Below are 72,089 nucleotides of genomic sequence, written 5' to 3' on the forward strand. Positions count from 1 at the left end.
AACTAGTTCAACCATTATGGAAAACAGTATGGCGATTCCTCAAGGATCTAGAACTAGATGTACCATATGACCCAGCCATCCCACTACTGGGTATATACCCAAAGGATTATAAATCATGCTGCTATAAAGACACATGCACACGTATGTTTATTGCGACACTATTCACAATAGCAAAGACTTGGAATCAACCCAAATGTCCATCTGTGACAGACTGGATTAAGAAAATGTAGCACATATACACCATGGAATATTATGCAGCCATAAAAAAGGATGAGTTTGCATCTTTTGTAGGGACATAGATGCAGCTGGAAACCATCATTCTTAGCAAACTATCACAAGAACAGAAAATCAAACACCGCATGTTCTCACTCATAGGTGGGAACTGAACAACGACATCACTTGGACTCGGGAAGGGGAACATCACACATCGGGGCCTATCATGGGGGGGGAGGGGGGAGGGATTGCATTGGGAGTTATACCTGATATAAATGACCAATTGATGGGTGCTGACGAGTTGATGGATGCAGCACACCAACATGGCACAAGTTTACATATGTAACAAACCTGCACGTTATGCACATGTACCCTAGAACTTAAAGTATAATAAAAAAATAAAAAATAACAAACAAGAAAAACAGAGGCAATGAATTATGCCTAAAGCAAATCTATATAAGTTTCTCAATATTTATTGATAGCAATGTTATATGAAGAAAATTGGCCAATGTGGTAAATTCCAAAGATCAATGAGTCCAGCAGCTGTAAAAGTTATAAACTAGTCAAAACAATTGATGGCAACATCCTTCATTAAAAGTGTTTAATATCTAACTCCTTTGGTATATTCAGTAAGCATCCACTATTATCATTCATTTATGAAAATTGTGAAGGCTTCTGAAATACTAAGACATGCATAAATAAAAGACTATTTCTAGTTACAATTTTATTAGAAGGTTTTGTTCTTTCATATGTTTAATGTGAATATTTAGCATTTTTACTGCTTAATTAACATGTTTAGTGTTCAATGAAATATTTGTGTATACCTACACACTCACAAACATTTCATTGAGCATTTGAGAATACACACACATGCACACCACCTGAAAATGGCACTGCCCTGCTAATACTCCTAACCCTCCAAGGGAACACTCCAGAATGAAATGTTTAGCCTTCATATTTCCTACATCATCCCAGAAACATGCTAGCATACAATACACTGCAAGTCATCATGCACTTAGTCTTCTTTCACATACTTCTGAAAGACAATCCTGTGTAAGTTTACAGATTTTGGATCAGATGTTTCTTTTAAGACATGGATGTATCTTCATTGTAAAGTAGCTCTATTAGTGAAGTTCAGTTCCAATCTTTCAAATAAAATTCTCACTGATTTTATTTTCAGGGAAAACTAAGCTGCTTGCTTTCTTTCATGGCATGGTCATATAAATGTTAATAATTTTCTCCTTATGGTGATATAGTATGCAGTGCACAAACTGGCAGAATAAGTGTCATTGTGTCAATGAGACTTTAGATCAATAAGTTATTCTTTCGAGGTAAAGGTCTAAGACTTTTATTTATGCAAGCTAGACCAATGGTCTTTAATAACATTTAAATTTAAAATAAAGCTGTGCTTTACAAAGTAGATGTATGTAGGTGACCTCATCACGACTTGGCTCATCTATAACATGACTTCATCTCTATAATTTAAAGACAACTCTAAAAAGAAAAAAAAAAAAAAAAAAAAAAAAAGAACTAGTATACTGGGGATTGAAAATGACAAATCTTCATTCCCTAAAACAAAAGATAATTCAGCTAAGAGATGATAGCACTGAGATTCAAACCAACTAGGCAAAATTGATGTCCATCTTGCACTAATATGATGAGAAACATACATCATTTTGGCAATTTAAATTTCCCCATAAACAATTTGGAAGTTCTTTATTTATCAGTAATGACAGCCAATATTTGAATTCTGCTTTAACTATTAAACACGTTCATAAGTATTATAAGTGGGAAAGTTGATAAGTGACAGTTCTGAGACTCAAATTTAGATCTTTTCTCCCAGTCCAGTGCTCTATTCACTGGACTTGAGACTATCCCCAGGATCTAAACCCAGATCCATTAGTCATGTGCTGAAATGTTGGAGTTTAACTCCTCTGGATTTCAGGGTCCTTGTAAGTAAAATAAAAAGACTGAATTAAAAGATCTCGAAGCTCTGTTTTTAAGTCTATGATTAGAATAATAATAAAATTGATGAAATATAAAATTATGTTTTCTAAATGGAGCCTAGTGATTTGCAAAACATGTGCTTGTCTATAAAACTAAGAAGTATTGCAATATAGCAAGTAAATCATTTTGTGTGTGTTTCTTTATCCATAGCACATACTATCCAAACTAATAGGCTCCCTAGGAGGATTAATAGTAAACTAAAAAAAAAAAGAAATATAAACACATATTGTAATTTCTTATGAGGTAGAGCAATATGTAATTTCATTGTTTTATAATTTTTTGTTATATATTCTGTTTTATAACAGATTTACTGAGATATAATTCACATTCAACAGAAGTCACATTTATAATATGTATAATTCAGTGAGTGAAAATACTCTGCTTTCAGCCCTTTGCTCACTTAAAGCTTGTGTCAATCTGCCTAAAAGAACATGTAGCTTCTTGGATTGGAGATTGTAAAGTGGCAATCCTCACTTTTATTTTGTTCCTTAAAATGCTCCAGATGTATTCAGAATCATTGTTAAAGTCCTGCATGTTGTAATTCACTGAAAAATGAAAAATTTAGGCCAAGAGTTAGTCCTTTGACACCAGCTGAACAATCCTCCTTTGTATTTCTTCTTTTCATACCTTTTCCGGAAGCCTTTGTGATGATTGAAAATGACAATGAGAGAGTGAAAGCAAATGTCAGCCAAAAGAGAGTTGAGTGGAGTAAGTTAAATGCTCTTTTCTAAAAGACCTTTAAAGTATAGCAATTATAAGGAGTGAGAGATGAGTTATGAGTCAGGATTTGTGCTCTGAATCTGATAGCATATTTGAACATGTTTATACAATGAAGAAAAATGAAGTTCAGTAAAGACTATAAAATACCAGATAGTTTTGCTATTTTTTTTCTGTGTTTTTTAGTCGGTTACATTTTTTCAAACTGTTCTACTCAAATAAACCAAAGAAGGGCGTGTGTGTGTGTGTGTGTGTGTGTGTGTGTGTGTGTGTGTGTGATACGTATCGATCCATCATGGACTGCTGTGTATCTCTATGTTTTACCATTAACTATATTCCTAAAATTTTCAGTAAAATAGATTCTCCGGGGATACATTTATTTTATCTTAGAGTTTCTATAACTCCCTGGCAAATTACTATAGTATGAGAACACCAAATAGATTTGTATTGCACATCCATTCCTGTGTCTTAAATCCATAATCATAATTTACCTCATTTGTTTTAATTTAGAAGTTTTGTAGTTAATGAATGCTGAACCACTTTAAATAGTCTCTAGCTGCACTTACTATGCTCTTCTCCTTTAACCACCATTTGTGGGACTGGTAGGAATATACACATGGTAACTGAGCCTATAATTACCAAAAGGCACACACAGTTGGGCACCCAAAAGGAACATAAAAGTTTTTCATCCTTTACTTTAGGTGCTTTTTCGACCTTTGTCCTTTAATATACATGTGAGCTTAGAAAATACTTTAAAAACAAACAAATGAGTTAATTCAGGGTTAATGATTTTCAAATTAAGATAGAAAACAAGACAGTAGGAGTGGTCTTTATTTCTCTTTTAAATCTTTGTTCCATCTTCCAAACTCAATTAATTTACTTAATAAAAGCTTTCTAAGATATTGTCCCATGTCTTTCCATTCCCAGTCTACGTTAGGTGGTACTTTGAGCTCTCAGAATATCTTGGACTTGCCTCTAATAGAGCATTTATGACATATTTATAAAATAATGTTCTATTTGCTGATCTACTCGCTAGAAAGTGAGCTTCTTTAGTTCAGGAACCATGTGTTTCATTTATCAAACCCTAGTGTCACCTTGTGTTTAATACGTGTTTGGTAAGTGGTAATTAAGGACTTCATACACCCAAAACCATGGATTCTCCTGTCCTCCATTCCATTTTTGTATTTACTGATCTTCTGTTACTTGTTTTAAATGGATGTGGATCAGAGCCAACCATTTTTAATCTCAGCTAGAGCTCTCATTTGGCCTTTTCAGATGAATTAGATTGGATTTGCATTCATCTTACAGTTTAAAAATCTTCTCTACAGACAAAATTTACTTTTGATTCAGAACAATATCTCTGCATACAATGCAGTGACCCACTGAAATTTTAATTTAGAAAGGGAGGTCCCATTATATGTGAGATTAAGTTGGTCTCCAGGGGATAATTTCAGAGGCTTCAGGAAAAATCTCTATCTAAATCCCTTTCTTGTGAGTCCAACATTGTCCAGTCCATTTTTTGGTCTTATAAATAAAACCTGGGATGCCTACCTCATTATCAGCTACTAGCAGTGGCATCTCAGTGTGAACTGATTTTTCTGCTATATTCTCAACATCTACCGGAGATCAACAGCCCCAAAAAGTATGGTTTTGTTACACAAGAAGTAAAAGATAAAAGGTTTGCTCAGGAGCCTGTTAACACTAACTTCCTGGGAGGGAAGAGAGTGGTGGTATCTCATTAGCAGTCTGTACAAAGTCAGAGAGTAGCAGAGGCCACTGGGCCTGAAAGGTAAAAAATGGAAATACCTATTGCTTGTAGGAAACTACATTAAGACATTAAGGGAAGACAGGGCAAAAGACAAATTTTCTCAACTTTAAAATGTTATGTGTGGCCTGTGTAATATCATTTTTTAATGACGATGACACAGAAGAGGGGAATAAGTGGCTGATATGGTTTGGCTGTGTCCCCACCCAAATCTCAACTTGAATTCCCATCTGTTATGGGAGGGACTTGGTGGGAGGTAATTGAATCATGGGGGCAGGTCTTTCTGGTGCTGCTCTTGTGATAGTAAGTCTCATGAAATCTGATGGTTTATAAAGAGGAGTTCCCCTGCATAAGCTCTCCCTCTTTGCCTGTCATCATCCATGTAAGACATGACTTGCTCCTCCTTGCCTTCAACATTGATTGTGAGGCCTCCCAGCCATGTGGAACTGTTAAGTCCACCAAACCTCTTTTACTTCCCAGTCTCAGGTTTGTCTTTATCAGCAGCATTAAAATGGACTAATATAGTGGCCAAGTTTACCCTTCTAGGTCTAACCCTACTCTACTCTCAGATTTAACAAATAGTCCTGCAATTCAATATTTTGGCAACATATCTTTACACACAGCAGATTGTGTAGTCACTTAGTGAATTAATGCAATCAGTTCTATTTGTGTTGGTTTTGCTCATGCAAAGTGAAAGACAATTTTGCATTGCAGAAATAACCCTTCATATAGAATTGCATAAGTATGCTTCAGACTTAAAGTTCACTTCAGACTTAAAGTTCACTTCTTACAGGACTAGAGCCTCCAAAATACAAATGGTGTCCGTATATCATTTCAGCTGGAATCACTTATACAAATATCTACCACTGGCATTCTGATTTTTAAGCTATTATTTCATTTTAAACTGACAATAAAAATGCTGGACAGTTTATGATATATAATCAAATTAATGTCACTAGAAGGGTGAGGAATAATTTGTAATTCAAAGTGTAGAAAATCATGGACTTGCTTCTGGTTATGAAGAAAGGGCTCTCTAAAGGAAATACTGTTGACACTAAAGACACAAGAAAACACTACCGATAACTAGCACTACACAATCCCTTGCTTTTAAACTATACTAGAAATAAAAACATTTTACAACCTGATTATTTACTTGGGTCTCACATCTGCCTCAAGAGATACCTGAGGCAGTTTTACTCAGCTTAATTACATAAAGCCAAGACCAATGTTACATAAGTAGTTGTAAGATCCATCAGGGCTGGCATCAGTTTTCCTACATCTTAGTCCATTGTTCTTTTCTCCATACATGGTTACACCAGAATCCCTTAACCCCTTTGTTTGGTTATATTGGCATGTACGAACACCCTAGATCAGCAGTTCCCAAGACTTCTGATTTAACAGACCAGTAAAAAATTAGAGAAACTAATATAGAGATTCTAAAGCTTTATTCTTATAACAATCAAGCACTTCTCACCACAAAAAAAGGAGAAATGTTAATTTTCAACAAGTCAAAAGAGCAGCAACACAAAATAAAAGGCTTTTTGTAAACTTGAATAAATTTAGCTTCATAGAAAAGTCACAATTTTACCTTTACCTTCTCATTTTGTCACATACAGTAAAAGAGAAGAGCCTTTCATGAGTAAGTGTAATGGAAATCTCTTTTAAGGTAACATTAGCTCATTGTTGGTAGGGCCTCATGCATGGCTAAAGGGGGTTAATACACATCTGTTAACTAACTAGCTATTATTGATCTAGATCTTAAGTAACATAAACATCATAACAGCTTGACCCCTGCCTTCAGATAGCTTAGGATCTAATAAAGAAGAAAAGAAACAACAAATGTAAGGAAAGATTAAGAGAAATACCATAACAGAGGAATAAAGCAGGATGTGAAGGCTGAAAGAAAAACAGACTATTTACTTAAGTAAATCAGAAAAGGCTCCATGGTGAAACTGGAAAATGAAACGGGACTTAAGGAATGGGTGGCACCTCAGGAAACAGAAGAGAGGGAGAAAGTCTATATGTGTATGTTTTGGGGGAACCATAAGAATGGGGAAAGAGCATTCCAGAAAATAATAGAAGCAAAACATTGGATACAAAGTTTACATCCTATTTCAGCAATAGGTTTTGTGTAATTATTAAAGGTTTAAAGAGGAAATGACTATAGTATAAGAATACTTTCAGAGGAACCAGTTTAAATTTGTTATTTGGGAAAGTTATTAGAAGCATATATTATTTCAAGTGCAAGGTTCATTGATTTTCAAATTTCAATCATTGAATTCATAATCCAAGGGGCAAAAAAAGTCTCCATAAAATAAAACATTTGTTATAAGTCCTTCATTGCATTTTGATGATCCAAAATATGTGTCCCTCATACTGAATTCCATGATGAGGAAAGAACATACCACACAGCACTGGCTACAAGATACATGGAAGAAAAGGAACATGATCTAAGAGAGAGAAAGCAGACTTCTGGGGAGAAGCTACTATAAAGTCAAGGAAGAACTAGGGTGGGGGAGGGGGACTAGAAACCAATTCTATATAGGTATTAAAAAGTCATTCCAATTACAGGATGGCATCAATCAGGGTGACCAGCAGCCATGGAACCCTTAGCAAGGGTTGAAATAATGAGAAAAGTAAACAGGAACACTGGTTTTCCAACTGAAGTTTAGAACAGGGAGATCTACACTTTTCTGCACTCTTCAAAAGTTGGTATTAGAGACACAGAATAGAGAGTTATGAAGCCCCAGTTACTCCACAAACCCAGGCCCAATAAAGTCAAGCAAACTGGCCTCTGCAGGTAGTATTTAAAGAGCCAACCATGCAATAGCATTGCTGGCATTGAAAAAATTTCAAAAGTTTTAACCCTTGGCTATAGAACACCAAACAACTTAGTTCCAAACCTCAATCTCCACTGCCTAATACTAGACTGAGTTAAATTGGTTCCCAAATAAGCAAGACAGATCGAAGATGGCAGACTTCTCATCCTGAAGCACATTGATAAGTGAGTTTGGGTTCAAGTAATGATGGAGTACAACCCTAATTTTACTATTAGTACCCTCTTGCTTATTATTCATTATCAGCTTAATCTGTTAATTGATCACATTTTTAATTGTATTATTCTTTTATCCACTGAAAGAGATTTCTGTTCCCTTACAATTTGTCCTTTCGCATTGGCACCACTTTTTTGCACCACTACCTTCAAATATCCTTCCACTACTTCATTTTATTTATAAGAGGAGATTTATATAGAAACATGTATTTCAGTTTTTGTTTTATAAAAATATCAGTTCCACTCATGTTAGATGGAACACATAGTCGAAAATGGCAGCTGCAGGACTGAAGGCTTCGTTTCTTGCTGACTGTTGGATGGAGGCCACCATCAGCCTGTAGGCTCTCTCAGTTCTTTCCTCTGTGGGTCTCCCAACATAGGCAGCCCACCACATGGCAACTTCCATCTTCATAGTCAACAAGAGAGTGAGAGACTCCAGCAAGATAGCACTTCATCTTATGTCACATAATCATGTAACCACGTATGCACAGTCATATATATCTCATCCCCTTTGCATATGCTAGAGCTTAGAAGCAAGTCATATTTCCCACCCATGCTCTAGGGGAGAGAGTCATGTAAGGACATGAACACCAGGAGTCAGGGACCATGAATGCAACCTTAGATTCTGTCCACCACAATTTATTTATTCCACAGGCTAAGTAATTTTAAATAAAGGGAGCCACATTTATAAGTCAGGTTTTTCTTTCTCCTTTAGTAAATATGATGAAACTGAGGATATAGTCACATGTAAAACCAATTATTATATTAACTTTCTTTTGGATGTCAAGTTACCCAACCTTTACCTTTATAAAAATGGTGCCAGAATCCCCAGTACAATTTTGAAGTACTGCCAGACCAAGCCAGTTGCAGAGAAGACAAATGTGATCTCTTGGTGGCCATTTTTTGCTGTGCTGCAAATCTCTTTGTTGCTTCCTTGTTTTGTCTTTTTACATTTTTAAGTTTAATCGAAATATCCAGTAACAAATTTTAGTACTATCACAGGCAAATATATTTTTTCCATTGTATTAATTTTTATATTTCCTTTAATACCCTTTGTTTACTGAAAAGAAACATATACAAAATCACAATTCAATGTTTTATTTTTAGAATATCAGCTATGTTGTAGTCAAGTATGTTCATATGTCAATATATTTATAATATGTGTATCTATCTACTTATATATGTATACTCTTATACAAGATAATAACCCCTTCCTTTTAAGATTTCTTGTGTTATAAATACTAATATTTCTTTCCTTCTTGTTAGGTTGATTTTCCTTTCATAGGCATTGTTCTTAAATTTGAAGACATTTGTTTGGCACTATATGTGAAACTTCTTACACACACATACACCATTCCCAAAGTAAAGAACAGCTATACAATAATAATTTGAATTCTACTGAACTGTCTTCCTGACCTTGGTATAATACCAAGGTCTTGTACTAATCTATTTCATATTCTGTTTCTCATTTTATCTTTTTGTTCTAACTTTTTAAATATTTCTTAAACATTTTACTACATATAAAGAATGACTTTTTAAGAGATTTATCAGCAGCAGTTCAATTTTGAAAGTCAAATTAGTGCCAAGTTACTACTGTAAAGATGATCTATGGTACAAAAGAGCATACATCTATTAAGAGAAGATACTATTTACTTTCTGTGAATAGTCACTGCATGGAATAGGTTTAAATTAATGATATGATCTTGGTTTTTGGAATAATGCTTTCAAGATTGTATAGAATATGTTAATGACTAGAAAATATGTCTTAGACTCTAATTGTAATTATAACTAACTTCCTAGCAAGCTAACAAAAGTTGGGCAGGTGATCTATTGGTTTTATTTGAGATGAACCACCTATTGTTGGCATTTCTGTACCAAAATATTTATTCACCCAACATCACTGCTTCTTTTGCAGCAATCCTTGGTAGTAACTGCCTAATTCCAGCACCCAAAGTACCACAGGCCTAGGAGAGGAGCAGGTTCAACATTATCCTATTTCTGTACTACACAGATTCTAAATCATTATTCTACATTTATGCAGAACATATTTTGCTTTTAAGGCTTACTTGAGGCAAATGGAGATTGAAGGTTTGTGTCTTATTACTCACCGCAATGAATGCGCAAGTCAATCTTAAAGTTGTGTACAAGGAGAAAAATCCTGAAACAGAGAACAAAATACCATTTTAGTAATGGATGAGTATACGTCTAGTGTTCCCAGTGTGGCATCAGAGAACAAGACAAGACTTTCTGCATCTGTACCTTTGAATTTGTGCTTCACACACAAGTCATGAAAAGCTGAAAATGTAGGCAGTATGGTTCCCCAAAGAAACTGCTACTGTTTATATGGTTAATTCAAGGGACAAATAACATAAGAGAAAGCATCATGCATATGTACCAATCATTAATGAACAGTAACATCATGTGGCATGGTTTAGCTCTGCCCCCACCCAAATCTCACCTTGAATTGTAATAATGCCCATGTGTAAAGGGTGGGGACAGGTGGAGATAATTGAATCATGGGAGTAGTTTCCTCCATACTGTTCTCATGGTAGTGATTAAGTGTCACAAAATCTGATGGTTTTATAAATGGGAGTTCCCCTGACAGGTCTCTTGCCTGCCACCATGTAGGACGTGTCTTGCTTCCCCTTTGCCTTCTGCCATGATTGTAAGGCATCCCCAGCCACATAGAACTGTGAGTCATTAAACCTTTCTCCTTTATAAATTACCTAGTCTCTGATATATATTTATTAGCAGTGTGAGAACAGACTAATACATCATCTATTTGTGAAGCATTAAAAATTATCCAGTGAATATTCCAGCTTTATGCTAAGTTCTTGGTTTCAAGGGGGATATTGGGGGACAGGCCACTGGGAAAAGTAATGTCTAAGACTATCTTCAACAGCTTGACATCTTATATCACTGGCCCCTAACACATTTTGCTCTCCACATGTGGATGATATCTATCATGCCCACAGACGCTTGTGCCCATTTCATTCACTATATTTTAGCTAATTTCATCGAGTTGAATAACTAAATTGTCCTATCAGTTTACTTGGGGAAAATCAACACAAATTTTTGTGGATATTCTTTTTAATAATAATTTTATTGATCTTCATTTTTGGAGTAATAAGAAGTTATTTAATAATATTACTTTCTATTGTTTATCAAAATGTAGTCTATGATAATATCCTTAAAGCCAGTATTGAACAAATTACTAACCAAGCTATATTACTCAGGGTTCTCTAGAGGGACAGAACTAATAGGATGGATGTATATATGAAGGGGAGTTTATTAAGGAGTATTGACTCACATGATCACATGGTGAAGTTCCACAATAGGTCATCTGCAAGCTGAGGAGCAAGCAAGCCAGTATGAGTCACAAAACCTAAAAAGTAGGGAAGCCAAAAGTGCAGCCTTCAGTCTGTGGTCTAAGGTCCAAGAGTTCAAAAGTTGAAGAACTTGGAATCCAACGTTCAAGGGCAGGAAGCATGCAGCACACGAGAAAGATGTAGGCTGGAGGACACAGCCAGTGTAGTCCTTCCACACTCTTTTGCGTGCTTTCATCCCAGCTGTGTTGGCAGCTGACTAGATGATGCCCACCCAAGTTGAGGGTTGGTCTACCTCTCCCAATCCACTGGTTCAAATGTTATTCTCCTTTGGCAACACCCTCAAAGACACACCCAGAACAATATTTTGCATCTTTAAATCCAATCAAGTTGACACTCAATATTAATCATGACAAGTCCACCCCTTGTCAACTTGAACCCATATACATTTCCTGAAATCATATACAATCTTCAGAGAAATAAAAGAATAAGGTCATAATTACACCTAACATAAGACAACTATCTTTCGTACAACTAGAAGCACACCAATCCCAACCCAACTGCTATTACATAAAGTTAACAACATTTAAATGCTGATATGAAGTCAATAAATCTTATGTCACATTATAAAGGAAAAAAAAATAAAATGAAGATATTTTCTTCATACAAGTGTATACTTGCACAAACACGTTCTTAACAGACTAAGGAGGAAATACGACAATTATAGTCCTTGTTTCGGCAACTGGTCTTGTGGTCATAGCTGGTATCGATGACTACCTTCTTCTACTACCCATTCTGTATTCCCTTTGCCTTCAGCAAGCACCTCAGCAAGTTGTGGCTTTTTACCAAACCTTCATTCCTGAAGGGTCTGGGCAATTTGTAGTCCTGCCTGGAGGGGTTTAGCTTCCTGTTGACCTTAAACAGGCAGGGTAATACTAACAGATGCCCTAAGGGATCTCCTGTATTCCACACATACTCTTCCTCACCTCCATTGTGGCATAGTAGACTGATTTCATCTTGATAGTCTGGGTCAATCATCCAGCCAACACTGTAACTCCTTTCTTAGCCTGCTGACTTAGAGGTAGAAGGATCCCAAAATGGCCAGGTGGCAATCCTAACTTCCAGTTTAATGGAATCATTGTTATGTCTCCTGGGGCAGCACTTCTTCCTCTGGAACTAAGACCTCTAGACCAACACAAACAAACGTTGCAGGAACAGGAAGCAAAAATTTTGCTAGTGGGTCACTAGAGGTGATGGTGAGTCGTGCCACTTCTACTTCCACCCCTTGATTCTTCGACCCGTGAATCCTGGCTATGGGAAAAACAGTACCATATATTGGACACTGCTTCAGAGCATACACAGTCTTCTGAGAACTTTGTCCCAGCCGTGCAAAGTATTCTCACCTAGTTGGCATTGTAATTGTGACTTGAAAAGGTCATTCCACTGTTCCATCAATCTAGTTGCTTCAGGATGATGGGGAACATGGTAAGAATCATGAGTATGAGCCCAATGTCACACCTTCATAGCTATAAAGTGAGTGTCTTGGTCAGAGGCAATGCTGTGTGAAATACCATAACAGTGGAAAAGGCATTCCATGAGGGCACGGATGGTAGTCTTGGCAGAAGCAATACATGCAGGATAGGCAAACCCATAATTGCAGTAAGTGTCTAGTCTAGTGAAGACAAACTTCTGCCCTTTCTTTGATAGAGGTCCAGTATGATCAACCTGCCACCAGGTGGCTGGCTGATCACCCCAAGGAATGGTGCCATATCGAGGACTCAGTATTGATCTCTGGGGCTGGCAAATTGGGCACTCAGCAGTGGCCATAGGCAGGTCAGCCTTGGTGAGTGGAAGTCCATGTAGCTAAGCCCATGTGTAACCTGCAGCCCTGACACCATGGCCATTTTGTTCATGGGCCCATTGGGTGATGACTGGAATGGCTGGGGCAAGAGGCTGAGTGGTGTCCACAAAACAAGTCATCCCATCCATGTAATTATTAAAATCCTCCTCTGCTGAGGTCATCCTTTAGTGAAAATTCACAGCAGATACAAATATCTTCACAGTGTTTTTACCACTCAGAGAGGTCCATCCACATACCTCTTCCCCAAATTTCTTTGTTACCAATTTTCCAATTATACTTCTTCCAAGTCCCTGACTATCTAGCCAAACCATTGGCTACAGCCCATTAACCAGTATATAATCACACATCTGGCTATTTTTCCCTCCAAATAAAGTACACAATGAGGTACACTGCTCAAATTCTGCCAACTGGGAAGATTTCCCTTTGCCACTGTCCTTCAGGGATGTCCTAGAAAGGGGTTGTAGTGCTGCAGCTGTCTACTTTCATGTGGTGCCTGCATATGGTACAGAACCATCTGTAAACCAGGTCCTTGTCTTCTCTTCCTCTGTCAACTGATCATAGGGAACTCCCCATGAGGCCATCAGTGCAGGCTTGTGGAGAGAAGGCAGGGTGGCAGGAATGGGGACCATGGGCATTTAAGCCACTTCCTCATGTAACTTACTTGTGTCTTCAAGACCTGCTCAAGCCCAATCACGTATATACCACTTTCATTTCATGATTGAATGCTGCTGTGCACAATCCATTTTATGGCTAAATGGGACAGAACATACCCAGTTCATGATAGGCAGTGCAGGTCGCACGGTGACTTGAGGACTCATAGTCAAACGTTCAGTTTCTACCAAAGCCCAGTAACAGATCAAGAGCTCTCTCACAAAATGAGAGTAGTTATCTGAAGAAGATGGCAGGGCCTTGCTCCAAAATCCTAGAGGCCTCTGCTGTGATTTACCTATGGGAGCCTTCCAGAGGCTCCAAACAACATCCCTATCTGCCACTGACCCCTCAGTCTCATTGGATGTGCTGGGTCATATGGCTCAAGTGGCAGAGCAGCTTGTACAGCAGCCTGGACTTGTTGCAGAGCCTTCTCCTGTTCTGGACCCCACTCAAAACTGGCAGCCGTTCTCGTCACTCGATAAATGAGCCAGAGTCACACACCCAAATGAGGAATGTGTTACCTTTGAAATCCAAATAGGTCCACTAGGCATTGTGCCTCTTTCTTGGTTGTAGAAGGGGCCAAATGCAGCAACTTATCCTTCATCTTAGAAGGAATATCTTGACAGACCCCACACCACTGGACCCCCAGAAATTTTACTGAGGTAGAGGGTCCCTGATTTTTAGTCAGATTTATTTCCCATCCTCTGGCATACAAATGTCTTACCAGTGTGTTTGCTACTTCTTGCTCACTGGATCCAACCAGCATAATGTCATCAATGTAATGGAACAGTGTGATATCTTGTGGAAGGGAAAAGCAATCAAGATGTCTCCAAACAAAATTATGACCCAAAGCTGGAGAGTTGATATACCTCTGAGGTGGGACAGTGAAGGTATATTGCTGGCCTTGCCAGTTGAAGGCAAATTTCTTCCAGTGGACCTTATGGACAGGAATGGAGAAAAAGACATTTCGCAAATCTATGGCTGCCTACCAGGTACCTCGATATGTGTTAATTTGCTCAAGCAATGAAACCAAATCTGGTATAGCAGCTGCAATTGGAGTCACCACTTAGTTAAACTTATGATAATCCACTGTCATTCTCCAAGATCCATCTGTCTTCTACACAGGCCAAATGGGAGAGTTGAATGGGGATGTAGTGGGAATCACCACCCCTGCATCTTTCAAGTCCTCAATGGTGGCTCTAATCTCTGCAATCCCTCCAGGGATGCAATACTATTTTTGATTTACCAGTTTTCTAGGTAGAGGCACCTCTAATAGCTTCCATTTGGTCTTTCCCACCAAATAGCCCTCACCCTACCAGTCAGGAAACTAGTGTGGGGATTCTGCCAGCTGTTAAGTAAGTCTATGCCAATTATGCATTCTGGCACTGGGGAAATGACCACAGGGTGAGTCGGGGGACCCAATGGACCCACTGTAAATTGAGCCTGAGCTAAAACTCCATTAATACTTAACCTCTATAAGCCCATACTTTAACTGGAGGACCACGATGACATTTTAGGTACCTGGGAATTAATGTCAGCTCAGAGCCAGTGTCCAGTAGTCTATAAAAGGTTTGATGATTTCCCTTTCCCCAATACACAGTTACCCTAGTAAAAGGCCAGTGGTTTCCTTGGGGAAGGATGGGCAAAAGATTAACAACATAAATTGTTTGTAGTATAGTGTAGTGGGGTCCTTCCTCAAGGTCTTCCCAGCCTACCCCTTCATTCAGGGGTTCTGGGTCTGTAAACTGGCTCAGGTCTGGAATTTGATTGAGGGACTGTGATTGTCTGTTTTTGTAATTTAAATTAGTCTTTTCTCCACTTGACCCAGAAGTTTTCTGCTTATATAAATTAAGAATGTAGTAGGCTTCCTACAAATTTCACTTCTAGGAACACTATGATTAATTAGCCAATGCCAGAGCCCTACATAAGTCAGATTATTCTGACTGCTGCTCTGCCTCTGCTGTCCATTACAGTAACTATACTTACCTTGCCATTGGCAGTTGAGTGCCACTGCTTGGCCCCTGCCATCTCAGGATCCAATTATTCCCACTGCATTTAAATTTTGTAGTTGAGTAGCTGCAAGTCCCACTGTAAGATGTGGCATACAGAGAAGAGCAATCACAGAGCTCTTCAAGGATGCAGGTGCTACCCTCACAAATCTATTTTGCAAAGTTTTTGTGAAACGTATGTTTTCTGGAGCCATGAGTTAGAATCCCTGAATTCATTGTTTTCTTTCATCACTTTGTCCACTAAACTTAGCAACAACCAAGTAACTTAATCATACTTTTTGGTTCTCCATATATGGTCAAAGGTATTATGTATATAGACAGTCTAGTCCTTTCACGTTCCTTTGCCTGCTTTTATCCTAGCCATGCTGGCAGCTGACCAGATGGTGTCCACTCAGCTTGAGAATGGGTCGGCCTCTCCCAGTCCACTCACTCAAATATTAATCTGTTTTGGCAACACCCTCACTGACACACCCCAGAACAATACTTCACATCTTTAAATCCAATCAAGTTGACACTCATATTAACCATCACATAAGCCATTATTAATATTTAGAAAAGGTTTCACTTTCCTGAAAAACACAATACATTTAGTTCATATATGACATTGTGCTTGATCTCTCATTATGGAGACTATAACAGTTGGAAATGTGGTAAAATTGAAATTATATAAACTAAATTTTAAATTCATTTTTACATGACTTTTCAAATTCTTAAATTCCAAATGGGCTTGACTTGAGAAAAGGGTATAAAATGTAAATATATATCTAGGCCTGCTTATAGAACTTAATAATGTAGTCTTTAGCAGAATTGAAAATATTCATTAAAAATCACACCTGAAGATGAGACAAGTCTATGAAAGGAAATATCTGAACAAACGTATAAGGATCTGAAAAAAAGTTGATTAATTAATGTATTACCTGAAAAAAACTTTATAATTCATATGTAATGGTTTCAATAATGTTTTTAAAATAATAATATGTTTCTTGTTGTTTAATTCACAATTATATTCATTTAGCAAACTTTCAAATGCACTTGTTGCCAGGCTCAAATACAAATGCTTCATTATTGTCATCTAAAAAGAAATGATTTTATAAATTCAAAGTACAATTATTTGGCTGCTCCTGGAAACTTGAGCTTTACTCTATCTCAAACATCTCAAAAATAGATAACACACACATCAAAAGATAAAGCTGAGGTTATTTTGACCCAAGTAATGAGTAAAACCTTAAGCTAAACCAGGACTGTTTCTAATAGAACTTTTCTCTTTTCACATTATGTTCTTTTAATCTGTTTATAACTTTGAAAAGGCATATAAAAAGAATTTATTAGTGTCAAAGTATAATATTTCTGAATTTAAAAATGAAATAGCTATAACACACTAATAGTCCCTGAAAATTAGGCCTTAATATCTATATATTGTTTTGCTCATAAAGATGATATATATAGCTACTTAAAACTAATGTAGGAAAAGTATATTTTTCTGAGTTTTTTACGTTTATAAACAATTAAATTTTAAAACCGTCATTACTTCAAATTTATACATCTTTACACAGAAAGTCACTTCAAACTTGGCAACTGTCTTAAATTCTAAAATGTTTACATAAACATCTAATTGGAGAAAATTAAGACATCTAAACTATTAACAAATTTAGAAATTACCTAGAACTGAATTTTAGTATATATTTTTGTTGTTGATTTTAAGTGAAATTCAGAAAAAGAAAATGGTATCAGGAGATAATTTCCATCACATTACTCTTTTCCTCCCTCTCCAGTATGTTGTCATCATTTTTGCCAAATGATTGAGTGGCATTCATGTACTGAACTCCCAACTGATCCAACTGACTATTTAGTACCTTTTCATTTTTTTCTCATTTTATATTACACAAAAAATTTCAAAGGGGTCAACTAATTTTAACCAAATGTAGATGTTAATGATTAACACTAGCATAAGTCTTAGTTACAAAAAGCAACAATATCTTTCAATACAATCAGTAAAACTTATTAAACACCTGTTGCATAAGGCATTAGTTACAAAGGTCAGGAGTAAAATTATAGATGCTCTGTGTGATAGTCAGCTGCCTGCTACTCATTCCCTTGTATAATTATTTACTCTGTTTGAATGTGGGCTGGACGTAGTGACATGCTTTTAACAAATAGAATATAGCAAAGTGATGGGATGTCATTTCCAAGGTTAGGTTATAAAAGACTGCGACTTTTGTCTCTCACCACTCTCCACTTGATGAAGCAGGCTGTCATGTTGTAAGCTGTCCCATGAAGAAACGCACATATATATATATGGTAAGTAACTGAGGGAAGCTTTTGGCCAACAGCCAATGAGAAACTGACACCCTCTGTCCAACAACTGGGAAGAAACTAAACCTTGCAACAACCACTGAGTGAGCTGAAAAGCCGATACTACCCCACTTGAACCTTATCACGTCCATACCCTCAACTGACATTGTGATTGCAGCCTTGTGAGGGATCCTAAGTCAGAGGGTGTAGTTAAGATGTACCCTGGACTTCTGACTCAATGACACTGAAATGATGAACGTGCATTATTTTAAGCTGCTACATGTTGGGGTAATTTGTTATACAGCAACAGGTAACTAATATGCTCTGTCTTCCAAAAATGTATAAGTATTTTAAAAATAAAGTTTATTTTAATATAAGGCAAGATGTGATGTTATCAAGATATTTTTTAAAGCATTATGGTGTTACAAAGAATGATGATTTCTGACAAGCAATATTATTAGGAAAGAGATTGCAAAAATAAGGAAAAGTGGCAAAGATTAGAAGTTATGTCAGGAAATCCATATTTTAGGAAGAAAAATATGATTCAATTATGCACACTGAATTAGAAGTAAAAGAGCAAATAAGTAGGATAGTAAAAGGCCATTGCAAAAATACAGATGAAAAAGAATAGGAGTTTAAGCCATATGGCATTGGCAGTAGAAAAAGAAATAGGAAAATGGCCATGAAGTGCTTGGGAGCAAAAGTGGTGGGTTCTGGTAAACAAAATACTATGGGGAAACAAATAAAGAAGGAAGCTGAAGATGGCACTAAGATGTTCATCCCAGTTGATCTGGAGAAATGTTGCCATTATGAAACAAAGAAAAGAGCCCAAGTGGAGGAACAATGTAAAGGGACAAAGTAAGTTTGTCTGAACTGAACTTGCGTGAGTAACAGCAGGATAATATGTTCAGTAGTAAGTTAGCACTTTAAAATACAATTATGATACTTAGGAACAAAGTCAGAACTGCAGGTATAGATTTGGGAATAATTAACTTAAGGATGCTGGTTAAAGCCATGAAAAGAAATGAGATCGCCCACTGAGTGCTTAAAAACCTCTTGTTACTCTCCACTACCTGCAGGATTTATACTCTGCTGTACTTGGGAGAGTATAAATCATTAGCTCCCCACTTATCCAGCCTCAGCTGCTGCACACTCCAACATACACTCGACATTCCAAACACACAAAATGACTAACAGGTCTCCAAGATACCACCCATTTCTGTGCCCCATGCCTGAGTCCTTGCAGTTTTTCCTTTCTGAAATGCCTCCTCCCCACTAACTCGCTTAGCCTTCATGGAACTTCAGATATCACCTCTTTTGTGCTTCTAGAACACATTTTCCTAATCACTGTAAAGACTTTATCACATTTTACAAGTTTTCTTGCCTTTCTGTCCACAACACACCAAAACTAGGGCAGAGATCATGACTTATTAATTTTGTATACCCAGTGGTGGCTTGAATATCTATAGCACAAACTCAATGTTCAAAGCCAAGATAATTATTGGAGAAAAAAAAAGAAGGAAAGGAGGAAGACAGAGAGGCTCAGAAGAAAAAGTTGGAATAATTCTCCTTTAAGAGGCAGATCAAAGAGGAAGAAATGGGGGAGACTAAAGAAACAGAATAGTTCTTGTATTTTAAAGGATGGTGTCTCCTAATATCAAATGTAGAGTTTGCTTCCATCACCACTCTCAAACTGGCTATTTATCATTTCATTCTTTAATATAGTAAAATTCATCTTTTGCAACATTTGATTTTTTTTAATAAAAATCAGAAAACTTCTATCAAATCTACTAGGAATTGGCACTGTGCCTTCAAAACACTCTGCTGTACTTGGGAGAGTTGCTAATAATTTAATAGCTTTTCCTTAATGCTTCCCATACTAAAGAGTCATAAAACATAAGCCCATCATTATTTCACATCTTTTTAAGACTTCTAAATTTGCCTCACATTATTTCTTGTACATATTGATGTAAATTCTTATGGTAACCTAGATAATTATCTTCAATAATATGTCCTGTTGGTCAAACAAGATCCTTCTCCTCCAACCTTCCATGTATTCAAGACCTTTCCCCAAACCCAGCTGCGTTTTTGCTCTTCAGCAGTTTTATAAAACTGGGTAGTTGAAATGTTATCCTGCACACAGACCACTGTCTTTACCGCAGTCATTACTTGCCACAGTTGGCTATATAAGGAATAGTGCTTGTTCTGGACACCACAGCCAGCACGTGTCAGATTTATCTTGCTTCAGTATTTTATTTTTGATGGAAATTATAATAACTTGGTTGTTACTCTAAACTCTTTCCTTTCTAAGGTCACTATGAACCAAAAACAGGTTAATGCATGTGGTTTGGGGGGTTTTATTGTTTCTTTAACAGTTTATATACTACTATAAAGTTTTGTTTTACTCCTTAGAGAAATTGGATGTAACTTTTTTCCAATATAGGAGATGCTCTCTTCTTCTTCTTTACAAGATTAAAAATAATAATAAATTACGCCATTCTTCACCTGACAATACATCCCCATGACCACTTACCCTTAATGCTTGCCAAAAAAGATTGACAGTCGAGGGTTATTTTATGATTTTATAGAATAGATTTGCCTTAAAATCAGATACCATATAGTAAACATATAAATAGTATCTGTCGAGCACTTAGTAGGTGCCAGGCAATGATATCCTGGGCCTCAGAGAGGTCAAGAGGCATCCCCATAGCTGTGCAATTAAAATGTGTGGCAGAAAAAGAACTCAAATCTAGGATCTGGCTTCAAGGACCAGGTCTTTAACCACTGCTTTATAACCTGCAAGATCTGAATTTCTATAACACTTTATTATTTAAAAAAAAACTTGAATACATTATGATCCCCAAAACACCAGTGATGTCAGAGCAGACATTTGTAATTAATAAGTGATGAAGTCAAATTTGCTAATTTCAAGAACCATTTTTATGAATTTTCACCATGGGTTCCAGGAACTTCATGAACATATTTCAAAAGACATTATCATAGAAACTGAAAAAAAAAAAAAAAGGATTGAAATGTAATTCTTTATTAGAGTCCTCACAACAAGTGACTCATTTAGCACTGTATTTCTGATTCAGTTAAGAGTATATATATTTTGGCAGCAATCATTGCTAAGAACTCTCTGAGCTGGTACAAAGTGTCCAGTTGAGCTGATGAGTTTTCCGCCTACAAAGCGAATCTCCTCGGATTCAGTATCTCACTTGTTGTCTCCAGCCACAGACCATGTCTTCCCCCAATCCTGTAATCCAAGACTTTAATCCCCTCTTCCTTCAAGGTCTAGTTCCCTAAATCTCTAGAGAGAAAAGCAAACCCCCTCATCCATTTCACTTGCAGGGAACATTTTATGTCAGACAAGTGGACAAAAACTTCATAATATTTATTCTAAAGAGGGACACATGTTAGAGGACAAAAGTAGTTCAAGAAATACCACGGTGTACCTGCTTGCATTTCTGCACATAGTAGGTGTTCAGTAAGAGTTGGTTGATGAAAATTGGGCCCAGATATCTTCCTTAGGCCTATCATACTCCTTCTAGCTCTTTCTTGGTGTTTAAAGTGGCTAGGTAAAATTTTTATTTGTAAAAAAATCAAGAGGGAAGATTCTGGGCTATAATTTCTAATAATGAAAATTAATTTAAAAGGCACAGGGGCTGACACAAAGACAATATATTATTAACAATGCAAAATTCCCCCAGGGAGAATCTGGCAAGATAGTTGGCAAGATCTCTAGTTTAAGATTTCTCCTGGGAGCTGCAGGATGAACTCAATCCTGGCTTTCAGCTACATGTCTTATTTGCTGGTGATTGGACAATGACAGATCTGGAGACACCTCAGGCTACCCCAGGTCCTACTGAAAGCACACTTTCCTTTTCAAACCATGCCAGGAGATGTAAGAGCACTCCAAGGGCCCTGTGTCTGCAGCGACCACCAGAAATTTGTAGATGCTTCTGTCGCGGCTTTACTGTCCATAGTTACAAGACAGCTAGCTGAGCCATGACCACTTATTTCACAGTGAAGTGGATGTCTTTGAGGGAATTTGCTTTAGAAATCGACAGGCCTCCATGTTCACTGCAGTTATGCAATCTCATCTGCTGCTCAAGGAACACAATTTCATAATGAGAGAGTTCATCTCAGCACAGGAGAAAGGAGCAGAAACGGAAGCTGAAATTTTTAATAGTATTTTCTCCTTTCTTCCGTCAAAGACGCCTAACTGCTTATCAGAGCTTCTGATCAGCATGAGATACCATTACGGAATTATCAACTGAGTGGATATAATTCTATTATGGAGGAGATATTTGACAGATAAGTTAGTTCATGTCATCTTATCATGCATAAATATTAGATTTCTGTTAGACTTTTTAAATAATTGGAACATCTCAGAGATTCCTTACTATATTCTCAAACTTCAAGGAGCCCAGGAATGCCAAGCTGCTTCCACCAACACAGTTAAAACAAGGCCTTCTACATTTAAAATTGCTGGTAAGCTTTCTGAATATGAAAGAAACTGCCTTTTGTGTGGAGAGCCAAAAGTAAGTATAATCCAGATGTCAGCTGAAGCTATCATCTGCTTTATGATTTTCTCTAGCCTCTATCTCATATCTAGGGGAAAGGCAATTCCTTTAGGCAGAATTTTGCCAAATTTGCCAATTTTGCCTGTATCCTGTTACCTCTAATTCTGATTTCCTCTTCTGCTAAATTCACTGTTACCTGTGTTTGACCCAAAATATTTATTCTCTCCTCTCTGCTCAGCACAATCTCAGATATTATAACCCTTTTTCTCTGATTCATCAAACACCATTTGATCAAGAAATTTGTGTATATGACAGATACTGCCGAAGTTATGTGTGAAGCAAGATGCTGATGATGACAGATCCTGATAAGAAACACCAAAAAACTGAATATGGACAATCCTTTCATCATCCCTCTCCTAGGTTTCCACTCTTAATAGTTCTCTACTGTCCATCACTTGGTACTGTGTTCCTGACTCTCTCTTTTTCTCTCCTGGGTTTACTCCCACCTTCAAATAACCACTTATTTCTGATGCTGAGCAGTCCAGCCATCAGTCTCCTTCAAAACCATAGCCTGGAATGCTCTCGTTTCCCAATATAAATAGATGTCTCAGGGTGTTTGTTAAAAAACAATCACCTATGTAGGAGAAAAAAGCTGCCACTCCCTTAGGGGCAGAGCAGCGACCTTCGGGGTAACTTGTAAACAGCTCTGTTTTCCACTCTGTTCTGAAAGAGTTTTGCCAACCAAACAAAATGCAGGTGTTAACAAAAAGTCAACTCAAAAGTGCAATATAATTCTTTGACAATTATACTGTTGTAATATCTGTCTTGGTAAGTACAACATAAGCCAACAACTGAAATAATTTATTCATTTATAATAATATTATAAACCATGATTTAAAAAGAAAAAGGAATGTAATCAGGCTATTCACTTTTCCTTAAATTGCTATTTTTTTTAACCTTAAAACAGTGGTGCATTTGTCATGCCTTTAATCAGATTTCCATCATATTTCTGTGAAATGCAAGATTTAAGCCAGAAGTAAACTACAGAAAACCAATTTATTTTATTATTTGTCATTAACTAAATCATATTATACAATGGCTATAAAAGCAACAGCTTTCTTGAGCTTAACTCTACCAGCTGATGACATGTCTAAATATTACGGGTTTCTATGTGGTGGCAGGGGTGCATGCACATTTGTGTGTATGTGTGCACGTGAATGTGTACTGAGTTCATGTGGCGGCCCGTGAACATTTAGAATGTTAGCCAAAAGTTATATTTTTACAGTTTCTTTATTTTACTAAAATCAAATGAAAAGATTATTTGGTTAAAGTTTTGCTTATCATACCTACTTGTGTTATCTAATACAACATCTCCAGTAGCAAAGATGTCATTAAAAGATAATTGGGCAATTAAATGTGATGCTCATATTTGACCTAAACAAAAGAGCATTGTAAAGCTATCTGTTTAGGATAGAAATCTAATGAATAAAATCAACATTGTTGCAAAACTGCAATGTTTGCTCAAACCACAAAAATTGCAATTTTCTTGAACAGCATGCTTTTCAATTAATATTTATGAAGTCCTCAAATGTGCCTCTTAACTGGATCAAATTTTGTATTCATAATGGCCTCCCACAAAGGCTTTGGCCAATAATAATACAATACTACATGTCTCAGAATTTACAGGCATTAAATTAAAATGTAACTATAGTTTATAACAGGCCATCGAAGCATATCAACTAGACAAGCATAATCCAGAGGATTATATCAGTCTAGTATTTGGCTATTCAGAGATGTGACAACAAAAATTTGTGTGTGGGAAAAGCAACTTGAGAGCATATTTCATTAAGAACCATTGCAAAAAGTACAGGAAGAGTTATTGTCACTTCACAAATTATCTCTATTTTGTACATATCATGAAACCTACCAGATGCATTGTATTTACAAGGTCTAGTGTTTTAAGTGTAACAATAATTGCAACATAAGCAGAAACTTTAAAATGTAGATGAATCCGACTGTAATATATTAATATTAAATTGAGATATCTTACAAAAGATTTTTTCAGAAGGTCCTTTGACAAATTTTTCATAAAGCTAACTACAGGATTCCATTATCACAAAGAAAAAAACTATAGATTCTCTATTCCTAATACATTCTTAATACATGCAGTCCATCTATTTCTTACCACTTCACTGATGGGCTAAACCATCATTTTGGCTTGGGTCTCCTACTTCTACTCTTGTGCATTCCCCAAAGACTATTATTAACACAGCAGCCAGAATCATCTTTTAAAAGTCAAATCAGATCAGGTCACTCCTTTGATCAAAATCTGCAACTGGGCTGGATGCAGTGGCTCACACCTGTAATCCCAGCACTTTGGGAGGCGGAGGAGGGTGGATCACCTGAGGCTAGGAGTTCAAGACCAGCATGGCCAACATGGTGAAACTCCGTCTCTACTAAAAATACAAAAATTAGCCAGGCATGGTGGCACACCCCTGTCGTCCCAGATACTCAGGAAGCTGAGGCAGGGGACTTGCTTGAAACTGGGAGGCAGAGGTTGCAGTGAGCCAAGATCGAGCCACTGCACTCCAGCCTGGGTGACAGAGTGAGACTCTGTCTCAAAAAAAAAAAAAAAAGTAAAAAATAAAAATAAAAAATAATATATGCAGCTGATTCCTTCTCACTGCTAATAAGAGCTGGACAAGGTCCAACATAGTCTACCTGGCCTCAATTCCTACTTTACTCTTCTTTGCTTACTCTGCTAGCATCCACAGCAGTCAGCTTCCAGATACTGACACTAGCTGGACATGCTCCCACCTTGAAAATCTGCTGTGCAATTTCCTCTGCCTGAAATGCTCTTTCCCCAGGTATCCACTTGGCTAATTCCCTTACTTCTTTAAGATACATTTGATCAACCTCACCTTCTCAATGAAGGCCCCCGCACTATTTAATATAGCAACATGCCGAGCCCCAAGCCTCTTCCCCTCACTATACTCCTGATCCTATTCATCCCATTTCAGTTTTCCCACAGTCTTTTATCACCTTTTTAAAATTTATATATTATTTCTCTTGAATGTTAGTTCCTTTTTAGTTCACTAATGTATCCCCCACCCCACTATTTTTTTTTTTTTAAACAGAGTCTCACTCTGCTGCCCAGATTGGAATGCAGTGGTATGATCTCAGCTAATGCAACCTCAGCATCCCATAATTAGGCAATCCTCATGCCTCGTCCTCCTGAGTAGCTGGGATTACCGGCACATGTCACCATGCCCAACTAATTTTTGTATTTTTAGTAGAGACTAGGGTGTCGCCATGATGGCTAGACTGGTCTCAAACTCCTGGCCTCAGGTAATCCACCTGCCTCGGGCTCCCAAAGTGCTGGGATTACAGGCATGAGACACCATGCCTGCCCTAATATATTCCATTTCTAAATAGGCTGGGCACTCATAAATATTCATTGAATGTTGAATGAATAAACACGTGATATGAATGCCACATGAGAAAGCTTCCCATCACCAACACAGACAGTATAAAAGCTTCATGGAAAAGAATTGTTTATATCACTAAGTATTCAAACCTAAGTAAATGATATAAGATGGCCCTCTATAAGTGCCAACAGACATCCTGAAACATCCTTCCAGAAACTGAGAATAATTTACTCTCTATGCATTATTACTGATAGTCTTATAATTTTATAATTTACCATGGAAAACATAGACACTAGGATCCCTTGGATACTGATACGGTTTGGCTGTGCCCACCCAAATCTCATCTTGAATTGTAGTTCCCATGATCCCCATGTGTTCCCCTGGGAGGTAACTGAATCATGGGGTGGGTTTTTCCCATGCTGTTCTCGTAATAGTAAGTCTCATGAGATGGTTTTATAAAGGGCAGTTCCCCGCAACAGTGGAGGACATGGAGCAATAGGCTTAGGATGATGCATATGTGAGGCCACAGTAGTCTGAAAATGTGCATAAGATGTATCTGACACGTAGTTCAGCCATTAAAAACAGTCCTGCTAAGTTACTGAAAGGATAATGTCTCAGGATTTGCCTAAAACTTTTGTCCTTGCAGACATTCTTTCCTATATTTATTCTTTGCTCATTTTTAAGTAATATTATCTGTTTCCCATAGAAAAAGGACAAGATATTTGCCTATCTCACAAGACATAACCCATCAGTTGCATCTAATTTTCCCAAGGAAGCAACCCAGAAGCCTGAACTAAACAACACCCAGAGCACAGATGAACCAGGCATGATCACACATTCTATCAATTCTAAGCATTTTTCTCTGAGAATATAAAACCATTTTGATGCAACTCCCCCAGAATTATCTCAAATTAGTTTTTCAACTAAAATTCTTCACAAATATCTGCTAGATGTACATAATACAAAAGTATGATAGTTACAATGGAAAATGCAAAAGTATCAACAAGAATTATTTCTCTTCTTCTCTATGTACATTTTGTATTTTCCAACATATTTAACCATAAAGTATATATTATTATACTAGAAAAATAATAAAAACTTGTAAGATGTGATTACAGGGAGAAAAATGGTTTTTGTATTCTAAGGAGTTCTAAGGTTCAAAATGTTGTCTCTTTTGTTCGTTGCTATTGGTTTATGGTTCTTTTAATTAATGAGAGGAAACATTAATTTTGAGCCACTAATGAACTTGGAAAAATTATCTTTAAAAAAAAACACAGCCCATAAACTAAAAAAAGAATTTAAAGTGTCCTGAATTTGCCATGAATCTTGTAGTAAGCGACAAAGCTCAATGGTAAAGGGTTCAGTTCATCAAGAAGAGCTAACTGTCCTAAACACATATGCACACAATACAGGAGCACCCAGATTCATAAAGCAAGTTCTTAGAGACTTACGAAGAGACTTAGACTCCCACACAGTAATAGTGGGAGATGTTGACACCCTACGGACAATATTAGACAGGTAATCGAGACAGAAAATTAACAAACATATTCAGGACATGAACTTGGCTCTGGATCAAGTGGACCTGAGAGATATCTACAGAACTCTTCACCCAAAAACAACAGAATATACATTCTTCTTATCACCACATGACACTTACTCTAAAATTGATCACATAATGGGAAGTAAAACACTCCTCATAATATGCAAAAGAACTGAAATTATAGCATCTCTCAGACCACAGCACAATCAAATTAGAACTCAAGATTAAACTCAAAACCACAAAACTACATGGAAATTGAACAACCTGCTCCTGAATGACTGCTGGATAAATAATGAAATTAAGAAAGAAGTTCTTTGAAACTAATGAGTAAAAAGAGAACAACATACCAGAATTTCTGGGATGCAGCTAAAGCACTGTAAAGACGGAAATTTATATCACTAAATGTCCACATGAAAAAGCTAGAAAGATCTCAACTTAACAACCTAACACCTCAACAAAAAGAACTAGAGAACCAAGAGCAAACAAACCTCAAAGCTAGCAGAAGACCAAAAATAACCAAATTCAGAGCCAAGCTGAAGGAAATAGAGGCATGGAAAACCCTTCAAAAAATCAATGAATCCAGGACCTGGTTTTTTGAAAACATGAATCAAATAGATAGACCACTAGCTAGACTAACAAAGAAGAAAAGAGAGAAGAATCAAACACAATCAGAAATGACAAGAGGAATATTACTACTGACCCCACAGAAATACAAACAACCATCAGAGAATACAATAAACACCTCTATTAACATAAACTAGAAAAAAAAATTCCTGGACAAATATACCCTCCCAAGACTGAACCAGGAAGAAACTGAAGCCCTGAATAGACCAATAATGTGTTCTGAAATTGAGGCAGTAATAAAGAGCCTACTGCCAAAAAAAAAAAAAAAAAAAAAAAAAAAAAAAAAAAAAAAAAAAAGCCCAGGACCAGATGGATTCACAGCCAAATTCTATGGGGGTACAAAGAAGACTTTATACCACTTCTACTGAAACTATTCCAAAAAATTGAAGAGGGAGGACTCCTCCCTAACTTATTCTATAAGGCCAGAATCATCCTGATACCAAAACCTGGCAGAGATACAACAACAAAAAAAGAAAACTTCAGGCCAATATCCTTGATGAATATCAATGCAAAAATGCTCAATAAAATACTGGCAAACTGAATCAAGCAGCACATCAAATAGCTTATGCCATGATCAAGTTGGCTTCACCCCAAGATGCAAGACTGTTTCATCATACACAAATCAATAAATATGATCCACCACATAAACAGAACTAAAGACAAAAAATACTTGATCATCTCAATAGATGCAAAAAAAGGTCTTTGATAAAATTCAACATCCCTTCATATTAAAAACTCTCAATAAACTAGGTATTGAAGGAATATACCTCAAAATAATAAGAGCCATATATGACAAACCCACAGCCAATATCATATTGAAAGGGCAAAGCTGGAAGCATTCCCCTGAAAACTGGCACAAAACAAGGATGCCCTGTCTCACTGCTCTTATTCAACATAATATTAGAAGTCCTGGCCGGGGTAATTGGGCAAGAGGAAGAAATAAAGGGTATTCAAATAAGAAGAATGGAAGTCAAATTATTTTTGCAGATGATATGAACCTATATCTAGAAAACCCCATCATCTCAGACTAAAAGTTTTTTAAGCTGATAAGCAACATCAGCAAAGTCTCAGAATATAAAATCACTGTGTGGAAATCACTAGCATTCCTATACACCAACAACAGACCATCAGAGAGACAAATCATAAATGAACTCCCATTCACAATTGCTAAAAGAAGAATAAAATATCTAGGAATACAACTAACAAGAGAGGTGAATGACCTCTTCAAGGAGAACTACAAATCACTGCTCAGAGAAATCAAAGAGGATACAAACAAATGGAGAAACATTCCATGCTCATGAATCAATGTTGTGAACATGACCATACTGCCCAAAGTAATTTATAGATTCAATGTTATTCCATTAAACTACCACTGACATTCTTCACAGAATTAGAAAAAAAAAATACTTTAAAATACATATGGAACCAAAAGAAAAAAGGCTGAATAGCCAAGGTAATCCTAAGCAAAAAGAACAAAGCTGGAGGCATCATGCTACCCAACTTCAAACTATACAACCAGGCTACAGTAGCCAAAACAGCATGGTACTAGTATAAGAACAGACACATAGACCAATGGAACAGAACAGAGAACCCAGAAATAAGACCACATATCTATAGCTACCTGATCTTTGACAAACCTGACAAATACAAGCAATGGGGACAGGATTCCCTATTTAATAAATGGTTCTGGAAGAATTAGCAAGAATTAAAACTGGAACCCTTCCTTACACCATTTATAAAAATTAACTCAAGATGGATTAAAGACTTAAACGTAAAGCCCAAAACTATAAAAACTCTAGAAGAAAATCTAGGCAATATCATTCAGGACATAGGTATGGGCAAAGATTTCATGATGAAAATGCCAAAAGCAATTGCAACAAAAGTGAAAATTGACAAATGGGATCTAATTAAACTAAAGACCTTCTGCACAGTAAGGAAATAATCACCAGAGTGAACAGTCAACCTACAGAATGGGAGAAAATTTTTTCAATCTATCTATCTGACAAAAGGTCTAATATCCAGAATCTATAAGAAACTTAGACAAACTTATAAGAAAAAAGCAAACAACCCCATTAAAAAAGTAGGCAAAGGACATGAACAGACACTTCTCAAAAGATAACATACATGCAGCCAACAAACGTATTTTATAAAGCTCAACATCACTGATCATTAGACAAATGCAAATCAAAACTACAATGAGATACCATCTCAGGCCAGTCAGAATGGCAATTATTAGAAAGTCAAGAAACAGATGCTGGTGAGAATGCAGAGAAAAAGGAATGCTTTTACACTGTTGGTGAAAATGTAAATTAGTTCAAGTATTGTGGAAGACGGTGTGATAATTCCTCAAAGACCTGGAGACAGAAATACCATTTGACCCAGCAATCCTATTGCTGAGTATATATCCAAAGGAATATAAATCATTCTGTTAAAAAGATGCATGCACATGTATGTTTACTGCAGTACTATTTACAATAGCAAAGTCACGGAATCAACCCAAATGCCTGTCAATGATAGACCGGATAAAGAAAATGTGGTACATATACACCATGAAATACTATGCAGTCATCAAAAGGAATGAGATTATGTCCTTTGCATGGACATGGATGGAGCTGGAAGCTGCTATCCTCAGCAAATAAATGCAGGAACAGACAACCAACACCACATGTTCTCACTTATAAGTGGGAGCTGACTGATGAGAACACATGAACACGTAGGGGGAAACAACATACACTGGACACCTGTGGGGTGGGAGGGAGACTATCGGGAAGAATAAAATGGATGCTGGGCTTAATACCTGAGTGATGGGATGATCTGTGCAGTAAATCACTATAGCACATGTTTACCTATATAACAAATCTGCACATCCTGTACATGTACCCCAGAACGTAAAATAAAAGTTGAAGGAAAATTATGTATTCACTACTGCTTGTTCTTATATTAAACAGCATAGTACAAATGCTCAAAAAGTTATCTGAACTAGTTATTGGGAGGTGGCTGAAGTCAGAGCACTGAAGTAGACTGGAATATGCTGGCAGTGAGTCTTCTTACATTAGATTCTCCAAGCTCACAGAATTAAAAAAAAAAATTATATGCATTGTGTATTTTAAATAGAAAAAAATACATATAAGCCACATTTTACTCTCAAAACATTTTTACTTTTAATTAACATTTTAAAGAAATTTAACTTTTCTACACAATAAAAAGCATTTCAAAACTTAAGGAAAAAGAGAGACAAGGCTTAAGCAGGATATGCAGAGCATAAACTGTAAAAGACATGAAATGAGCATCCGCAACAGTCTCCTCACTGCAGGTACACCATGCTGTGTTTGCAGGAGGTATTTTAACTTAAAGTGCACTCAGTCAATCCCTTGTGCTCAGAGACCTTCAAGGGTTGGTAGGTGGAATTTCTCACGTACAAAAACACGGTAACACAAGAGTATATGTCTACAGTGAGAAGTATCAGCTTTCAGAGTCTACATTACCTCTGCTTCCTTCACCATGAAAAATCATTAATGATCCATGGAACTCTCAGTAGGATTGCAGGTGTGCCTCTTTGTGCCAGTCAGAATGTCAAATAATCAAAGAGCTGGAAAGGATCTTCAGGACTCGCTAATGCAGTGCTTCATTCTGGAAAATGAGATCCAGGAAGAATAAGTACTTTGTTCCTAAAATGTTCTATACAAAAAAAAAAAAAACATCATCAATGTATTAAGATAGTTTGCCTCTTAATTCCATAGTCTATCCTTTTATTATTGTAAAAGATCAGCAAACTCCACACAGATAAACATATAATTTTCTCAAAGACAAGTCAACTTTAACATAACAACACCAACTCCAAAACAAACATATATACTTGAAAACTAAGATTGTGGCAGTGAAGACCTACATTATTGATTCAAATTTAAGAAAAATCTCCTATCCTTATACCAATGAAAATCCACCCCCCACCACCAAATAATCATCTTCCTTATTCTGGATTCAAATTTTAGCCTACAGATAAGAAGCATTTGTCCATACAGTACCGAACTCCATTTAGTATACCAAATAAGAATGTCACAGATTGGCCAGCTTTGAAATCACCAATTAAAGAAGTGCTGTGAGAAGAGAAAATTGACATTTTTCTCAACTTGTTTTTGCCAATAATCAAAGCTACAATTGGGATAGTTAGTAACTCCATATTACCCTGTCTAGTGCAAAAACAGACACGAAGTAGAACAAGTTAGCACTTGATTATAATAAAGCATATTTTCGCTGAACCACAAAGTGAAGGATGGAAGGTATATAAGCTTTACAAAACAGAGACCTGGGATCTAGCACTTGCTAGATGTGAAACTCTATATGAGGTAATCTTTCACATAACATTTCCTTATCTATAAAATGACAAGGATAATGTCTTAAATGTCTTAAATGAGATGGTGTTGCCAAAGTTGTTGGCCCAAAGAAGGTAACTAACATAGGTAGATATATATTTTTCATATGTACTCCAAAGGGTAAGGTCACTTTATCTCAGTTTACATTTGTTTTATACATTTTTATAAGCAGTTTTATTGAGATATAATTCATATACCATAAAATTCACCCTTTTAAAGTATACACTTCCATGGGTTTTAGTATATTTACAGAACTATAAATCATTAATGAAATCTAATTTTAAAATACCTTCATTACCCTAAAAAGAAATTCTGCACCCATTAATAGTTACTCTCATTCCCTTCTCCTACTTGGTAAGCCTAGGCGTTCTACAGAGTTGCCTTTTCTTAGCATTACAATATCAATGCAATTATATATGTTTTCTTACTGGCTTCTTTCACATCATATTTTCAAGTTTTATCCAAGCTACAGAATATGTCAGTATTTTATTTCTTCATATTGCTGAATAATATTCCACTGTGTTGATACGTTACATTTTAGTTTTCTACTCATCAGTTGATAGATGTTTGAGTTTATACTTTGAAGTATTATGAATAATGCTGCTATGAACATCAGTGTACAGGGTTTCATATTGGCATGTTTTTATTTTTCTTGGTTTTATAAATATATAAGAGTAGAATTGAAGCAAGCATGTACAGTAATTCAGTAATTAATATTTGTGTATGCACCAATGAAATTTCTGGATCTAATTATGATAATTCTGTTTACCCATTTGGACGTACAGTCAAACTGTCATAGTTCATTCATTAGAAATGGTCTCTATAAACAAATATTTTCACTGTAGTGCCATTAATTTAAACTCAGCAGCTACACAGGCTCTTTGAATCAGCCAGATCTAGATTACAATCCTGGGTCTGTCACTGACTTGCTTTGTGAATATTAAGTATCTTAAATTCTTTCAGCCTCAGTTTACTTATTCTTAACACCTACCTACCTATAAGAGCCACTGTGAGCATTAAATATAACCACACATATAAAAGAACAAGCAACGAATATATTTCAGTACGTATTTCCTTTCCCTCTTCCCTTCCTTTCTAAAACCTACATTTACTTAAAGAATGCCTGAGCTGTGGTGTTTGGTTTCTTAGTTTAATAATGCCATCTGCTGGAAATGCCAATATGGTACTTAAGAGAAAATCGATCACACAGAGACATTAAATATGAAGTTCTACTATTCCTGAAATCAAAGCAACATTTTTCTCTATCTATTTATATTTAAAGGTGCCTCACTCTCTACATACATACATGTCAATTTTCTTAAGATCATTCATGATTATATTTTCTTCAGTATATCAAAGGAGTAAATTACTAGTAGAAACAACTTGCCATGAGTTAAAGTTGTTCTCTTAATAATAAATTTTCCTAAGAACTATAGTTTGCTTTCAAATGTTTGTTATAGATCTATGAGTTTAGCTACGAACTCAGATTTTTTAATCACATGGGAGCCTTGTTACTAACCAAAAAAAATTTTTTTAACTCTTAGATCACAATAATTTTATTTCACAAGAAATGACCCAAAGGATGACCAGTGTGTTTACTTCTTAGAAGTAAACTGAAAATGTACTTTTATAGGATAAAACTGTCTCTGAAAATTTTCTAATTGTATACAAATAGATGATTGATTAGATGGATTAAAACATAGCATATACTTATTATGGAATACTAGTCATTAAAGATCAAGTCCTCAAAAATGTGTAATAATATATAAAAATCACAATTATATATGTGGATTAAATATATCATAAAACAACATGTATGACTTGATCAAAAGTTTGTTCAGATAAGTAAATAGAAAAATTATAGATAGGTTGGTAGCCCCAAATGGTCACCAAAATGTTGATGATGGTTTTTATATATTAACTGTGAAATCAATGTATTTTTTTCTGTGTCTAGAACAGAATTCTTTAATTTCCTGCAATAACTGGCATTGTATCACAATGACTTTTTTCTTGCTTATCGGGACATATTCATATGAGTACTAATCTTTTTCCTCAATATCTTTACAAGCTATATTTGGTAAAATTTTAAGTTGATTATTTCCCTTTAAAATATCCTTCCCAGTTCTTGCAGATTGCTTGGGTGAAATTTAATAATTCTTTGTATAGTCTTCCTTCATTAACAGTAACCCAAGATGTGACCTGACATATAACTAAAGAAAAAAATCCATAAATACTCAAAGTTACTGTGGAGGTTTTATCACTAAGAGATGCTGTCCTTCCAGGAGTTCTACAGTGTTCAATGCTGCAATGACTCTTGATTTTTATGCATTTTAAAGACTGAGGAGAAGTCTAAATACAGTCGGAAAGACAAAGAAACTTTAAATGTGCTCAGCATAATGACATAAAGAAGCATTTTCCGTCATTTGTTGAAGGGTAGTTCTGCAGGATTCCAGCCACAGTAAAGAAAATGTTTGTATTTGAAACATGGATTTTGGTTTTGCCATTTGTGTATGTGTAAGTAATCCACTGGACACCAAAAAAAGATGGAAAAGGATATGGATACCTCACTAGATAGAATCCTCCAAGGGACCAGATTTAGAGGGCTAAAGCCCAGTCTCACAGTCTGTTGGGAGATGTCCATGTCCCACAACAGGAGCAAGGAATGTATCCTATGGCAAGAGAGTCATGTGAGGGGGTGGGATTTGCTACAGGGGCATGGAGATCTCCATGCAGAGTTTTGAAAAACAAAGCAGAAGAGATACTCCTGAAAGCAGAAGAATCTGAGGTACATCCACCAAATCTGAAATAAATTTAACCCTTTTATTCTCTTTCCATGGCTCATGAGTACCATGATATTTCAACATTTGATTAAATATTTATTTTCATGTCTCCTACATAGTAATCTCTACCAGATCAACTCCCTCAGTAAAACCGGTAATAGCCATATAGACTTGGAAAATGGTCAATTAGAATTAGCAATGGTAAAATAGAACTGAGGCTTTCCCACATTCATTTCTTTAAGATCCAAATGCGGTAACAGCAACATGAGAGGAAAGGAATTCTGAGAAGTATCCAGCACGAATCCATTTTTTTTGCCTAGGTCAGATCAAAGTACAGCAGGGAAAGGTAAAGCACAGAATTGACTTAGAACTGGACATTATACAAACAAGGTTTTTGCTGACGATCCTATTGAGAGGTAATCTTTGAAAGGGGTAGAGCAGGAGGGAGGGGTACTGAAATCAGGATTACCCATACACATTTGGAGGCTAAGTGATCAGTTGAAATTCAGAAACATATTGAATTTTCACACATAGTGAAAAGCACTGTGTTTGTAAATGAGAGAAAATTCCTAATCAAGTTGAAAAATAGGTCAAATAGATCCTTTGATATAAATCACCCAGACTATATCAAAGTCACATAGCTGTTCCTGGAGAGACCAGAGGGGCCTAATTTTAACTTGGGTAACTACAATTTTTGGCTTAGTTTTATTATTATTTTATGGTAATTAATAATTCATGATGATCACACTTATTTAGATGCTTTTCACAATTATCTCATTAAAACATAACAAAGAAATCAATTTTTGTTTCCACTTAACAGAAGGAAACAGAAATCAGAAAGATTAAGTAACAATTGCAAAGCTTGCAAATGACAGGAGTTCTATAGCAGGTCTGCATGACTCCAGACTTCCAAAAAGAGATTAAACTTTTCTTATTTGTTTTTACTAAGAGATCATTGGTATACATTTTGGATATGAGAGGAAAATAGGTAAATTAAGTCTGAATTTTTTTAGTGTATAATTGGGCAGTGGGAAAGAAGGCATGATATAAAATGTCCTTTCTCATTTAATGTCTGATGTACATACTATGTTTACTTCCTGAGGAAATATATATGTATAAATAGGCATCACAGAGAGTGCCAAAATGTAAACCAGCCTACAAATTTCTCAGGAGCCAATCAAAAACACTATTAAGTACTATACATACGAGTACTTACTTATTTAGGTAGGATACACTTTAAAAATTTAATTGCAAGTAGACATCAAACATTATGAATTGCTAAATAGATGTTATAAACAAAAAGTCAATCACAAGCCCAAAGGAAAGGACATTAACATATTCTGGGTCAGATAAGAAAACTCAGACCTGGAAGAAATTAAATGGAAAGGCCTTGAGGGAGCACGAAAGGCAAGAATTTAGAGATGAGAATATTATTACCCTGAGTGAACAAACTAGGTAAAGAAACCTGTACTAAAATGACAGGCCAGCTAGTAAACTGTCCTGGGATCAGTCTACAAAAGACACTGAATTATAACAGAATAAAGCATCAATGTGATGCTAGAAACTCAGGTCATTCAATAACATAGATTTGTCCTATTCCCGCTAAAGAAAAAAAATACATGGCTAGAGTGAAAATTGAAATAAACAAAAAGAATGTTTGTTGTTGCAGACTCCACCACCAATAGTATTGAGCAAATACTTTAAGAATATTGGTTTCATGGGGTACTATTTATTAACTGGCCCTGCAAAGCTTAGTAATCAGCCTATCTGAGGAAACTAAATGCCTCCATTTAGCCTATCCTAGGAGAGTGGGTGAAAAGATATGCCTGGAATAGAGAAACTACTTAAGAGTTTGGAACTAATTTGTATAGGTCCTTAAATAACAATATCTTTAAACCAACATCCCTTACCTGTACCTATTGCCCCAGATGAGAATGTAATTACCTTGAGTGAAGAAATTAGGATAAGTTCCTAGCATTTTCCAAAGCATTGCCTACAGGTGTCTCCGTTTCATCTTCTCATGTTAACTCTTCAATCCAATCTATTATGGCCTCCAACCCTTACACAACATGGAATTATTCCTCTTAAGGTCACACATGGCTTCCTTGTTGCCAGATTAATGGACCCGCCTTTCTGGCCTCATCCCATTTTATTTTAAGTGACATTTGACAGAATCAGCAGTTCCTTTCCTTGAGAAACACCACATCCTCAGCCTTGAGAAAACCAGACTGTTTTTCCTCCTGCCATTTTGGCCACTGCTATTCAATCTTCCTTACTAGCTCCTCTGCCCATCCCCAATATCTACATGACAGAGTTCCTCAAGATCTTGCACAGATCTCTTTCTCTCCTTCTGCACACCCAATCTGCTGGTCTCACCTTTCCCATGGTTTACATATGGGCCATATGATGCCATCTCCCCAATTTACATCGCTGGCTTAGACCTATCCTTTGAGTTCTAGTCTTTGTGGTCTAATATCTTATTTGATATCTTCACTTGGATGTCTCACAAGAGGTCAAACTTACAGATGAAAATATTATTACTTTGCAGATGAGAATATTATTAAAAGAAGTCTGATACTGACTTCTTGATTTTACTTCAAATTATGTTTCTCGACTACTTCTCTCTCAATGAATGGTAAGCTAAGAACCTGAGGAAAAAAACCTTTATTCTTCTCTCTCCCTCACCTCCCAAACCAGTCTATCTGTAACTCCTGTTAATTCTATTTCAAAATTATATCTTGTTTATTGCTCCCCATCTCCATGGCCACCACTGTAGTTCAAGAACGTATTGTTTTTCTCACAGAATGCCTCCTAATCAGTTTCTTGCTGCTTCTGTTGCCCTCTGCTAATCCATTATACCCAGAGCAGCAGAGTAAACTTTCAAAAATTAAAAATGTAAACCAAATCTTGTTAACATCTGCTTAATACCCTGCAGGGTTTCCCATTATAATTGGAATGAAATCTAAAGGCTTTATACGCCTTAGCCTCTGATTATATCTCCTCTTGGACCTCTCTCCTGCTGTTCACCACACACCAACTGCACTGGCCTTCTTTCAATTCCTATAACAGGCCAAGTTCTATGTCTGGGAGGCTCTTCTCAAGGGTATTCATAGGATTGGCTGCTTCTTGTCCTTTGGGTCTTGGCTTTAAACTTCCACAGCTCAGAAAAAGCCTCTTCACCACTTATCTGAGTAGAGTCCTTTTCCCACACTGCCACTGCTCTATTCCATGACAGCATGATTTGTTTCTTTCATAGTACTTTGCAATGTCAAATGGCATCTTCATATTAAGAACTTCTAGTTGTTGTTTTTTTTTTCTCTAATCCCTTATTTCTTGGAAGTTATTATTTCCTTTTATCTCTTTAAGCATCCTCACCATTTACATTGTATTTTATTTGTTGCTTTTTCTGAGGCCTTCTCATTTTATTTTTTAGTTCCTTTTCATCTCCAAGTTCATCTTCACTCCCTGCCCCATTCCCAGACAACCATTCTAATGTTTTAGATACATAATCCTTCAACTGTCTGTCTTCTTAAATATGTAGAGCTATTTCCTAGACAGATATGCATAATTTACATACATTTTATTGCCTTGTAGACTTTATTCTATTTCTGCTATTTTTGTTCAGGTACATAATTTTTAAATCTATGCTGGTCTATGTCCATTAGTCATTGTTTCTAAGTGCTACATACTATTCCATTATGTTCAATTTATTTGCTGCCTCAAGCCTCCCACTACCACTAACAAGCCTGCAACAATTTTCTTCACTTGTTCTTATGAAAATGCTTCTATGAAAAGAAAAAAAGCCCAGGAGTCAATGGGTTATAGGAAATATTGGTATATAATTCAATAAGTACTCCAGAATTGCCCTCCAGAGTGGCTGCTCCAATCTACATTTCCACAAGGGTGCCAGACTTCTTCACAAGCTGGTGAAGGGCTCTAGGAAAGAACAGAAGAGTTAGGTATTTTGAGACCTAAGATCCAAACAGGCACAACACCCTTCTTCCCCCTTCCATTGGCTAAAGAAAGTTAATAAGGCAACCCAAATGCAAGGATAGTGAAATAGTCTCTATCACTTGATGGGAGGAGTTTGCAAGGTCACAGTGTAGAGGACAAGATTAAAAGGAAGCCATTAGTTGTGGCTATCAATGCTACCAATCTACTGTAAAAGGTAAAAAGTAACTTCTAGGTCAAAAATATCTTACAATAAATGATTGAAGGATTAACATAAAGGAGATATCATATTTTGGGTCATTTTCTTCAAATTAGAACCTGTGGGTAGGAGTGGAAATTCACTCATTATTGAGTGCAGACTACCTGTGTGGGACTGAGCTAGATGCTGGAGACAGAAGTCTCCAGGCAGCTCTCCTGCCCAACTTCCACGGCAGGATACAGACAAGCCAACAAAGGTTTATCATAGCAATATGGTATGTGGTAAATGAGATCAAGAAAGGCTTTCAAGTGACATCTAAGAAAAGTCCTATAACATGAGCATGTAGTGAGGAGAAAGTCTGAAGAGGAAAAAACATGTAGAAAGAAGTTAAGTATATAGATTCTTTTTGTTGTTCTAATCCAGTGGCAAAGACACATCTGGGACACAATATCAGGATTAAATACTATCACTTCTTTCTTTGCCTTCTACCAGTCTCCGCCCAAACCTGTTTTCCTCTTATCCTGGTAACCACTGCACTGACCACAGTCTTTGTAACTCTTAACTGAGTATGTAGCAACTAGTTAACCTTCCAATTACTTCATCTCACCTATCTGCTTCCAGAATTCACTGGGGTGCTTATATCTCACTCGCCTGTGCCTATGCTTCCTCTTCAATGTCTTAAACTTCATAGACTGTTGTGTTTTATGTGTTAATAATGAGCAACACTCCAAATCATGCTGCTTTGAAAGCACTAATAGTCTAAATTCAAAGTCTCACAACTATTGTGATGACCCCATCAAAAAGAAAAAGCAAAAATTCAAGAAACTAATGTCAAATTAACGCTAGAAAATGCTAGAAAGACCTCACAGGCTACAATTTATTTGGCAATTCTTTAAAGAAATGAATTCTGATAAAGAACCATAGCCAAAATGGTCTTTAATAACAATAAAATAAACTATGTAAGTACATGGCATGAAGATACTTATAGGTACCTCTAATAAGCACATTTTTTGTTGAAAAGTTGTATAATGAAACACAAACTGTCTGCTAATTTCATTAGGGATCTATTAAGCTAGCAGGACTCTAATACACAAATGGAGTAATTGTCTTCATCAACAGCAGGAGGACAATTTACCAGAAGAAGAAACCATTTAGATGGCACAATTAAGTTATATTTCTTCCCCTTTTCTTCCAGATAAATTAAAAAGATGAGCATTAATGTTATTTATTGTTTTCAGAGTTTTCTTCCATTTTCTCTTTTTGCCTTGTTTTACCATCACTTACCGTCAAGCTCCTTCTATGTGTCAGACACTCTCAATTATCTATTCAGCAGCCATTGCCCTTTTTCTCCTTCTACATAAACACGGGTCCCAGGCCTAGCCCCAGAAGCAGAGCCTGATTAATCCAGCCAGTCACAGTAATTCCAGTCCCCCTTGGCATGAACATGTGATGTGATTTTTGGCCAATGAGAAAGAAGAGGAAAGCTACCAAAGTCTTTTGGTAGAAGTTTCTGGGGCCATAAAAAGAGGGAAGGAGGCCGGGCGCGGTGGCTCACGCCTGTAATCCCAGCACTTTGGGAGGCCGAGGCGGGCGCATCACAAGGTCGGGAGATCAAGACCATCCTGGCTAACAGGGTGAAACTCCGTCTCTACTAAAAATACAAAAAATTAGCCAGGCGTGGTGGCGGGCGCCTGTCATCCCAGCTACTCGGGAGGCTGAGGCAGGAAAACGGCAGGAACCCAGGAGGCAGAGCTTGCAGTGAGCTGAGATCCGGCCACTGCACCACTCCAGCCTGGGCGACAGAGCGAGACTCTGTTTCAAAAAAAAAAAAAAAATAGAGGCAAGGAAAAGATGGTTCCACTTCTTCTCCTGGATGTTACTGTATTTCCACGTGACTGACTTCAGGACTGTAACAAACATCTTGTAACCCAGGAGGAAAGGAACCCACCATAATGAAAATGGCAGAGAGACAAGATATAAAGAATCAGATCATTGATGACTTCATTGCATTGTATCCTCTAATTAACTAACCTTGGAGTAGCCCTACCATACATGATAAAATAAATTTCTTATGATCTCTTTTTTGGTTGGGACTTTTCTTTTATATATAGTAGAAAACATTCTAACCAAATAATAGACCCTAAATACAAATTTCTTCATTGTGAACTCTTGCAGTATATAACTTGGAAAGAGCCAGTTGTACATCAAACCGACCAGTATTTAATAGAGAGAACTCAGCACTATGAAGGAGACCTCGATAACTAAATTAACTGTGATGAAACAATTCAGACAAACCAAAACCATCAAACAGAGGTGAAAACTTGTCTTTGAAATACTGATATTACTGTACTGACATGTTTCAACTTAAATGACTACAGAGACAAAATCATGACACTAAATCGTAGTAAATTAATAATTGTGTGTCAATAAAATTATTTTCCTTTTTAAAATGGAAACAAATATTTCTCTATTTATATTGTATTTTAAAATTTATAGGTGCCTTATAAAAAGTAAAACATTTTACTAGCCTCACATCAGAGGCAATGTACTGTAGTTGTCAGGCTAAGAAATCAGACAGATCTTTTCAGTGTTTTTCTTCGTTTGTTTTTTCATTACTGTCAAGTTGTCAAAACAAAATTTTATTTTTTTTAATTTAGAGAAGTGGGGTCTTACTATGTTGCTCAGACTGGTCTTGAATTCCTGGGCTCAAGCAATGCTTCTGCCTCAGACTCCCAAAGTGCTGGAATTACAGGTGTGAGTCACCATGCCTGAGAAATCAGACCTTGAATGAACCTGCAAATTATTTGTCTTTCTATGTCTAAGTTTCTTAATCTATAACATCAAGATTATACTAATTACCTCATAACATTTATATAAGGTTAAGTTGAAATAATCCCTGTAATGTCCTAATATATGTAAAGTGGTTGGTATTGTAAGCTATCATTATTGTTCCTATTTTAATTGATATTAGTTTATAATTCCTTAAAGAGATGTGCCCCAGTGTCAGTGGTAATGAACTCATTTCCCAACCTATAAAGTTTCTATTGATCGTGACAAGCTCTTGAACCCAATCCAGAATAAAATTCCAGAGATTTGCTGGAAGAACATTGAGCAACAGAAACTACTATTTGAAATTCTTGCGTGTTTCCTTACTGCTTATGAACTAAAATGTTGCAACCATGGTTGCTACTATTTATAAGGTAATCATGAAATACTAGTCCTGTCTATGATGACAAAATATAGAATTCTGAGTTTCTTGCAGAAAATCCTGCAGAATAGGAAATAGCAAAACACCGTGAGTAGTGATCTAAGTGAGAGTGAGCATTGCTAGCTAGCATTTGTTTTGGCCCTGCCATCCAACTATATGACCTTGGGTATGTCTCCTTATATCTGATTGTCCTGTAAAATAAAGGAATTGTGAGTCATCATTTTAATAGTCCTTTTTATCCCTCACATTTCATCACTATTATCACTACCACAGATATGAGATAACATGTGTTGACTATATTCTAAAAACTGTGCTAGGTGCTTTATGTGCAGGTGCCATTTAATTATCCCAATAGATTTAGTAGGCAAATATTCTTTTCCCCGTAAAAATTATGAAACTCAGACTGAGAGAGGTTAAATGATTTGCTTGGCCTATCAGTCAGAATGCTTATAATTTCCTATTCTGGCTTTCTTATTTCTAGTAGCCAACAAATAACTACATATAGAACAGTCTGAAATATATTATTATGCACCCCTGTTGTGGTACTTTGCTCTCAAAATCACAGACACCTGAGTTAAGTTGACTCATATTTTTAAAAACAAAAAAGAAAAATTTATATTATGACATGTTTGTCAAGTCATAAAAAGTGAAAAGATCAATTTTCTGTGTTAAATATCCTTTTTAAAATCAATATATATCAGGTTTGCTTATCTAGAAATAGCTTTGCAATATTTTAATCATACTTTAAATGTACATCTGTCTTTCTACACAGTATCACCATAAATTCCATATATTGTTCTTTATGGTAAAGAACCAAAGAAATTTCTAAGATAATATATTAATTTTCTGATATTTTTGTCCTTTCTTAAGTTTCTAGTTCACTTACCAGCTGGATATCTAATACATATATTATTTTATTTTGAGAAATGAGAGTCTGTTCTAGACATGACCCACTTGCCATTGTAATAGATAGAATTACTGATTATATATACCCTTCTCAACAGATAAAGGATACACAATTGCCTCCTACGACTGTGATAGCAATACATAATTGCCATCCACTAAACTAACAGAGAGACAAAGAGAGGAGGAGAGAGAGAGATTACAGGCACAATAGCCAAAGCAGTAGAGAGAATAAACAACGCTCAGTCCTTATTTTGAGCAGAAGAGGAAAAAGTCAATTTACACTTAGAAATATCATCTCAGGAGAAATCTGTTGTTGAAGGATGACTCATATTATGTCTTTTACAAGTTCCTTTTGCTCACTCTACAGATGAAACAGGAAAAGGTGAATATAAAATCTGAAAGCAAAAGGGGCTTAGCCAGCCCACAGGCACCAGGAAAACAAATTATGATGACTTCGCCAATGACAATTATAAATGACTTTATATACAGTGAAGTTTTAGAGAGCAAGACATAAAATTGATATTTCCTCTGGAAGTTAATTTTTTCCTAGAAAATCAGGTTTATACCATAGTCGCTTATCTTATGTTGGTGGGAAACACACAATATAGATGGTCTAATAATATGGGTACTGAGCTACATGCTATTCCTACAAGGTATTTCAGTGTACAGATTTTTAAGATACTTTTCATCTTCACATTTCTTGCTAATTTTTTTATGTTTAATATCAAATTGCACCAGTTTTATAACTCCTTCCTCTAAATTTCTTATCAGTACTTGAGAAGAATAAAGAGGACTGACTTTTCTATCAAACAAATACAGATACAAATGTGTGTACAAATAAAAATGTGTGATCTTAAAGAGACAGAGACAGAAACAGAGAGAGAATAAGACTGATTCCTGCTGATTGACAGCTGTGGGCCTGGGTGAACTAAGCTTATATGGATATTTTTATAAAAATAAATACTGACAACTGCTGTGTTTCTTCCTATTTTTGAAAAATATGAGGGGAAAAAAACACTTCTGCATCCCTTGAACACAAAACCCAGCCAAGACATGAACAGAATTATTATTAGCATTGTGGAGCCTTGCAAAATTTAACCACATATGTGCTATCTCAGCAGTATAATCCATAAAGGATGATGTCTGCACAATCTGCAGAAGCATGAATTGTACTGCAAGAGAACAATATTTCGGAAGTTACAATATTGTGATGTTTGTGGCAGGGCTGGTAAATTGAAAAGGTAGTAAAAGCCCATAAACAGATAGTAATGTTTCTTTTTTACAAAGAAATTCATATAATGAAAGAGATTATGGTATAATACATAGAATTCCTAACACTCTAATGACTATCTCCATTATAAATTAAACAAGGATCTTTGACATATGTTTATCCTGCCTTTGCCTTAGTGTTGAGGGCAGGAAAGAGGCTCAGAGTTCACTCTTCTTATTGAAAGTGAAGCCCCTTATATAATCTAAGAAAAAGAAAACGAACAGCACAGCAAATAGATTAAGATTAAAAAGCATTTCATTTTTAAGGTCATTATCCTATATTCTGATATCTCTTTCACTGGAAAGGCCTGGTGTCAACATCTATACAATATAATATTCAGCACCATATAGTTCTAGAAACACTTTCACCATGGGTCTGTTTATATAGTAACAAGAATCTCCACCAATATTTACAGGGTACCTACTGTGTACTGGGCCTTATTTTGGGATCTTCACATGTATGTACCTCTAACTTAATCCTCATAGTAACTCTTTAAAGAGTGATAATTACTACTATTTTGAAAATGAGGAATTCCGACTCAAATAAATTAAGGAACTTTCCTAATGTTGCACAATTATTATATTATGGAGTTGGTATTCTCTTAATTTTTTCAGTTCCCAAGTTCATCAACTAATGTACACATCATGCTGATTTTTCGCATAACCCCAGGGAAAAATGCCAATCTCAGGACTGCTTGAGTCAATCTGGGTTATGCACAGCATTTCCCAACATGGTCATGTATGTAGTTGCCCAAACAATGATCATACAGTATCATTAGCATTTATAAACCAATGTGTTGACAGGAAAATCAGAGCAAGTTAATGGCATCACAACACTGCCAATTCTTCCTTCATGTTGTCATATTTCTCAGCTTTTACTAATGATAAACAAAAGCAATAACAATTTGTGGCATTTTTTATATTATGAAGTTGTTATCTAAGACATGAGCCATTATCCCTTTGAATGCATAAAGACTCATACAATCAACTCCTTCTATCTGGGGAAAATGTTTTAACTCTAAACAACTATTAATGTATCTTTTATTTAGATTTATAGATGCACAACCTGTTTCTCTCTTTGTCTTGGCTGACTTGAAATTAAGAACTAAAATCCTTTTATCAACTATAGCAGCTTCTTCAGTTTAGGGTTTTCATATAATAATTTCCTCCTATGGATTATATTGTTGCAATGAACTGACAGGATGTTCATTCATCTTCACTAGGCTTCCCTTCTAGCCTACTGGTTAAAAAAATACTGATGCTAAGATTACACTCCCCAAAATTCTGATTTATTGATTTGGGTTGAATTCCAAGGGTTATAATTTTTAAATATGTCCAGATGATTCTAATGTTCAGCTGTGGCCTAGAACTATTAACAGAGCACTCTTAGATCAAGAGTTAAATAGAAAGTGCTAGGATTGCTGAAGGAATCATTTCAACTAGGAAAAAACTGTCAGACTCTCACTGTGTTGCTAACCATCTTGTCTCAGGGATTACTAAAATAAAGTATCCCATCAAATCCTAAATACCAGTCTACACACTACCATTCTTTTATATAAGGGAGCTAGAGTGCCTAAGGGAAGTTGTCTTTTCATGGAGCAGTACAGATTATCAGCTCTTCCTAATCCTCAATGGAGGAAGAGGGCACATTCAACTCACCCCTTCAGTAGGAGCAGAACAGAAGCACTGGCACAGTTTTCTGCAACTGTGTAGAATGTGATGGCATTTTTTTAGGATTTGCTAAGTTATTTGCTGAGTGTCAGGAGAGGGGGATCATGCAGGTGAAAGTAAGCAAAGCTGAGAGCAGGTGTCACTAAGATATATGAGATTCTCTTCAATGAAGAGGAAGTTGTGTGGATACCCAACAGTTCATGAAGACTCCAATAGCAAAAGGTTTCACCTTTGTTAGGAAGAAAACTTACTACAGAACTGTGCACAGCAAAGCTGAGCAGAGCCCTCAAAGGATTAATAATTATACTGCAGCTAACAGTCACAACACCAACCTCAGTCACCCAGGGAACCAATGACCAGTTTCACATCAAGTTCATCAGTAACCAACAGGCAGTAAATAGCACCTCTCACCCATTGGCCACATATACATGAATATCTCCAGGAACCCACTCCAGCACACATACACCATGCCATGTCATCAGGCTAGGGCAGGTTTGGGAAAGCAAACCCAGGAGGAACAGGAAGCCCGAATCTTGCAGATCTCCACCACCAAGAAGCCCCTTCTTACATCCACCCCGACTATTCTGAAGTTGAGATTGACAAATTGGGAAGTGGTTAAGATTTGGCTACTTACAGGACTGGGCTGATATTTGAACTGGAATGAAACAAAACATAAGCTGTTTTCTTAAGGAAGCTTAGGTGATTCAAGGTCAAAAACGATCCTTGGAGAGTTTCAAATTACGCACAACTCACATTTGTACCTATCTAAGTGTTGACTATTCAACCAAGCTTCTCCATAATTATAACATTTCATTTTCCATTTGTGATTCAACATTTTTGGCTCTTTTCTCATTATTCATGTTTTAGGAGCATAAGTTGAGTACTTTTTAACCTTTTAATTGGGAGCTGCTTCAAATGACATCTATTTTGAGCAGTAATGATTCACATGATGTATGACAAAAATACATCTACTAAACATAGTTCATTTACTCCCAAGTTATGTCACTGTATGTTTTAGGAGCATAAGTTGAGTACTTTTTAACCTTTTAATCGAGAGCTGCTTCAAAAAACATCTATTTTGATCAATAATGATTAACATGATGAAGGACTAAAATACATCTACTGAACATAGTTCATTTACTACCAAGTTATGTCACTTTGTTACAATCTGGGATTGTTACCAGGAAGCACAGAAGTCCCTAGTCCTTGTCAACTTGGGAGAAAGATTTCAGTCAAGAGGCAGTTTAAAGATAACAGAGAGCTTGACTGAAAGAAAACAGGGAAAAAAGAGCTTATTGCAGAAAAAATAAGCAGACACCAAGAGAGAAGTGGGCTGCTCTTGCAGGAAAACAGCCCCAAGGGTCCTGCACTGTAAGTTTTATCATGTCAGGCTCCCTCTTCAAGTTCCCTCCTCTGTCTCAAGTTTCCACCTTTTCCCTTTGTCTAGTTTTCCCACTCCTGGCTTAGGTCCCTGCCTTTGTCCCCACCCAGACTTGTGGGACCCTCCTTTACTGTTGGTTAATCCACATACACGGGCCAGTGATCAATATGAATCTTGATAATGGTGGTACTGCTCATTACCACCACCGCAGAAAAGTTGTATAGCAGTCACATCTCTACTTATTGCACCTGTGTATCTCTTGGGAAGGCCCCTTTTGCTCTCTTTCCTCCTTTATCGTCATATACCTAGCAACATTCTCACATTTTAACTGTAGAGTGAATGATTATTGTGACATCTTCAGAGGCATTCCAGGGTGTTTCTGCCTAGGTACCTCTTCTCCTTGCTGCTCACCCACTCCAGCGTTAGAGATGCTATTAATAAGTAAATTTGGGGTGGTCCTTCAGGTCTGAGACTTTCCAGACTTTTCTTTTCTCAAGGCTACCCCTCCTGCTCATGCCTGGCTATCTGCCGACTCTTAACAGGTTCATACATGTAATAAGACATTGTGTTTGTCTTGAAGTTTTTGCATTATTGGGCTCTTAACTGGTTAAAAGCTCACTAACTGGATTTGGACATATCTGTGTTCAAACTATCTTCATCAAAAGTTAGAAGGAATAGGCTATAAAGGAACTGGATTTTAATGTAAACGTGAAGTTTTAATTATTTAAATGTTCACTAGAAGTCAATTATATTTCCATTAAAATGCAAATGTGCATTTGAATTCAATCAAAGGTACATTACAGAAAGGAATGGGCAGTGAAGTGCAGGGAATCTTTGTGACCAGGTGATGGGAAAGAGGATAAAGAGTTGGGTGGGTGCTGTACTAACTTGGTGTGCTTTTTGAAAAGAAAGAAAAGTGAATGAAGTAGAAGGTACCAAGGATATGCTCCTACAGCCTGGGAAGAAGAGAATTTTACAGTGAGGCAGAAGGAAATTACTCATTCTGTTTCAGGAAAGGGGTCCCGATCCAGACCCCAAGAGAGGGTTCTTGGATCTCGTTTAAGAAAGAATTCAGGGTGAGTCCACAGTGCAAAGTAAAAGCAAGTTTATGAAGAAAGTCAAGTGGTGAAAGGACAGCTACTCCACAGACAGAGTAAGATGACCCTGAAAGTCAGATGAGGAACACATCCACCCTAGGTACAATGCTTGTATATATAGGGAGATGTGGTCAGCTACAAGGATTTGTGATCAAGGATTAATTTTCTTTTTTTTTTTTTTAGAAGAATTTTTTATTTATTTATTTATTTATTTTTTTTAATCATACTTTAAGTTCTAGGGTACATGTGCATAACGTGCAGGTTTGTTACATATGTATACTTATGCCATGTTGGTGTGCTGCACCCATCAACTCGTCAGCACCCATCAATTCATTATTTATATCATGTATAACTCCCCAATGCAATCTTTCCCTCCTCCCCCCTCCCCACGATAGGCCCCAGTGTGTGATGTTCCCCTTCCCGAGTCCAAGTGATCTCATTGTTCAGTTCCCACCTATGAGTGAGAACATGCGGTGTTTGGTTTTCTCTTCTTGTGATAGTTTGCTAAGAATGATGGTTTCCAGCTGCATCCATGTCCCTACAAAGGACGCAAACTCATCCTTTTTTATGGCTGCATAGTATTCCATGGTGTATATGTGCCACATTTTCTTAATCCAGTCTGTCACAGATGGACATTTGGGTTGATTCCAAGTCTTTGCTATTGTGAATAGTGCCGCAATAAACATACGTGTGCATGTGTCTTTGTAGTAGACTAATTTATAATCCTTTGGGTATATACCCAGTAGTGGGATGGCTGGGTCATATGGTACATTTAGTTCTAGATCCTTGAGGAATTGCCATACTGTTTTCCATAATGGTTGAACTAGTTTACAATCCCACCAACAGTGTAAAAGTGCTCCTATTTCTCCACATCCTCTCCAACACCTGTTGTTTCCTGACTTCTTAATGATTGCCATTCTAACTGGTGTGAGATGGTATCTCATTGTGGTTTTGATTTGCATTTCTCTGATGGCGAGTGATGATGAGCATTTTTTCATGTGTCTGTTGGCTGTGTGAATGTCTTCTTTTGAGAAATGTCTGTTCATATCCTTTGCCCACTTTTTTATGGGGTTGTTTGTTTTTTTCTTGTATATTTGTTTGAGTTCTTTGTAGATTCTGGATATTAGCCCTTTGTCAGATGAGTAGGTTGCAAAAATTTTCTCCCATTCTGTAGGTTGCCTGTTCACTCTGATGGTAGTTTCTTTTGCTGTGCAGAAGCTCTTTAGTTTGATTAGATCCCATTTGTCAATTTTGGCTTTTGCTGCCGTTGCTTTTGGTGTTTTAGACATGAAGTCCTTGCCCATGCCTATGTCCTGAATGGTACTACCTAGGTTTTCTTCTAGGGTTTTTATGGTATTAGGTCTAACATTTAAGTCTCTAATCCATCTTGAATTAATCTTCGTATAAGGGGTAAGGAAAGGATCCAGTTTCAGCTTTCTACTTATGGCTAGCCAATTTTCCCAGCACCATTTATTAAATAGGGAATCCTTTCCCCATTTCTTGTTTCTCTCAGGTTTGTCAAAGATCAGATGGCTGTAGATGTGTGGTATTATTTCTGAGGACTCTGTTCTGTTCCATTGGTCTATATCTCTGTTTTGGTACCAGTACCATGCTGTTTTGGTTACTGTAGCCTTGAAGTATAGTTTGAAGTCAGGTAGCGTGACGCCTCCTGCTTTGTCCTTTTGACTTAGGATTGTCTTGGCAATGCGGGCTCTTTTTTGGTTCCATATGAACTTTAAAGCAGTTTTTTCCAATTCTGTGAAGAAACTCATTGGTAGCTTGATGGGGATGGCACTGAATCTTTGCAAGAATCAATATTATTATCTTTAAAGCAAAATTAAGAATGCCTTTTTTCTCCAGATATTCGGATATCTGGACACTCCCTACTCTGGGTTTGTTTTAGTAAACATTATTAATTTATTTCCTTAACCGTAAACATCTAGAGGCTAGGAATGCCTGATTTTCTGAGAATGCAGCCCAGCAAGTCTCAGACTCATTTTCCTAGCCCTCACTCAAAATGGAGTCGCTCTGGTTCTAATGCCTCTGACAGTTCTACAGGGAATTAGCTATTCTGGGAATACTAGGAAATGTTGACTTGAAGGGGAGGCCCAGAATCACCTTGATTGTCACTATAATACAGAGGAATAAACTATAACCATAACCAAGAAAGTCTCAATGCCTTAAAGAAAACAGCTTGAACATGATATTCTTTATTTGTTTCATAGGGCTGCTATAACAAATTACCATAAATATGGAGTCTTAAAGCTATAGAAATTTATTTTCTTACAGTTCCGGAGACAAAAGTCCAAAATTTGGGGGTCAGCAGGGCCACATCACCTCCAGAAACTCAAGGAGATACTACTTTCTTGCCTCTTTCTGCTCCTCGCAGATGCTGGCATTCCTTGACCTCCTTGGCTTATGGCCATGTGACACCAATCTCTGCCCCTGTCTCCACACTGCCTTCTCCTGTGTGTGTATCTTTCTCTCTTCTCTCTCTTATAAAGACCTTGGCATTGAATTTAAGGCCCACCTAGGTAATCCAGGGTAATATCTCAAGGTTATTTAATTATATCTACAAAAACCTTTTTTCCAAATAAGGTGATTTTCATTGGTTTCAGAGATTTACATGTGTACATATGTTTTTGAGAGCCAGAATTCAAACCACTGTAGCCCACCCTATTGCCCTCAAATATTTATATCTTTCCAATGTGCAAAACACATTCAGGTCATCCCAACATCCTCTGAAATATCAGCCTATTACAGCCATCAACTATAAGTACACAATCCTATCTGAATGTCAGGAGCTCAAAAGTCCCAAATCTCTTCATCTAAATCAGGTATGGGTAAAACTGTTAGCAGCAGTGAATCCATATGGGTCTGCAGCAACCTTAATTCTTGCCTCCTCAGAAGAGACAATTTGACCAAGGGGCATAAGGTAAGTGAAAGACCTTGGCAAATTTTAGAGTGGGGATGAAAGTTAATTCAAAAGCTTTAGAGCAGAAATGACAAAAAATAAATAGTATGCTTGGAAGATGGCCAAGCAGGCAACTTGAGAGATCAAGAGCACTGTTCAATCTTTGACTTGGAATTTTATATACCAGTATACTTCCCAGGGGTGGTGTCCCTTCTCTACTGACTCTTTCCTTGGGGTTGGCTGTCCATATTTGCAGTGCCCTGCCAGCACTTGGGAGGGGTCACATGAACAGTGTGTTTACTGGAGTTGTACACACGTTCATTTGTGGTGTTCTTCCCTTACCAGTCAAATGTTCCTAGAAGGTCATCTACCAGTTAAACTCCACTGTTTTGCCATTTAGTGCACATGCTTGAGGCCATGCCCAACTCCTGAGATCTTACTGGGAAGCTGCTAATCACCAGTTTCAGGTGTTTCTATTTATAGGAAGACTTCCTTACCCTTGTACTGGCTATGACCAATTATTATTTTAGAAAGACAGTTAACAACCACCTGATCATCAGCTGATGATTGCCTGACATTCCTGGGTTGGGTGGAAGAGGCCCCCCCTGACCTGTTCATGTCTGACTAGCTACCTACTGTGACAAAACTAGGTATGAATAATCCTGGAGCCAAATTCCTCTTCATCTGTGGACTTGTGAAACTATAAAACAAGTGATCTGCTCTTCAGATAAAATGGTGAGAGTGGAATAGGGTAACAGTTATAGATATTCCCATTTCAAAGAGGAGAAATTGGAATAAAGAAGTCACCCATCCTTAGAAAGTCTAACATGCAGCAGGGGAAATATTAGGTTTCAAGGCCCAAGAATAATCCTCTGTGACTCTAGGCTCCAATCACTGGGCCTACTGCTCTGCCCTAATAGGCCTCTGGGCCTGTGGCTTATATCTCTGTCTCTGGGGTCATAGCTCTGGCATTGGAATCATTCTTTTTTCTTGAAGGGTAGCACATGTTTCTAGGCAAGTAGTTCTTGCAGGCCATTTCCTGCCTTTAGACTTCCAGAAGTCCAATAGTCTTCTTTCATTTCATCCTCTGTCTCTTTCAGTCCAGCCTGGTAGTGTGTCTGCACACATAACATCTCCACAAACCTTGTGGATTTCCTAAGTATGTCAACCAGTCTTGTGTCATTAGGGAAGAAGATTCTCCACAGATTTCCCTGGATAACCTCCTCTCTATTCCTGGCTTCTGCTGACATGGTTGAGTGATTCCATAAATCATACATCTAATCTCAGCAAAAGGTGGTCCAGCCATACCCTTGGCTTCTCTCCAGAGCATGCTTTCCTAATAGTAGCATCTTCTGCAATCTGTATATATTGCAAATTTCCCAAGTCACATGTGCTGCTTTTTTTGCCTCAATGGTTCCTTCCTCAATTTATCTTTTTCATTTTATTGTAATCAGAATGAAGAAACAAAGCCACACCTTTAATATTTAGCTTGGAAATTTCCTTGGCTAAATATTCAAAGGCTATCACCTACAAGTTCTGTTTTCCATACAAATACAGGATACGATTTGGCCAAAGTTTCTTCTACTAATTTAACAAGGATTAGCTTTCCTCCAGTTTACAATAACATGCTCCTCATTTCCTTCTGAGCTCTTATCAGAAACATTTTTGCTCATGGCACTATATGTGTTCTCGAAGATGATAGAAGCTTTCTCTAGCATGTTCCTTACTTCCTTTTGAGCACTCATCATAATTTGGCTTTTTTTATCATGGCCTCAAAATTCTTCTAACCTCTACCTATTATCCATTTCTAAAAACCACTTTCACTGTTGAATGTTGTCGAAGGCCTTTTCTGGATGTATTGAGATAATCATGTGATTTTTGTCTTTGGTTCTGTTTATATGCTGGATTACGTTTATTGATTTGCATATGTTGAGCCAACCTTGCATCCCAGGGATGAAGCCCACTTGATCATGGTGGATAAGCTTTTTGATGTGCTGCTGGATTCGGTTTGCCAGTATTTTATTGAGGATTTTTGCATCGATGTTCATCAGGGATATTGGTCTAAAATTCTCTTTTTTTGTTGTATCTCTGTCAGGCTTTGGTATCAGGATGATGTTGGCCTCATAAAATGAGTTAGGGAGGATTCCCTCTTTTTCTATTGATCGGAATAGTTTCAGAAGGAATGGTACCAGCTCCTCCTTGTACCTCTGGTAGAATTCAGCTGTGAATCCATCTGGTCCTGGACTTTTTTTGGTTGGTAGGCTATTAATTATTGCCTCAATTTCAGAGCCTGCTATTGGTCTATTCAGGGATTCAACTTCTTCTTGGTTTAGTCTTGGGAGAGTGTAAGTGACCAGGAAATTATCCATTTCTTCCAGGTTTTCTAGTTTATTTGAGTAGAGGTGTTTATAGGATTCTCTGATGGTAGTTTGTATTTCTGTAGGGTCGGTGGTGATATCCCCTTTATCATTTTTTTATTGTGTCTATTTGATTCTTCTCTCTTTTCTTCTTTATTAGTCTTGCTAGTGGTCTATCAATTTTGTTGATCTTTTCAAAAAACCAGCTCCTGGATTCATTGATTTTTTGGAGGGTTTTTTTGTGTCTCTATCTCCTTTAGTTCTGCTCCTATCTTAGTTATTTCTTGCCTTCTGCTAGCTTTTGAATGTGTTTGCTCTTGCTTCTCTAGTTCTTTTAACTGTGATATTAGGGTGTCAATTTTAGATCTTTCCTGCTTTCTCTTGTGGGCATTTAGTGCTATAAATTTCCCTCTACACACTGCTTTAAATGTGTCCCAGAGATTCTGGTATGTTGTATCTTTTTTCTCATTGGTTTCAAAGAACATCTTTATTTCTGTCTTCATTTCATGATGCTAAAAACTCTCAATAAATTTGGTATTGATGGAACGTATCTCAAAATAATAAGAGCTATTTATGACAAACGCACAGCCAATATCATACCGAATGGGCAAAAACTGGAAGCATTCCCTTTGAAAACTGGCACAAGACAGGGAGGCCCTCTCTCACCACTCCTATTCAACATAGTGTTGGAAGTTCTGGCTAGGGCAATCAGGCAAGAGAAAGAAATCAAGGGTATTCAGTTAGGAAAAGAAGAAGTCAAATTGTCCCTGTGCACAGATGACATGATTGTATATTTAGAAAACTCCATTGTCTCAGCCCAACATCTCCTTAAGCTGATAAGCAACTTCAGCAAAATCTCAAGATACAAAATCAATGTGCAATAATCACAAGCATTCTTATACACCAGTAACAGACAAATAGAGAGCCAAATCATGAATGAACTCCCATTCACAATAGCTTCAAAGAGAATAAAATACCTAGGAATCCAACTTACAAGGGATGTAAAGGACCTCTTCAAGGAGAACTACAAACCACTGCTCAGTGAAATAAAAGAGGATACAAACAAATGAAAGAACATACCATGCTCATGGATAGGAAGAATCAACATTGTGAAAATGGCCATATTGCCCAAGGTAGTTTATAGATTCAATGCCATCCCCATTAAGCTACCAATGACTTTCTTCGCAGAACTGGAAAAAACTGCTTTAAAGTTCAGATGGAACCAAAAAAGACCCCACATTGCCAAAACAATCCTAGGCTAAAAGAACAAAGCTGGAGGCATCATGTTACCTGACTTCAAACTACTACAAGGCTACAGTAACCAAAACAGCATGATACTGGTACCAAAACAGAGCTATAGACCAATGGAACAGAACAGAGCTCTCAGAAATAATACCACACATCTACAGCCATCTGATCTTTGACAAACCTGACAAAAACAAGAAATGGGGAAAGGATTCCCTATTTAATAAATTGTGCTGAGAAAATTGGCTAGCCATAAGTAGAAAGCTGAAACTGGATCCTTTCCTTACGCCTTATATGAAAATTAATTCAAGATGGATTAGACACTTAAATGTTAGACCTAAAACCATAAAAACCCTAGAAGAAAACCTAGGTAATACCATTCAGGACATAGGCATGGGCAAGGACTTCATGTCTAAAACACCAAAAGCAACGGCAGCAAAAGCCAAAATTGACAAATGGGATCTCATTAAACTAAAGAGCTTCTGCACAGCAAAAGAAACTACCATCAGAGTAAACAGGTAACCTACAGAATGGGAGAAAATTTTTGCAATCTACTCATCTGACAAAGGGCTAATATCCAGAACCTATAAAGAACTCAATCAAATTTACAAGAAAAAAACAAACAACCCCATCAAAAAATGGGCAAAGGATATGAACAGACACTTCTCAAAAGAAGACATTCATACAGCCAACAGACACATGAAAAAATGCTCATCATCACTCGCCATCAGAGAAATGCAAATCAAAACCACAATGAGATACCATCTCACACCAGTTAGAATGGCAATCATTAAAAAATCAAGAAACAACAGGTGCTGGAGAGGATGTGGAGAAATAGGAACACTTTTACACTGTTGGTGAGACTGTAAGCTAGTTCAACCATTGTGGAAAACAACATGGCAATTCCTCAAGGATCTAGAACTAGAAATATCATTTGACCCAGCCATCCCATTACTGGGGATATACCCAAAGGATTATAAGTCATGCTGCTATAAAGACACATGCACACATATGTTCATTGCGGCACTATTCACAACAGCAAAGACTTGGAATCAACCCAAATGTCCATCTGTGACAGACTGGATTAAGAAAATGTGGCACATATACACCATGGAATACTATGCAGCCATAAAAAAGGATGAGTTTGCGTCCTTTGTAGGGACATGGATGCAGCTGGAAACCATCATTCTTAGCAAACTATCACAAGAACAGAAAACCAAATACCGCATGTTCTCACTCATAGGTGGTAATTTAACAATGAGATCACTTGGACACAGGAAGGGGGGCATCACACACTGGGTCCTATTGTGGGGAGGGGGGAGGGATAACATTAGGAGATATACCTAATGTAAATGACGAGTTAATGGGTGCAGCACACCAACATGGCACATGTATACATATGTAACAAACCTGCACATTGTGCACATGTACCCTAGAACTTAAAGTATAATAAAAAAAAAAAAGAGAAAAGTGAAAACACATAAATTGCATTATTTTATTTGTGTAAAAATTTTTATAAATCTACGGCTAGACAGGAGGAATAAGTTCTCGTGTTCAATACCACTGTATGATGACTATGGCTAACAATACTGTTACATAGGTTCAAATAGCTAGAAAAAGGATATTGAATGTTCCCAACACAAAGAAATAGTAAATGTTTGAAACTTTGAATATGCTAATTACTCTTATCTGATCACTTTACATTATATGTATCACATCACTATGTACCCCAGAAATATATGCAATTAGTATGTGTCAATTAAAATGATTTTCTCTTAGGAAAATAACAAATTTTTACAACTTTTAGAATATCTCTTTGCATTTTCAGAATAAAGTAATGAAAATTTTCACAATTATTCTGGGAAAAATATTCATGTGGTATTTTCAGGATAACATGATTTATGTCATCTGATATTTTGGGGGTCTTTTGCTGGCAATGAAAGTTCACATGCAGAGGGTGGCTAAGCATTCTGCAAAGTGATTTCTCAGTTGCTATTGAGGTGTTTTAAGGTTCATTCCCTGTAAACACATTAATTTCTAGAGTGTTGTTTTTTCAAACCTCTCAAGAGTTTACATCTCTATAAAACGTCATTTAATGTCACTGGGATTCATGCAAATTGAAGCTTTTACCTCTGGTATAAAAATAAAGGTTATCACCTACAATGAAAAAAATAAAGTAAAAATAAAACCACTTTCACGTTATTAGGCATTTGTTACAGCAGCACTCCACTTCCTCATACCAAAATCTATACTAGTTTCCTATGGCTGCGACAACAAATTATCACAGATGAGATGTCTTAACACAACAGAATTTTATTCTCTTATAATTCTGTCAGCCAAAACTCCAAAATCAAGATATACGTAAAAGTACAATCCTTCTGGAAGCTCTAAGGGAGAATTCTTCCTTGCCTTCTGGTGGCTTTCTGCAATCCTTGGCTTTCTTGTCTTGTGGCTACATCACTGTCATGTCTGCATCCATCTTTCCATTGCCTTCTCCTTCTCCCTTGTGTGACTATTATGAGTATACTTATAGTTATGTACTTATAAGAATATCAATTGGAGTATACTTGTAAAAACCACAACCCTAAGGGTCAGATTTCAAAAAAAAATAGAGGGCGGGTGGGGAATTTGTGAATGAAAGGGAAATAAGAACAGCAAACCCCTAAGATCAGCCAGTGATCAGGTGCCGAAACACTTGAGCCTCAGGAAGGAGCACTTGTGCTTTATTCTCACATATCATTTGGTCACCACTGCTCCTATAGACCACAGCAACATTCAGTTATGTACTTTGGCCAGTATGTATGTCCAACATGTGGACCTCAGGATAGAGTGAGGAGGAGAAGATTACAAAGAGGAAATGAGACTGAAATGAGGAATGCCATGGAACTTTGGGGAATGTATACAATGAGGCAATGTTCTTAGTGTCATGCCCTACGACAGTGACAAAAAAAAAAAAAAAAAAAAGTTTATAGGGGATTTTTAAAGAGTTAAAGAAAGGGAAACCATTTGGGTTGAAATACTTTCCTCTTTTCATCATAGTATCTTTAGTTTCTAACTGAGCAACTTTCAAAATTTCCTCTTAAAAGCACTCTTAAATAGAATTGTGCCTACCACAAAGTACCTGCTCCATGAAAGCCCCTACCCTCTTGGCAAATTGTTCTACTACTCAGCTTCTCAGGGCATTACTCCTCTGTAGTGTTTCTAAAACCAGATTTTTGTGATTGTTACACCATATTCCATGCTTACCTAACTCATGATCTGTGTTCTTTATTGCAAGTTGGAGATTATTTTCTGAAGAGAAAAAATCAATAACTTTAATAAACTTTTAAAGATTTACAAAGATAATTAATGCTTAAATGACCTTGAATATTTTATAAATAAATGTCTTTTTTAACGAAAGAAATATTTTTCTCCTATGTCCCTGGAATTTCAATCTAGCACAGGTTTTTATGGTCAATTTATAAAGCTACTAAAATAGAATTTACTGAGAAAGTAATAGAACACAAATTCAATTAAGGGAACACAGTCGTCTTCCTTAGCATGCAAAGGAAGTACATCAAAAAGCAACTCTATGGCAAGATGTAGGAGCAAGGTCACATCTTTCTTAGGCTAAATTAAGATAAATTTCAAAAACTCCCTTCTTAACACCTTGCTAAAGAAAATTGCATTTCTTTCTACTATATTTACTAAAGTTGCTGTGCTTCCTGCCTTTAATGACCAACCTCTTTGACCAGGCTCTGCTGAAATCTCACAAAGATGAACTTCAATTATAAGCATAGTGCAGTGTCAAAGTTGCATAAGCTAACTGTGAACAGCTGTCCAATGCCTAGATGAGGGAGCTACCTCTCTATGTTAGCTCTGTTCTAGGATTGCCCTTGATTGAACTGACCAAAGAGAACTACTTTCTTTAATATCCTTTTCATCATCTATATTTTTTTCAATGCACACAGAAAGAAGATTTTAAAAGCTGAGATTTCTAGTCTGCCTGAATCACCCTGATTGCATTACATGACCTTGGCTAACTGGGTTCTAATGTTTCTGCTGGCTTAGCATAAAATAGAATACTTCCTTTCTATAGAGACAGTCCCACAGTACCTCAGGAAAGTGACTGGGTGTGCCATGGATATTTTATTAGGTGAAAATTTGACAAGATTCATCAGTTTTCAAAGATCATATGTGCAACACATGGTTAAGGTAGATGTCATTACAGAGGTAGACTTAGATTCCAAAAAGCACTCTTGACTATAGAATCAGAAGCATGTATCAGAGTCCTTATACTAAAAAGAAAAAACAAAACTTATGCCTATAAATTTTCAAATATTAGCTATTGGCTTACATCTGCTGGACTACTTCAAATATCTCCTAGCATTGCTTGCCTATTGCTAAATTGGTATTTCAGATCTAGCTGTCTTATTTTCCCCTATTATTCCATGCCACTAGCCTCTGGAACATAGAAGATCTCTTTACCAAGACTTTACATTAATTTATTCTAATGCTGGTTTTTAAAGCCACTCAAGTAAAAATAATATAGAACACAAAGCCATCACCAATGAAAGACTAACAAATATATAAATGGTAAGGTATTAATGGGCTTTACAAATCTATTTTAGTTATCATAACTAAATTTTCTCTCAGTCTGTGGCAGAGTAGATGTTCCATGTGTCCTGCTGTCAGCCTGACTTTCATGTTAGGCCATGTCTCTTCTGGTGCTTTTTTCCTCTGAACCCCATACCAATCAGCCAAAATGTTATTTTTTTTTTAGGTGTTTTCAAAAAGTGTTCCATTACTATAGAAAAAGAAAAGTTACAATGAACTACCCAGTTTTCCAAATATATTTATTTTAGTAGAGTGTTCATTAAGTTGACATATTAAGAGTTACATCATTATGTTCCAAGATAAAACAGCTTCATTTTAGTAAATAGATACTGAAAAGTAAAGTACTAAACTTAGCAGGGAAAGAAGAATGTCCTGTGCACCTATCATTTTATTTCCCTGCTCTGAAATTTTTTGAGAATTTTGTTAGGTTATTGTAAAATTTAGGGTTGCTGTTAGCTGAATTTAGGGAAATTGTGAAATGGAAAGAATTGAAGAAACATGCAGAATCATTATTATTTGATGACAGAACAAACTACTAAATATAACACTAGAATGCTAATCTAACTATACTTCTTTCCTGAGATATACATGGGATTAAAATGGGTATAATGTTTTCATTAAAGTATGTGACTGACCTAAGTACAGAAAATAGAGAATGTATTTTTTACAGCTGTTCAAAGAGTAATCATTGTAACCCCCAAAACTAGAGCAATTTCCTTTACCTATTCAGAGAAGGTGACCACATATTTATCATTCTGAATTCTTCTTAGTGATGACACTCTAATGTGATAGTTAATTCACGTTTCCAATACATATCTTACACTAAATGCAGTATTACTCAAACTCCAAGCTAGATTTCAAAGACTCGAAAGAACATAATCCTTTCAACTCAAATTTAAGCATTAAGACTCTATTTGTTTAATCAACTTGTGAGCAACGGAGAAGTCAGGAATGGGACCCTGGACTCTAAACCACAGGTTGTACTTTGTAATCAACTGACAATAATTACAAAGACTGACCAACTAGCCTGTGTACACTTTGTGGGGAGAAAGATAATATGGAACATATTTGGCCTCTGGAAAATTGCAAAGGCAAACAGTTAAGAGTCCACTGTTTTCTCCTGCAATAGAATTCATATTCTATACCCAGGTATTTTCTTCATGTAGCTGGGATTACAGGCATGCGCCACCATGCCCGGCTAGTTTTGCTCAACAAAGTGCCTACTGTGGCCTCCTATAAAGTCACATACTGTTTCTACAAAGGCATTTTTCAGAGCTACCCCAGGAAAAGCAATGGCACCATAATCCATTTAAATATCTCAAATTAAATTCACAGCATAAGAATCCTTATGCCTTCTTAATTAATGTGTTTACCTCTTTTACTTACTTTCCAGATAAAATATAAATGCCTTACAAAAAAATTGAACTGCAAATCTGTCATACATAATCTCAAGAATTATTAAAGTATTTAATGTCTTCTAATATGTTATAAATGTAGATGAAGAAGGAAATGGATGATTAATTACATTTCCATTATAAAAAAAGTCTGGAAGAATAGTCAACATCTAAAACAAAGTACAAGACTAAATAAATTACTGTAAGATAAACTAGAGAATTACAATAAAGTATTTTAGAAGCAAGACACGGAAGGTGGGGAATACTGAACGTGTATTTTGGCCCAGGCAACATGACTAGAGAGCCCAATATCTGGCATTTCATGTCAAGAGACATTTATTTGTTTTTTAATTTTGCACTTCTTCACTGAGAGAGACTATTTTTTAAGCTTCCATAGTTCCCTCTTTAGTTTTTTAAATTTTTTATATTTTTTAATAGGTTTTGGGAAACAGGTAGGGTTTGGTTACACGAATAAGTTCTTCAGTGGTGATTTCTGAGATTTTGGTGCACCTTTCACACTAGCAGCATACAGTGCACCCCATATGTAGTTGTTTATCTCTCGCCAGCCCCCACCCTTTCTCCCAAGTCCCCAAAGTTCAATGTATAATTCTTATGCCTTTGCATCCTCATAGCTTAGCTCCCACACATAAATAAGAATATACGATGTTTGGTTTCCATTCCCAAGTTACTTCACTTAGTCTCCAGTTCCATCCCAGGTTGCTGCAAATGACATTATTTCATTCACTTTTATGGATAGGTAGTATTCCATGGTATGTATGTGTATATACATACACATATGTGACAAGTTGAGACTCCATCTCAAAATAATAACAATAATAATCAGCGGAGTTAACAGACAACCACAGAGTAGAAGAAAATATTCACAATGTATGCATCTGACAGGGGACTAATAGTCAGAATCTATGTGGGATATATATATATCCCACATTTTCTTTATACATTCATTGATTTATGGGCACTTGGGCTGGTTCCATATTTTTGCACTTGCAAATTGTGTTGCTATAAAACGTGTGTGCAAGTGTCTTTCTCATATAATGACTTCTTTTCTTCTGGTAGATACCTAGTAGTGGGATAGCGGGATCAAATGGTATATCTACTGTTACTTCTTTAAGGAACCTCCACACTGTTTTCCACAGTGATTGACTAGTTTACAATCCTGCCAACTGTGTAAAAGTGATCCCTTTTCACCACATCCATGCCAATATCTACTTTTTTTGTTGTTGTTAATGGTCATTTTTGTAGGAGTAAAATGAAATCACATTGTGTTTTTGATATGCGTTTCCCTGATCATGAGTGACATTGAACATTTTTTCATATGCTTGTTGATCATTTGTATATCTCATTTTGAGAACTGTGTGTTCATGTCCTTAGCCCACTTTTTTATGGGATTGCTTTTTTTCTTGGTGATTTGAGTTCTTTGTAGATTCTGGCTATTAGTCCCCTGTTGGATGCACACATTGTGAATATTTTCTTCTACTCTGTGGGTTGTCTGCTAACTGCTGATTTATGATGATGATGATGATGATTACTTTGAGATGCGAGTCTCCACTTGTCACCCAGGCTGAAGTGCAATGGTACGATCTCGGCTTACTGCAACCTCCACCTCCTGGGTTCAAGCTACTCTCCTGCTTCAGCCTCCTGAGTAGCTGGGATTACAGGCATGCACCACCATGTCCACCTAATTTTCTGTATCTTTAGTAGAAATGGGGTTTCACCTTGTTGGCCAGGTGAACTCCTGACCTCATGATCCACTCATCTCAGCCTCCCAAAGTGCTAGGATTACTGGTGTGAGCCACCACGTTTGGTCTGCTGATTATTTATTTTGCTGTGCAGAAGCTTTTTAGTTTAAATCCCAACTATTTGCCTTTGTTTTTTGTTGCATTTGCTTTCAGGTTCTTGGTCATGAAGTCTTTGCCTAAACCAGTGTCTAGAAGGGGGTTTTTCCAATGTTATCTTCTAGATTCTTTATGGTTTCTGGTCTTAGATTTAAGTCTTTGATCCAATTTCAGTTGATTTTTGGATAAGGTGAGAGATGAGGATCCAGTTTTATTCTTCCACATGTGGCTTGCCAATTATCCCAACACCATTTGTTGAATAGGGTGACCTTTCCCCACTTCGTGATTTTGTTTGCTTTGTCGAAGATCAGTTGTCTATAAGTATTTGGCTTTATTTCTGGGTTATCTATTCTGTTCCATTGGTCTATGTGCCTATTTTTATACCATTACCATGCTGTTTTGGTGACTATGACTTTATAGTATAGTTCAAAGTCAGGTAATGTGATGCCTCCAGATTTGTTCTTTTTGGTTAGTCTTGCTTTGGCTATGTGGGCTCTTTTTGGGTTCCATATGAATTTTGGGATTGTTCTTTATGGTTCTGTGAAAAATGATGGTTGTATTTTGATGGGAATTGTATCAAATTTGTAGATGGTTTTGGTAGTATGGCCATTTTTACAATATAGATTCTACCCATCCAAGAGCATCAGATGTGTTTTCATTTGTTTATGTCATCCATGATTTCTTTCGGCAGTGTTTTGTAGTTTTTCTTGTGGAGGTCTATCATGTCCTTGGTTAAGTATATTCCTAGGTACTTTTTTTCTTTTTGCAGCTATTGTTAAGGGCGCTGAGTCCTTGATTTGATTATCAGCTTGGTTGTTGTTGGTGTATAGCAGAGCTACTGATTTGTGTACGTTAATTTTGTAGCACGAAACTTTGCTGAATTCATTTACCAGTTCTAAAAGCTTTTCAGAGGGGACTTTTGGGTTTTCTAGGTATATAATCATATTATCAGCCAACAGTGACAGTTTCACTTTCTCTTTACCGATGTGGATGGCCTTGATTTCTCTCTCTTGTCTTAGTATGCTGGGTAGGACTTTCAATACTATGTTAAATAGAAGGGGTGAAAGTGAGCATCCTTGTCTTGTTCCAGTTCTCAGGGGGAATGTTTTTGACTTTTCCTCATACAGTATAATGTTGCCTGTGGGTTTGTCATAGATGGCTTTTATTACCTTAAGGTATATCCCTTCTATGCCAATTTTGCTGAGGGTTTTAATCATAAAAGGATGCTGGATTTTGTCAAACACTTTTTTTGTGTCTATTGAGATAATCATATGATTTTTGTTTTTAATTCTGTTTATGTGGTGTATCACATTTATTGACTTACATATGTTAAACCATTCCTGCATCCCTTGTATGAAACTCACTTGATCACAGTGGGTTATCTTTTTGATATGCTGTTGGAATCAGTTTGCTAGCATTTTGTTGAGGGTGTTTGCGCCAATGTTCATCAGGGATACACGTCTGTAGTTTTTGTTGTTGTTGTTGTTGTTATGTCCTTTCCTGGTGTTGGTAGTGGGGTGATGCTTCATAGAATGATTTAGGGAGGATTCACCCTTTCTATATCTTTTGGAATAGTTTCAGTAGGTTTGGTACAAATTCTTCTTTAAATGTCTAATAGAATCCAGCTGTGAATCCATCTGGTCCTGGACATGTTTTTGTTGGCAATTTTTTTATTACCATTTCAATCTCACTTCTTGTTATTGGTCTGTTCAGAGATTCTATATCTTCCTGGTTTAATCCTAGGTTTCCAAGAACTTATCCATCTCCTCTAGGTTTTCTACTTTATGCACATAAAGGTGTCCATAGTAGCCTTGAATAATCTTGTATTTCTATGGTACCAGTTATAACATCTCCCATTCCATTTCTAATTGAGCTTATTTGGATCATCTCTCTTTTCTTGGTTAATCTCGCTAATGATCTATAAATTTTATTTATCTTTTCAAAGAACTAGCTTTTTGTTTCATTTACCCTTTGGATTGCTGGGTTTTTTTGTTTGTTTGTTTGTTTTTTTAATTTCTTTAAGTTCTGCTCTGATCTTCATTATTTCTTTTCCTCAGCTGAGTTGGGGTTTGAATCATTCTTGTTTCTACAGTTCCATGAGGTGTGACCTTAGATGATTGTCTATTTGTGCTCTTTCAGATTTTTTCATGAAGGCATTTAATGCTATGAACTTTCCTCTTAGCAGTGCTTTTGCTGTATCTCACAGGTTTTGATAGGTTATGTCACTTATTGTTCAGTTTGAAAAAAAATTTAATTTCCATTTCATTGTTGACCCAATGATCATTCAGGAGCATGTTTCTTGTCGTCGTTTTTTTGTGTATGTGTAGTGTTTTGTTGTTGTCGTTTTGTTTTGTTTTGAGATGGAGTCTCACTCTGTCACCTAGGCTAGAATACGGTGGCATAATCTCAGCTCACTGCAACCTCTGCCTCCTGGGTTCAAGCGATTCTCCTGCCTCAGCCTCCTAAGTAGCTGGGACTACAGGCAGGCACCACCATGTCTGGCTAATTTTTTAGTAGACAGGGTTTCACCATGTTGGTCAGGCTGGTCTCGAACTCCTGACCTGATGATCCACACACCTCAGCCTCCCAAAGTGCTGCGATTACAGGTGTGAGCCACTGCGCCTGGCCAGCATCATGTTTTTTAATTTCCATGTATTTGCATGGTTTTGAGGGTTCCTTTTAGAGTTGGTTTCCAATTTTATTCCACTGTGATCTAACAGAGTACTTGATATAATTTTGATTTTCTTAAATTTACTGAAACTTGTTTTGTGGCCTATCATATGGTCTGTCTTGGAGAATGTTCCATGTGCTGATGAATAGAATGTATATTCTGCAGTTGTTGGGTAGAATATTCTGTAAGTATCTGTTAAGTCCATTTTGTATAGGCTATAGTTTAAGTCCACTGCTTATTTGTTGAATTTTTGTCTTGATGACCTGTCTAGTGCTGTCACTGGAGTAATAAAGTCCCACAATATTACTGTGTTGCCATCTATCTCATTTCTTAGGTCTACTAGTAATTGTTCTATAAATTTGGAAGTTCCAGTGTTAGTTGCGTATATATTTAGAATTGTGATATTTTCCTGTTGGACTAGTCCTTTTATTATTACATAACATCTCACTTTGCCCTTTTTAACTGCTGTTGCTTTAAAGTTTGTTTTGGCTGATATAAGAATAGCTACTCCTGCTTGCTTTTGGTCTCCATTTGCATGGAATATCTTTTTCCACCCCTTTACGTTAAGTTTATGTGAGTCCTTATATGTTAGATAGGTCTCCTGAAGACAGCAGAAATGTGGTGGTGAATTCTTACACAATCTGCCATTCTGTATCTTTTAAATGGAACATTTAGGCCATTTATATTCAATGTTAGTATTGATATGTGAGGTACTATTCTATTCATCATGCTATTTGTTGCCTGAATACCTTGGACTTTTTTATTTTTTTTCATTGTGTTATTGTTATATAGTTTCTTTGATATGTATGCTTTAAGAAAGTTCTATTTCGGTGTATTTCAAGGATTTGTTTCAAGATTTAGAGCTATGTTTTGCAGTTCTTTTAGTGCTGCCTTGCTAGTGGTGAATTTTCTCAGTATTTGCTTGTCTGGAAAATACTGTATCTTTCCTTCATTTATGAAGCTTAGTCTTGCTGGATACAAAGTTCTTGGCTGATAATTGTTTTGTTTATGGAAGCTAAAAATAGGACCCAATCCCCTCTAGCTTGTAGGGTTTCTGCTGAGAAAACAGCTGTTAATCTGATAGGTGTTCCTTTGTAGTTTACCGGAAGCTTTTGCCACACATCTATTAAGATCTAATAAATTCCTTCGTATTAATTTAGATAACCTGATGACTACATACCTAGGTGATTATCTTTTTGTGATCAATTTCCCAGGTGTTCTTTGAGCTTCTTGTATTTGGATGTCTAGATCTCTAACAAGGCCAAGGAAGTTTTTCTCGATTATTCCCTCAAATATGTTTTCCAAACTTCTAGATTTATCATATTCCTCAGGAACACCAATTATTCTTAAGTTTGGATGTTTAACATAGTCCCAAACTTCTTGAAGGCTTTGTTCATTTTTTTAAATTATTTTTTGTATTTGACAGATTGGGCTAATTCAAAAGCCTTGTCTTTGAGCTCTGAAGTTCTTTCTTCTTCTTGTTCAATGCTGTTGCCAAAACTCTCCAGTGCATTTTGCATGTCTCTAAGGGTGTTCTTGATTTCCAGAAGTTGTGATTTTTTTTATTTATGCTATTTCACTGAAGAATTTACCTTTCATGTCCCATATCATACTTTTTATTTCTTTAAGTTGGACTTCACCTTTCTCTGGTACCTTCTTGATTAGCTTTATAACTGACCTTCAGAATTCTTTTTCTGGCAATTCAGAGATTTCTTCTTGGTTTGAATCCACTGCTGGTGAGCTGGTATGATCTTCTGGGTGTGTTAAAAAAACATGTTTTGTCATATTACCAGACTTATTTTTCTGGTTCCTTCTCATTTGAGTAGACTATGTCACAGGGAAGACTGGGGATGCAAAGGTTGCTCTTTGGTTTCTTTTGTTCTACAGAGTGCTTTTCCCCTTCCCCTAGGAATGGGGATTCCTGAGAGCCAAACTGTAGTGATTGTTTTTGTTATTTTGGGTCTAGCCACCCAGCAGAGGTACTGGGCTCTGGGCTGGTACTTGGGGGTGTCTGCAAAGAGTCCTGTGACATGATCCGTCTTCAGGTCTTACAGCCATGGATACCAGTACCTGCTTTGGTTGAGGTCACAGGAGATTGAAATGGACTCTGTGAGAGTTCTCGGTTGTATTTTGTTCAGTGTGCTGGGTTTGTGTTGGTTGGCCTCCAGCCAGGAGATGGGGCTTTCAAGAGTGCATCAGCTTCAGTCCTATAGGGAGGATGCAAACTTGCCCTAAAGACACCTGGTTAAGTATTCAGGTTGCTCAGGCAGTGTGTAGGGCCATAAAACTCCCAAGAGATTATGACCTATGTCTTCAGCTACCAGGGTGGGTAGAGAAAGACCACCAGGTTGGGGCAGGGATAGACTAGGGATGTCTGAGCTCAGCCTCTCCTTTGGCGGTCACCAGGGAAGTGGGGAGAGCAGGCAGTCACAGGCCTCACCCCACTCCCAGGCAGTCCACAGTCCTAAAGGCTGGTTTCACTCCAACCATGCCCCCTCAACAATACCGAGTCTATATCCAGGCAGCTGGTGATCAGGACCAAGAACTTGCTCTAGACCACAAGCCTCCCCATTAAGAAAGCAAGTGGACTCACAGTGTTTCAGTGTCTCAGGAAGCCTGAGCAGTAATCCAGTCCCTTCAAAGGGTCTGTAGATTCTCTCACCTTTCCTGGTATATTCCTGTGGTAGTTCTTAGAGCAAAGGTTCATGATATGAGTCTCCACACACTGCTCTGTCCATCCGAGCAGGAGCTGCAAGTTAGTCCTGCCTGCTATCTGCCATCTTCCATAGTTAACTCTAAGAGAGATTTTAAATGTATAAATATATCAACAAAGGAAGGAGCCAGAATGTACAAACCTTTATCAAAAGCAGACACATCTTGCCCAAAGAAGACATTTTATGCTTTCCTAAAAATACCTATTTACTTTACATTTTTAAATAATTTTTCCGGTACTAAACAGGAAGGCAATGTCCTAATTAACTTTGAGCTCCAAGTAAAAGAGTAAAAGAGAAGGGGTACTAGATAAAAATAACCAGCTTTCTGTCTTCCAAATTTAAGCAGGGGTGAAACATGAGACATTCTCCGTGTTTATCCAAGGTCCTGTAGGGAGGTATTAAGAGAAAGTTTAGCAATCTAATGGTGCTCAAATCAACTTTTCCACCTCATCTTAGCCTCGCATGTGAGTACACTGCCATACTAAAATGTCATTCAACAGCCTGAATCTCAGAGGTACTTTGAGTTTCCAGCCTCTGCTATGATAAGGCTAGGTCTATCAGTCACAAGTCTCTAAACAACACAAAGGCTATGGACAAAAGTAAATATGAAGGAGTCATACAGAAAATGCCAGTTCAAAAAGAAAGTACCTAATTTTGTCTCAATTATGAGAATTCCAGAGTGGTTCAGAGGAAGTAGCTGAAGACCACCATCTCTAATAGTTATGAGAAATAAAGTTTCATTGACTTTAAAGGGGAACATTTAAAAGAAAAATATTTAAAAATTTGAAATTTTTTTAAAATCCTAAAACTTAAGAACATTATATCAACTTCAATTTATTTGAATAACTGCATTATTAATTCAGTTTTATTTTTAACTAATTGCATTTTATTGGAGAAGATTTATAGTATAGAGAAGGAGTAATCATTATGAATGGTGAAGTTATTCTTTCTTTTTTTTTTTTTTTTTGAGACAGAGTCTTGCACTGTTTTCCAGGCTAGAGTGCAGTGGCATGGTCTTGGCTCACTGCAACCTCTACCTCCCAAGTTCAAGCATTTCTCCTTGCCTCAGTCTCCCAAGTAGCTGGGATTACAGGGGCCTACCATTAATTTTTTTGGTATTTTTAGTAGAGACGGGGGGTTCACCATGTTGGCCAGGCTGGTCTCAAACTCCTGACCTAGTGATCTGCCTGCCTCACCCTCCCAAAGTGCTGGGATTACAGGCGTGGGCCACCACACCTGGCTGGAGAAGTTATTCTTAAATTTAGGATTATTCTTAATTTTTCACATAAAAAATGCATATTTAATGTTTTGTCATACCTTTATAGGCCAATTGCATAATGCTTCGTGTACATTTCATCAAAAGATGAGTATTTAATGGTATGTGTCAAAAACAAATTCATTCCTTCAACTTGGAGTTAAAACATCATCATAACTACAATGATGCCACCATGTGGCAAAAAGTGTAATTTCTTAAACCTGACATTCTGTGTATTATAACTTAAGAAAATTCATACATTAAGAAATTTCAAAATTTAATGAGTGAGGTTGTGCTATTTATTAAAACCTTGCTGTCTGCCTTTGGCTCATTTATTATTTCCTATTAAATCATAAGTCTTCTCCAAGCTTATCTGCATTGTAATTCATTCAACAATTATTGAACTCTTGACTCTCTGCTAGTCACAGTAGCTAAGCACTAGAAACACGGGAATTCACAGGTCAAACATTGTCTCTGCCTTCACTGTGCTTAGACTCTCACAACCTTTTTACCAAACTTGCTTACTTATACCTTTAATGTTAAAAAAAAAAAAAAAAAAAAGAAAGAAAAGAAAAGATTCCTTCTTAAATCTACAAAACACAATCCTGTGAAAGATAAGGTATCAAAAGCATCTTTACATTCAGTTCAAACATTCACATTTATTAAAGCATTTCTAATTGTGATCTTTGACCTCCTGGAGAACTGCAAGACAGCTCTATTGTCAATACTAATGAATCACTGTGTATTTTTTGTATCACTATTAGGCAATTAAAGACACACTGAATAATGCACTTTTAAAAATGGTTTGTGCCCACCTAAATGACATTTCAAAGTGGTATTGAGTTAAGGAGTGTAGCAAAAATGGGTCATTTTAGCAAAGGAAATTCTACTATAAGTGGATCTCACTGCACACATACCTAGTACCCTACATATCAAAATATCCAATTTCAGGCACTCAATGAATCTTTTTCATTAAAGTAACTTGAAATTCTGCTATTTTTAGAGTGCCATTATAGTAAACTCCAAATACTGCTGTCAGTTATCTAAAGCTCAGCAAAATGGTAGCAACAAAATAGAATCAAAGGACAGAGCCAAAACAACTTCACCTTAAAACTCACAGCCTTGATGCACATAAGTGGAGTATTCCCTGCCAATTAATTCTTGCAAGCTTTCTAAAAGATAATTCATTTTTAAATTAATATCCCAGCAACAAGATGGTTAGAAGAGGAGCCAAAGAATAACTGTTTGAGGATGACAAAATTAAATGCCACCAATAAACACAAAGACACTAGGACAAGAAATGTATGCTTCATTTTTTAAAATACCCCCTGGATTACAGGAAAACTTGTCTTTCTCCTGAAGATACTAGGAACTGTATATTTCAGGAAATTGGGAGGGGTTGTTATTCAGAGAAAAAAAATCCCTAAACACTGAGATCTTTCCCAAATCTATGTGCAAAACAACTAAAATATATACACTTTATATAAATCTGTCAAATAACCTGAGAATGAAACAGCCTCCCTTCCATTTCATTTTTTATGTCATTATTTCAATAGTTCTTTTAGTCATCCAGGATTAAGATGAGGGAATGAGCCTTGATTTCTGCTTCTTTACCATCTAGATCTAATATGTTCTGGGTTCTTTGATTTACCCTGGAATTTCTTGAGAAGTAGTTGACAAGAGCATAAGTTCAAATACTGTCTCCACTGTTTTTACCTATGTGACTTGGGTGAATCACCACGTACGTGTTTCAATTTCTTCATCTATAAAATGAGGACAGGAGTACCTTCCTTAGAGAACTGTTGTGAAGATTCCATAAGTGAGTGTGAGAGAAGTATTTTGGGCAGCATCTACAACACAATAAGCTCTGTAAAACACTGGTTCTGATGATTATCCATCGTGGTTTTTCTCTTTCCTCTTGGTCTCCACCCCAAGTCCATCCTTCATCAACGCCTCACATGTATTGTCTGCAACGTATTCCTACCTATGCCCAGTTTCTTCCTCCTCCATTCAATCCTGTGTGGGTCCTCATGCCAAGTGATTCTAGCTAAATTACTACTTTTATAATTTTACTTGATGTTCACACTGATATCTCCAGATAGTCCTTATTAACAAACTGCCTACCAATTTTCTAGTGCTTGGTGAAATCCAATTAAGCCTTTTATACAGTAATTCTAAAATGAAGAAAGAAGGTAGATGTCAAACTATATAGACCACTCTCTCCCCTCCCATTAGAAAATG

This window comes from Rhinopithecus roxellana, chromosome 5 (assembly GCF_007565055.1).
Source record: "Rhinopithecus roxellana isolate Shanxi Qingling chromosome 5, ASM756505v1, whole genome shotgun sequence".
NCBI classification, from domain to species: domain Eukaryota; kingdom Metazoa; phylum Chordata; class Mammalia; order Primates; family Cercopithecidae; genus Rhinopithecus; species Rhinopithecus roxellana.